Source organism: Panthera pardus, unplaced genomic scaffold, assembly GCF_024362965.1.
Source record: "Panthera pardus isolate Hobbes unplaced genomic scaffold, ASM2436296v1 HiC_scaffold_6, whole genome shotgun sequence".
Taxonomy (NCBI): Eukaryota; Metazoa; Chordata; class Mammalia; order Carnivora; family Felidae; genus Panthera; species Panthera pardus.
In genome coordinates this window covers 110,838,277-110,910,365 of record NW_026526991.1, presented here as the reverse complement: position 1 = coordinate 110,910,365, position 72,089 = coordinate 110,838,277, and the positions used below count along the sequence as shown (strand labels likewise).

Here is a 72,089-nt window from a genome sequence, read left to right as displayed (position 1 = left end):
CTAATGAAGTTATCACATTTGATGTATCAATGAGGACATTGAAAGTAGACTAAAAATTCGTAACTACTCAACTTACACCATCTTCTATATTTTGCCTTCTGACAATCACGTGAAAACCCCAAGGATGTCAGATTTTATGCATCTATTATTAGGCCTGGGCATGATTCTTCCCGTGGAATTATCCCCTACTTGGAGGAGGGGCACTAGGAATGAAATTTCAAAATTGCATCAAAAAGATGTGAAGGGAAAGGCTGTATCAAACCTGCTGTTTGCTGTAAAACCACATTGTCTGAGTGTTTATCAAGTCTCTGAAATCCTGGCTAGACAAAGTTCCTCTTTTGCTGAAAAATCCAAAGTTTGGAAAATCATTGTCATTTTCAAGCTAATGTCCATTTTCTTAGCTCTGCAATAGAGAAAATTCTATCAGTATATATTTCCTTCTCAATTACTAACATGTTTCTTCAACAATTTTTAAAATTTAAGCTACTTTATACACTATCATAAAATTCCAATTTAATTTACATACATCAAGATAAAACGACTAGGAGTTTTTAGGGGTCATAATGTAAACAGAGAGAGGGCAGGTATGATAACGAGGGAAGGAAATTCTGGTGTTCTGGCCCTTTCCATGCAGTCTGTCTTAGATTGGTGTGTAAGAGTCTCTCATAGAGCCCAGGTTACTAAGTGAACCTTAAGACAGCTGTAATCCATGGCATCCTATGCAACTTTGCTCTTTACAAAATACTTCCTTCTCAAATTCACAGCTCTTTATCCACAGCTATGAATCCTTGGTGACTGGGAAGTGCTTCTAACACTTGAGCTTTTTTGTATCAAGACCAGAAAACATGAACAAGTACAGTGTTTTCAACCAGAGTCCCTTATGATTCTTCCATCACCACTATCAGCTATATTCGGAAAGAATTTCCTATATAGTTCTAAGTAGGATTTTTAATCTACAACAGAAATAACAATAATGACCATTAAAAAAAAAGACTGCTATCCTGTCAGTGTATTGGAATACTAAAATAATAATTGGAGTCTTTCTACTCACTCCCCTCTTGTGGAGTAAGATGTTCAAAAGCAACAGTGGTTGCTGGCAAGGGATTTTATTGGGTAGGATTTCACCATTAATGTGCTCCTATACATTTACCTCTTTCTCCAGTAGGTAACTCCACAATTTTTTCTCTGCATCTTTTATTGTCTTTTAAGGAATTGATAAGGGTCTCACTTCTAGTTTCATCTCTAAGGCCTCTTTTCTAGTTAATATATCTCTTTAGATGTTCAACAAAGCAGAATCAACCAAATTCTCTAAGGAAACATGTCAGAGTAATTGTATAAGAACAGAGAACAATATTCTTCACAGTGTTGTCTATTATTATTAGTGCATGCATAAAAATGCTTAATATTGTAATTCTGAGTGAAGTAGGATTTTGAACAAAAGTCAATTCTCTGGAGGGAGGAGAGTGGGAGAGGGAAGGAGAGGGAAACATCTCATCAGAACTTCCTAAAGACATTATCACTGGAAAAGGCTAGAAATGAGGAATAGGGAGCAGTGCAGTAAGATTACCAGGCTTCCAACTGAAAGAGAAGTCTCCTGCTACTTATGACGAGAAAATTTTATATGCTGTCCCTCAGGGAAGGTACAGCCACTATTAAAACCACATCATCATTGAAAAAAAAAAAAGCTATATCTTGATTAATAGAATCAGGGCCAGATGCTAACTTTCAGAAACAGATAAAGAAATCCAGCTTCTCAAACCTAATGCAATTATTCATAAGGGATGATCGTCATAATTGCACATGCCCAAGGTCCTTGGGGGTATAGTTTGAAATTACCTGCTATAAGCCAGAAATTTCTTGATAGTTTCTTGTTTTCACTTTAAAAAGCTTTGTGAATTGTGCATTATACCCCATAACATACCCAAGCTCATTTTAATATAGAAATAATGTTTTCAATTGCCACTTGTATATCCCTGGCACATTACTGGTATATAAGTGCCTCGATTTAATATACCAAGGGGAAGACATAATTTTGACCTGTGCAAAGCTCTTGGAAACCTTGTTAAAGTTTCTGATTCTACATGTCCAGGGTGGGATCCCAGGTTCCACATATCTAAAAAACTCTTGGGTTGTTCCTGTATATCTGACACAAACAGCTGCACTTTGAGTATTGGAGCTATAGATCAGCAGGTTGTATGGTGTGATCTCTGACCAGCAGCTTCAGCATTTCCTGGGAACTTGTTAAAGATGTAGACCCTTAGCTCCCATTCAGATCTACTGAATCAGAAACTCTGGGGGGTGGGGCCCAGGAATCTGTGTTTTTTAATAAGCCCTCCAAGAGATTCTGATTTAGACTAATTAACCAAGGCAGTAAGAATTTAGTCAGCCAAGAGTAGAGATTATAGGCGTTTAGGTCCTTATAAACCTATAATACATAGATGGCTTCGAGATCCATGCAGATGACATAAAACCAAGAAAGGAAATTTCCTGAATCTGATTCAAGAGTCATGAATTAGAGCTGGACTCACTGCAACCAGGGTGGTCACAGGACAAATATACTGCACAGTAAAGAACCAGAGGGGATAACCAGGAAGTGTATCAGAGAGAAGATTAGGAAGAAGTCCCTAAGAGGAGATGAAAGTCTACCTGAACAATTTCATCCATATGAGCTTAGGCAGCAGGTATCTGAGTTCTACATGCAAGCCTGAGAAGTTGAGGGGGCGGGGAATATTCCTATGGAATCAATGTGCCATCAGATTGTAACTAATGTGACATACAGAACATTGATCGCTGTACATTATCAGTTGCTCCTTGGGAAAGATTTGCTTTATGTACTTTAGGGTCTTCAACAGTTTCCTAAGGAAAATTCCCAACTTTGTCCTTTCTTATCTTCTAAAGCATTTGTATGAGCTTTTGCTTTGAACAGGCAAAGAGATATATTCAAGTCGAGATGTAAATAGCTATAGAGAGAGTACTAGAGGTCAGGTCTAGAGGAGCCACAGGCCCCATGCAGGTAGCAGGGGCTTATGGTGGGAGACAACTAGAAAAAGTCTAAACTAGCCTCTGGAGACAGCTGGGATGGATGCTCCCCTCCTGCCTGGAGATGCCCTCACATGGTCTCTGTATGGCTAAAGAGCTGCACTGCTGCAAGAAAAACCTGAAATTTCCTTCAGCTTGGGTCAAAGTCGAAGCTTGGAGTCCCAAAATGAACCTGGTATTGCTGCTCACAAATGATGTGTTTTCTGTAGAGATATGAGGTGTGGCTTGTGATTTTATCGCCACGCTTCATACCAGAGGGTAAGTGACAGGGTTATTGCTCCAGAGAAGGATTGCTTTTTGTTCTGTTCTTTTTGGTGTTGTATTTCCTAAATTTTTAAGGACAGCCTTTAATTCATGTCTGCATGAGCTTTGAGGGATACCTGGACACCCGTCTTTCCCCAACACCTGTCCCTACTGTCATGGCCTATGGCTCCCACTCTTCCTCCGCCCCATCTGCAGATTGTCCCCACTTCCCCTCTGGAGGGTGTCAGCTAGTCCTGGCCACCTGGCAGGACTAGACCCTGCTGCTCTGTATGAGCAGCCCTGGCATTATGAAGGGTCCCTGAGGGAGCAGGACATGGAAATCAGGTCACAGGGCTGTCATAGACCCCTATGAACTATAAGGATCAGGGCCTTCTTTTTGTCCCAGCCCTATTTCTGCTCACCATCCTCTCTCGAGGGCCCTTTATCTTCTTCACCAACTTCCCCCATACCCCCCAAAAAATACTTTTGGCAAGGAAAAGTGAGGTTAAAAACAATCGTTCTTAGAGAATCTGAAGAAAAAAATATTTATATAGAAACATACATATAAACAGATCATGTCTATGCCCCAAGCCTGAAATGCTCCTTCAAAAGGATATAAAGATTTAAGTCAAAGAGGTTAACACCTAAGACCCAACAGGATATTCAGAATGAGTACATTCAGTAATTAGACATATACCTATTAAATTGTTGACAAGCACTAGATACAATAGTCTATGAGGAGACAAAACAGCATATATGCCCACAAGTGCACAAAGTCACTTTCTCAACAGCTGTTTCTAGTTACGTTAAGTTTTTCTACATTCTATACACTTGGTTATGTACAGAGACAAGGCCTTTAGTTATAATGAAGAACTTGAATTGAAGCATGAATCAGATACCCAGAGGAGCTGACCTGGTTTGCCAAACACAAATATTATGAAGATAAAAATTGAACCACATAATTTGTTTTATTGTTGTATTTTCAAAAGAAAACCTCATTAACCAGAATAGAATATGTTTCCTAATAATCACAATATGATGCATAACATTTATTGAACAATTACTAAGGGAAAGGCACTGAGTGAGTTGTTTTAGTATAATTCAGTCCTCACAAAGTATTATAGGGCAGAGGTGGAAACAGGATAGTAAGTACTTGAGTGTCAGTCAATTCCAATGGAATGAATGAACTGAAACCAGTTAATACTCTTTTTTTTTAATGTTTATTCATTTATTTTGAGAGAGAGAGAAAGAGAGAGGGAGAGAGAGAGAGAGAGAGAGAGAATGCAAGTGGGGGAGGGGCAGAGAAAGAGGGAAAGAGAGAGACAATCCCAAGCAGGCTCTGCACAATCAATGCAGAGCACAACTCAGGGCTTAGTCTCAGGAACCATGAGCTCATGACCTGAGCTGATATTAAAAACAACCCAAGTACCCCTGACACCAGTTAATTTTCGGTTTTGCATCACCCCATTGCATCCTCAGAATGAGTTTTTGATACATTGAGCCTAGGGTATGTGCCTATGCCTTGGCTGTGCTGTGGTGGGGAGAAGCAGGAGTTGGGAGGTGTCTCTAGGGACATGGCTGTCTTCCCAGCAGGAGGGCAGTGCTCCTGATTGGTGCCACCAAGGCTGAGGCCAATGGAAAGGAGGTAACTTCCCATAGAAAATCAGAGCAAAATGCTGGGTGCTCAGGAAAGGAAAAGTGTCCACTTCAGAAACACTTCAGAAATGAGTTGTCCAAGTTCCGTAACTACAAAATGTTCACTCTTGGACAAGAAGACAGAACATCTGAAGCTCAATGCAGGTTCTACCTGAAACTTTGAAAGGACTTTGAAATTACTGTATAGAAACTGAAAGAAAAAAAAAAGGAACATAAATGTCTTTTAGGAGACAAACTGATTAATTTCAAATGCACCAGGCCTCGTTTCCCTGGCCTCATTAAGACAGAAAATACTTTAGATCAGCCAGAATCCCAAAATGACACGCTTATGTCAAGAAAGTAATAAGTAAATAAATAATAAATGGTGAAGATTTTGAAAGGCTCATATTGATCTGGTTTTAAATCCCACTTCTGCTACATAGTACCTTGTGAGTTTGAATTATGCAGCTAGCGTGGTGCTTTTCTCTTAGTAATTGTCCAATAAATGTTATATATCATAATGTGATATTTGGAAACATATCCTGTTCAGATGAATATATCTTTTGAAAATGCAGCAGTTAAAGATGATATTTATGACTTTTGGGTAAGCAAAGATTTCTTAAAATTTCTTAAGCAGAACACATTGGCACTCACTATAAAGTAAAAGTACATAAATTGCAATACATGAAAAATTAAAATTTGCACTTATCAAAAAAATCAATAACGAGAAGGAAAGCCATGAGTGGGAGAAGGTTTTACAATACATATAAATGGCAAAGACTAGACTATTCTAGACTCAAATCTTGAATCTGTAAAGATCTTTTTATATTATTTATAGACTTCTGCAAAAAATATTACCCCAAAACTGAGTGGCCTAAAAAAACAAACACTTACTACCTTGCAGTTTCTGTGGGTCAGGAATCCAAGTATGGTTTAGCCGGGAGCCTCATGAAATTGCATTTCTCATGAAATTGCAGTGGAGCTGTCAGCTGGGACTGTTGTCCTCTCAAGGCTTGGTTAGGGAAGCGTCAGTTGCCAAACTCACTCATGTGGCCATTGCAGGGATCAGGTGCCTTCTGGCCTTTGCCTGTATACATCAGTGTGACATTGAACAATTCACAACATGGCAGCTGATATCCCCTAAACAAAGAGGAGATCTCTGAGACAGAGATAGAGAAAGAGAGAGAGATCCAGCAAGACAGAAGCCACCATCTTTTTATAACCTGATGTCAGAGGTGACATCTCATAACTTTTGCCATATTCTGTTCATTAGAAGTGAGTCACTAAGTTCAGTCCACACTCAAGGGAGAGCCACACAAGGGCATGAATACAGAGGTGAGGATTGTTGAAGGTTGTTTTAGAGGCTGCCTACCATACTCTTATAAGTCACTGAGAAAAGGGAAACAGCACCATAGAGAAATGGACACAGAATTAAGCACTTAAAAAAAAAAGTAAATCATCAATAAATATAGGGAAATGTGCTCATCAGTCATGAGGGAAATAAAAATTAAAACCAAGATGAAATACTTCTATTCAGCCAACAGAATAGCTAATGATAAAAAGATAGAATACCCCAAGCTTTGATAAGCATGTAGAAAAATTGGAATTCTCATATACTTCTGGTGGGAGTGTAAATTTGTACAACCACCTTAAGAAACAGTTTGACAGGATTTATTACAACTAAGCTATACATAGTCTATGACCCAACATCTTTACTCTTAGTTAAATGCCTAAGAAAGTTGTATATATGGGGACACCTGCATGGCTCAGTGTCTGATTCTTCATTTTGACTCAGGTCATGATCTCAGGGTTGTGGGATTGAGCCCCAGGTTGGGCTCCACGCTGAGCATGGGGCCTGCTTAGGATTCTCTCTCTCTCCCTCTCTCTCTCTCTATCTCTCTCTCTCAAATTAAAAAAAGTGTATATATGTGTATACCAAAAGACATGTATAAGAACATTCATAGCAGCTTTATTCATAATAATCAAAAAACTGGAAACTACCCAAATATCTATCAATAGAATGGATACTATAAGTTGTGATAAAAATTGATTATGATAAAGTAATGATAAGGGGATAAATTACTGCTCTGCCTTAGCAATATGAGTGGATCTCATGAAATAATTGAAAAAATTTTTTAATGTTTATTAATCTTTGAGAGACAGAGAAAGACAGAGAGAGACAGAGCATGAACAGGGGAGAGGCAGAGAGAGAGAGGGAGACACAGAATCTGAAGCAGGCTCCAGGCTCTGAGCCGTCAGCACAGAGCCCGATGCGGGGCTTGAACTCACAAACTGTGAGATCATGACCTGAGCTGAAGTTAGCCACTCAGGTGCCCTTCATGAAATAATTTTAGTCATAAGAAATAACCAGGAAAATATATATACTGTGAAATTTTATTTATATAAAACTCATAACCTTCCGAAATTAATCCATGCTGAGGAAATTTTGGAGAAAAGTTACTTTTGGTAGGACTTAATGACTGTGAAGGGGCTAGTTTGGAGAATCTAGGGACCTGGTAATGTCCTATTTTGTTGACCTGGTGATAAACATCATTAACATCAAAACTCAATATACTATACATTTGTGATTCATGCAGTCTTCTGTATGTGTATTTCAATACAATTTTTACTTAAAAAATAATAAACTTTGTTTCTGCTATGCTCTTCAGAATGGTGGCTATGAGTAAAACTTACTAATAACTAATTTACTGAAAATTGAAATTCTGTGTCCACTGGAGCTATGTCCTGAGTCCTAGTCCTTAAGGTCTTAAATAAATACCAAGAATTAGCTTTTAATTTAATTCCTGGAAACTAAAAAATTGCTAACATTATTGACTTTTCTGTTTCCTGTCTTTCCCAAGGAGAACATTAGAAATGTTCTTCAGTTTGGAGGACCATCCACTGATCTCCTTCCCATCTTTAATGAGTCCACAAAGCCCTGTTCCAATACCTTGGCCTTAAAATGAGGAACGGAAGAAGGAATGAAACGGAGGAAGGGCAGAGAGATAAACAAAATGCCAAAGGCAAGAAAATTGGTTAAAATGTGGAATGTGGTGTGTATGTGTATGTGTATGTGATTGTGCACGTGTGTGTATGTGATTGTGGGATCAGAAGAAACTGGAGAGGAATGTCAAAGTAAGAAAAGATGAAGGAAGTGAAAAGAACAGCCAGAAAAGGGGAAAGAGTTGAGAGCTTTATTAGCCATATATTGAAATCTCCAATTTCAAATATGCTATCCTGTTGATACCACCATTGAGAACACATATCTTGATTCTTTAGAAAATGAAGATATATTTTATTATATAAAAAGGTTTAGAAAATAAAGTCCTGGATGTGAAATAATTTGCATGTAATAAGTGATAATGGAGAAAATAAAACCATGTAAGTTTGATAAAACTTTGCTTTCTTTCTATGAAAAGGTGAGGGTGGTATAGAAGGACAGCAGGCAGCAAAGAGTACACCAAATATTTGGCCATAAGCCTCATTTTTATGGCTTCATAGAACTTATGATTTGGAATTGACCTTGAAATTCCTATAGCCTTACCCCAAATGTGAATTTCATAAATGCCAGATGGAAGAATCAGGATGGGGGTACTGGACATGCAACCTGGATAAATCCGTGCATCATGATAGGACACTTGGTCCTGTGAGAGTCTATTATCTGGTCATTGTCATCAACTGCCACATTTCCTGAACCCAACATGAGACTGATTTTTCCATGAGATTTGAGGGTCCGTATTATTTTATAGCTTCAACACTACAGAATGAGAAAAACGTGTGCACGCACGTGGATGCACAGTGGGAGAGCTGTGTTCAGCACATTCAGAGGCAGTAAATATTTTTGTTTTTAAGCAACTGTAACTTACAGCTATTGAAGAGTAAATATCCCATTGGTCACACATAGAGGTTAATGCTGTGTTAGAAAGCAAACTAAAAACAACCTTCCAGGGGTGCCTGGGTGGCTCAGTTGGTTAAGCATCTGATTTGTGGTTTTGGCTCCGGTCATGATCTCATAGTTCCTAAGTGCGAGTCCGTCATTGGGCTCCACGCTGACAGCACAGAGCCTGCTTGGGATTCTCTCTCTCCCTCTCTCTTTGTCCCTCCCCTATGTGTAAATGGTCTGTCTCTCTTTCTCTCTCTCTCTCTCTCTCCAAATAAATAAACTTCAAAAAAATGTTTTTTAAAGATCTTCCACCAACTCCATCACCATTGTTTCCTAGCCCTCCCCACCCTCCCTTTTTATACCTACGTTCCAAGCCATGGTAACACAGCAATGATGAGGAGGAAGCTAAATTGATATCTTTACCTTTGTTCTCCTTTTTTCAACCTGGTAGAAAACTCTGTCTCAGAATGGAAGCTTTCTGCATGCATCCAGTGTAAGAAATCATTTAAAAATCTACCATAAACATGACTCTCGGTGAAAAGTATTTGCTTCTGTTTAACATTTGAAATCATTACTTTTAAATTAAAATTAATGTTTTACATTGAATAGTAGTAGGCATCATGGCAGAAAATTAATCTGTCTGGGAAGATACTAAATACTGAAATAAATCCATACATGCTGTCTGGACTGCCCTGTGTACTCTATAGCACATCTTATGCATGTTTCTTGGGAATTATACATAAATGGTTAAAAGCAATGTTTTCTTAATAAACCATCTTGTGGCAAGGACTTGCTTTCTATAGAGTGAAGAGTGTGCATGCATGAATGCTGTATTTGAATATAAACCTCATAGACCAGACTGCTGGATTCTCAGTGGTGTATCCAGGAAATATGCAGTTGGTTGGACCTTTTCTAATATTTTCCATTTTTATCAAAAGCAAAATCAAAGCAATTTTCAGTGCAAAACCAAATTCTAAACAACACCCATGAGAATTAGCAAAGCAACATTTCATCAGAAAATCACCTGCAGAATTTAGAATGCAATTTAGAATTACTAATTGGTGTGTTAAATGGATACATTCAGAAAGAGCTGAGGAGATGAGTCAACACTTCTGAAAGAACCATAATTTCAGGATTTCCTGAGAGAGGGCTCCAAATTATAAGCCTACCTAACACATTAGTGCATGGATTAGAGAAGTCAGTTCACCCAGACATTTGTTGTGTGCATAATTTCAAAAAGAATAAATACTACTTTGGAAATTGCTCTGGTTCATTTTGCCAAAAGTAACACCCTTTCTGGGCACATAGCCACTAGATATTTGCCCTGCTTTCTTTGTGACTATGGAACCTTGAAACATTGTTTGCAATTTTATCAAAGGATTCATTGAGTCAGAGGATAGTCAGAGAGAACATATTAGCTATTAAAATGTAGCAAGGTGAGCCTGAGATTCCTTAGAAAAAAGTTAGCTTTTATCTTAATACAGTCTACTTTTAATTTTTCACTATTTATTCACACTTGAATCCTATCATCTCCCTACCTCAACTACCAGGCAACCATCATCTCTTTTCACCTCTATCTGCCCTACTGCAACAGCCCCTTAGATGGTCTTCTAGTCTCAATGTGGCTGAGTACAATCTGTCTTCCACCCAGTGGCCAGCATGAGCCTTCAAGAGCTGCTTAAACAGCAGAGGCTCCAAGGGCAGGAGAGGCAAATCCACACTGAGAGTAAGTATCCACCCTCTTGAAGACAAACCTCTACCCACCCAAGATGGGAAGGGTTTGATATAGTCATCACTATAGGACCTGTGGGTCCCTAAGTAGGGGTTCAACACTGGGGCTTGTTTCAGACACTCAGAGTAAGTGTATCTGAAACACGCTTCCTAAGTGGGAGTTCATGCTATTGGACTCATCAGTAGCTTGTCTGTGCCACCGTGGTTACTCTGTTCACAATCTGCAGGGTGAGTTCTGGGTGGCAGATGACAAAATCGGCCAACTGGCCAAGTCATTTTGTCTACTTAGTTATTTGGTGCCTTTTCTAGGGTGGCAGGTGCTTTCTGGTGGGCATTAATGTGTGATACAAGCATCTTCACACTCTGTGCCTATTCTGATTTGCCCATCCACATGCACCTCTCCCAGAATAGCTTGTCTCAACATCCCTGTCCTTTCCCTTCTAGGCCACTGCCCAGTAACCTGTGTGTATTCACATCTCAAGCAATGTCAGGTTCACCACTCAATGCTCTGCCCATTGGAAAATTTTTCCCTTTCTACTGCTTTTAGTCACCCAGGAATGTGGCCGTAATGCAGCCCTTGTTCATTTTTGGCTTGCACTCACATACTGATCCAACTATCTGCAAAACGACCTTGAACATCCACTGCCTCTTTGAGCAGGCTCTATGCAATAGGTATACTGGTGCAGTGGCAGTAGGGGATAGGTGGATTAACCTAGCCCTGAAATAAAATGGCAAATGGCTATTACCCTTCTCACATGAACATAAAAAGTTTCTGATCCCTTTTCCTAATTGGAATGGAAAGAACACATCTTCCAAACCAATGGCAATCTGCCACATATCTGCAGCCTTATTAACCTGCTTTATTAGTAATGTCATAATTGACATAGTAGCTGCAATAGGTTGATACCTGGTTAAGTCCTTAATATACATCATCCTCCAGAATCTATCTGGTTTCTACAAGGGCCAGACTGGTGAATGAAATTGAGATATGAGAGGAAATGCCACCTTTGCATCTTCTAGGTCATAATCTCTACCATCTACCCACAGTATCAGAGAACCCCATTTGGCCTTCTTCATTATAAAAAAATCTTACTCTGCAGACCAGGAATACAATTTAGAGTTATTCCAGCTGTTAAGTATATCAGTTCTAATTGTGCATCAGGAACTAGGGAATGATATTAGGTACATCCATGGATCCAAGGAGCCCACTGTAAGCTGGACTTTAGCTAGGACTCGTTTATTTTTTACCTGATTTCCTCAGGACCCCACACTGAATGGGGGCTATAATGATTTTTTGAGTCTCTGGTTATCAATGTCAACTCAGACTTAGTTCTTGAAAGTTTCTGTTGTTTTCCTTTTTCCACAGTGTATGGTCAACTGAATAAATGGCTATTGGTCCCTTTGGGGAAGAAGTAGGGGACTGTCAAAGAATATACTTTTATGATGTTACAGGATCCTATTGGGCCTGGCTACGTCTTAGGTAAAAGGGCTCCAGAACTGAAAATGGATTCAGGTGTGAGGACTGAGCAACAAATGGTGAGTTTTATTGGAGTAATTGCTCTCACGCTTTTACTTTTCCATTCTTTTTTCTTTTTTGGAAATTATAGATAGTAAGCAGTGCCTTGGTTGACTGCTGTCTAAGGCAATGGTCAGCAAAATATAGCCAAATTTACCTCTGGCCTACCACCTGTTTTTGTAAATAAAGTTTTATTGGAACATAGTCATGTTTAGGCTTTTTATTTTTGCCCCTACCATCTGCCAGGGAAGCTCAGGCATTTCTACTTTGCTAAGATTTGACCACCATTTCTTCCAGGCTTTTAAAAGCCACCTCAGAAATGACTTTGTTCCATCCACTGAGTCTTTCTTATTAGGATGATAAATCCCACATCCTGAGAAAATGTCCCGAGATCAATGAATAATTGCTTATCCAGCTTTACACTCTATCCTCCTCGATCAAATATCCTCAGAATATAATCCCAGGAGAACTTTCCTTGCTCTTGACAGTACTGGGTGATAGTTGTCTTCATTCTTTAGGTGTATAGTCTCTTTCTTGCCCTATCAGGCTCTACCCTCACCACAGCAGCATTATTCTGGTATTTAACCCTAATTATTCATCTGGCAGTAAGAAAGAAGATGGAGACAGCTCCTAAGGTTGGGGACACATATGTCTTGTGGGGAGGAGGATTCTGCAGCATCTTCCAGCCTGGCTTAAGTGTCAGCCCTTATTGGGGAAAGGTAGACTCCCGGTGCACGGTACATGCCCAGAGGGTGGGGCTGTGGGTGTTGTAAAGTCAACATCATCAGGGACATCCATCCAGGTTTCTCTGCGTTAAAGAAGTACTTTAATGTCTTGAAGCTCTACCATTCTCAAAATTAAGTCTTAGCTTTGTCTTTTGGTTATGCCTGCCCTTCAGCTATAGGTAATAAGGACCTCTTTATATACTACCACCATTACCACTGGAAGCTCTATGGTTCTCACACTTGGCTATTAAGTGCATGTTAACAGCTCTCAGTCTCTCATTAATCTTTTCAGGGAGTCCATACACCTAGTGTCAACCAACCAATCGGGCTGTCTTTGTAGGCACTGTCCTCCTACTTCCAAATGCTATATCGTTATACCTAACACAGCATTTGCCACCATAGGGACATTTTCAAGGGTCACCATCAGTGAAATATTTAGCAACTGACCTGCATCTTATGCTAGGGAGCAGACATGTGTGCTCTATGCCAAAGAGTAGCTGAGCTAATTCTCTGCCTTCATCTTGCTGTCTGTTTTCTCAGACCACTCTTGGTACCACTTGTGTTAATCCAGACCTTCTGAGAAACAGACATTAAAACAGGGTTAAAAAATGCAAGGATTTTATTGAGGAAGGAGCCTGTGAGAAAAGGATTGGGGAGAGAGCTAGAAAAGCCTGGGAAATATGTCAAACTCCGAGGCAAGAGTGAACCCAAGTGAAGGAGAGAGAGAAAAGGTTGAGTGGATTGCCCTCAGAGTTGTGCAGTCTAAGCAAGCTCAACAAAGATGACAAGGATTCCTTGACTTTAAAATGGCCGAAAGAGGAGTTCCACATCTCCCAGAAATGAGTCTTCTTCGGTATGTCCCCCACTCTCAGTCCTTGATTAGGGAGTTGCCTGTGGGAGGCATCCTCTGGCCCAAATGAAACAATGGATTTCAAAGGACAGCATCTGGGGCCCTGGGTCAATTATTCTCCCTGTAATAAGAGGTCCATGAGGCACATTTTCCCATTTGCCATATAGATTTAATATAATTTCAATTAAAATCCTATTGGGATTTTTTGATGAGGTGATTCTAAAATGTACATGGAACTTTAATGGACTTAGAATACCTAAAACAATTTGGGGGGGGGGAAACAAAGCTGGAGGAAACACATAACCTAATTTCAAGACTTACTGTAAAGCTACAGCAACCATATGTACATATAAATCAATGAAACAGTATACAGTCCAAAAGTAAATGCATGCCTATATGGCATATTTTTTAAAGGTGAAAAGATAAAGTGGAAAGGATATTCCTTTTAATAAATGATGCTGGAACACTTGGATATTGGTATGCAAAAAATAAACTTGGACTCCTACATCAAACCACAGATCAAAAGTAACTCAAAATAGACCATGGATCTAAATGTAAAATCAAAAAATATAAATTTAGTAGAAGAGAATCTGAGACAATATTTATAACTTGGGTTAGGCAAAGATTTCTGAGCACATAAAAATCAGAAGATATAAAATAAAAATTTAATAAATAAGACTTCATCAAAACTAAAGACTTTTCACTTTTGAGAATACATTACTAAGAAAATGAAAAGGCAAGAAATATATTGGGGAAAATATATCTGGAATATATTTAGAACATATAAAGAGCTCTTACAATTCAATAATTAGGCAGGGGTGCCCATGTGGCTCAGTTGGTTCAGTGTCTGACTCTTGGTTTCAGCTTAGGTCATGATCTCACAGTTTTGTAAATTCAAGCCCTGCATTAGGCTCTGTGCCAACAGTGAGGAGCCTGCTTGAGATTCTCCCTCTTTGTCTACCCCTCCCATACTCACCCTATCTCTGTCTCTCTCAAAATAAATAAATAAAAGAAAATAATAAGAAGGCATAAGTCCAATTTTAAAAGGGGGGAGGGTGCAAAAGTTTCAACTGGACACTTCATAAAAAAGACATATAGATGACAAATAACATGAAAATATGCTTAATGTCATAAAACCATTGAAAAATACAAAATAAAACCACAATAATATACTAATACATATGCACTAGAATGCCTGAAATGAAAAAGACTCACAATACCATGTGTTACCAAGAAAACAAAACCACTGGAGTGCTCATGTATTGCTGGTAAAATGCAATCATTTTTTAATACAGTTGAACATGCACTTAACATAGGAACTTAATAAGTTGGTAGTTTCTTAATACAGTTAAACATTCACTTAACATATGACCCAATAATCCCACTCATATATTTGATGAGATAATGGAAAATATATGTTCACACAAAGATGTAAATTGTGTTTGTAGCAGCTTCATTTGTAATGGCCACAAACTGGAATCAATTTATATTTTAGCATATTTGTATATACACATAATGGAAATACTACTTAGCAATAGAAAGGAATGAACTGCTGATATACTCAACAACATAGACAAATCTCAAAAAGATTATGCCAAGTAAGAGATTCCAGATACAAAAGACTGTATGATTCTTTTTATACAAAATTCTAGAAAGAGCAAAATGATAGTAGCTGACCAGTGTTTTCAAAGAGTGGGGTTGGGGAATAGAGATTGCTGGAAAAAGAGAACTAGGTAACTTTTAATGTTCTATATGCCATCAGGGTGATCGTGACACAGCTCTGCACATTTGTCAAAACTCACTGAATTTTATACTTAAAACTGGCAAGTTTTGTGTATATAAATAATACCTCAATAAGGTTGATTTTAAAAAGTAGAAGAAAAGAAAATAATGACAGGAATATAAAATGGAACCTGGAATAAGATAAGAAAAATTGATTTACTTAATGGACCATAAATTTGGTTTTAAGGCTCCTAACTGCTACCTTGAAGATGGAAATTCATTCATTTACAAAATTTATCGGTCTTGTTTCCAAGACCAAATAGGAATTTTCCTCTTTACATAAAGTGGACACCATTTGGAATAAGAACAAATTACTGTAGTAAACTCAACAATGAGTCTGAATTGAACTGTCTTTCATATAGACCCATTATACAGGCAATCCAGTAAAGCAATTTGGGGGAACAGTCATTAAAATTCTGTGTTAATAAACAGTTCTTTACTGAGCTGTCTTAATGCATGTAAGATTTTAGAATATTTAAGTATATGAGGTACTGTGTGACTTCTAATTATTTTTCCTAAATATGATGGTTTTTTTTAAATAAGATTTTTAAAACATTGGCAATGAGCTCAAGGTTCCATTTCTTGGCATCAGCAGTGATTCAAGCTACTCAATTGCTGCCAGTGACCACAGCCTCCCCCAATACTTGAACAGGTCATTGAGCCAGAAGTAGATGTAACCTCTTTGTGGAAGCCAACAGCTCTAAAAGAGAGGAGTCTGCTAGTTTTATACCTTAAGCAATATTCTTTTGCATTTCACATGAGAAATATACAGGGGTTAGTGGCTTTTAGCTGTTACCTTCTCTGCAGAGGCTGACAAGATTGAGTCAATTGTTTTTATGAGGTTCAAATATATTAAAAAATAAAGATATGCCAGAACAAGTCTGTAAATACTGTGGTTAATTTAAGTGTTAATAACCAATAACTTATTATGAATTAGTAGTAGTTTGCAAATCTTGTCCATGTGTCTGTGTGACTGTATGTTTACTTTTGTTTGGAGATAATGTCAGAAATTTACATTGAAGCACTTTTTGAACAGGATATCCTAGACAAATGTCCCTCTTGCAGCCATCCACTCCACCCCACATAGCTTCTGTCCTTCTAGGATAAGATATTTAATTACAGCCAGCAAAATCCTGAGAAAAGAGAATGAATAATTTTCTCTTAATGCCAAGAACTCTTCTAAATGCTTTACATGTATTAACCCATTCTTTTTTCATAAGTGTTGTGAAAATGAGATTATAATTATGAGATAAATACCATTGAGATGAGAAAATTAAGGTACAGAGTAGTTAGTAACTTGTCAAAGATCACTGCTACTAAATGGGAGAAGGAGCTCTGAAGTCCACATTCTTAACCATTGCATTACAGGTTGAATCAATGTAAAGTCGCCAGTTGTCAATCATTTGTGATCTACAAAGTGAGCAATTTCATATGGTTCAACTTAGTATCATGCTGAAATTGACTCAAGCCACGTTCATATGAGCACACATATATGGGACACATTTGTTTCAATTGCCACTCAAGAATACACATCGACCTTTTATCTGAATTTGGCAAATACAGTATTTATAGCAGAGTGCTTTTTGCTCCAGGACAAAGATATTTTAAAATTCATAACTCCTTTGTGAAGAGGTAGGAGGCAGAATAAAGCTGGTGAGGGCTTAACAGAAAGAAAAACTTTCTAATGACTAGAGCTGTCAAAGATGGGCTGATGGCCACTATAGCCAGTGGTGGGAGCTTCTTCCCTGAGAGGCACACTCAGAGGTGGAACATACTATCAGCCACAATGTTTTCTTTATTGTTTGCTTTTTGTTCTGGTTCAGCCAGGGCAGGAGGTGAGCATCTAACCCTGCTCGTGCAGGATGTGGCAAGCTTGTGTGCTGGCCACAGCACTGTGGATGCTCTAATTTTTATCCCAGATGTCAACACTTAGAAATCAAAGCCAAGGGGACTCTACTGAAAAACAGGGAGGTTCTTTTTGCTCCAGTTGAAAATTTTTGTAATTTATAAAAGAGTTGGAGAGAAATAATGCTTAAAAAGTCCTTAAGGGGCGCCTGGGTGGCGCAGTCGGTTAAGCGTCCGACTTCAGCCAGGTCACGATCTCGCGGTCCGTGAGTTCGAGCCCCGCGTCGGGCTCTGGGCTGACAGCTCAGAGCCTGGAGCCTGTTTCCGATTCTGTGTCTCCCTTTCTCTGCCCCTCCCCCGTTCATGCTCTGTCTGTCTCTCTCTGTCCCAAAAATAAATAAAAAACGTTGGAAAAAAAAAAAAAAGTCCTTAAATTGCATAACATAGTCTTATAAAGACAAGTTCCTTTCTTGCCGGCAACAGCTCATTAACCACCTCTGATTCCTTTCTTCTGGACAAAGCCCATGGAGCTCTTTAGATGCTCAGCATTGGGATTTAGTAGAACTGAAATTGCTGTCAATTGACACCCTCTAGAAGGGTAATATGATCATGACCACTCCCTTGATCTGCATTTTATTGATTCACAGTGCTTACCTGTGTTCACCTTGATAAAAGGGACAAACCCAGACCCGCTCTCAGCAGTCAAGCCAAACCTGAATAGCCCTGACCTCAGATGGAAGTCAAAGTTACAGCTCAGATTCCACCAACAGGTTCAAATTGGCTCATCCTGACTAATAGGATGAACAATGCCTGGAAAAACAAAATCAAACTGTCCTTGAGGCTGCACAGAAAAACATGGAGCACTTCTGCATGGTAGAAATTTTTTCTTCCTTCCACACCATGTCTCAGTTTCCCTGAGTGAGGCGAGGATAGCAAGTGTCCCATTTACTGTGAAATTTGGTTTTACTGATTACAACTTGTAATGATCATTCGGCTCAGTGGATCAGATCTTACTTTTCCAAAAGCCATTTTATGTGGGCACTAATGTGTTTGTCCCTCGCTTATCCTGATCAGTGGGGCGTTCAGTTATAAGAATCAGATTGAAAATAATGTCTTTGATTTTCCTTTGCTGTTTCCAAAGGGAGGAGAGATTGTCTGAAGTCCTCTGAGTGCTCCCTGATGGTGTGGGGGACCCTGGGACAGCTGGGGTGGAGAGGTCCTAGTTTCAACCACTAATCACTTGATTGGCCAGGTAGGATGCTCTGCATGCCCAGGCCTTTGAAAATGTGTCTCAGCCATGAGCCACGTGGCCTACCCTTCCAGAATGTCATCCTGTTTGGGGGTTGCTCTTGGATCTCTGGAGCCAGGATAAGGGTTAGATGCCCATCACTGCCTGTCCAGTTTAGTCCTATCAGAGGCTGATACACTTATCACTTTCTGCCCATTACGCTTTCTTTGTGCTTATAGATCCTGAACAGAAGTAGCAGACAAGAGACCCCCACCCAACAGAAGCAATTAAGAGCAGGACAGCAGGACCTGTCCATCCTGGGCTCCTCCCTGGGCCCCTCTGCATGGCTCCATGCTGGCTGTGTTCTCACCTCCTAAGCACTGGGGAAAAGGCTGCTCTTCTTGACTGCCAGGGCCCAGGACCCAGGGCCCATGCAATGTGTCTCCATTCCCCTGTATCACCTTGCTCCTCCACCCCCAGTGTTTGCAATAATAATTTCTGGTTCCCTGGATTGGCTCTACTTTGCAATATATTATTCACTCTCCTCTTGAAATTCTCCCTTAATATAATCCATGCTCAAGGCTGCTGTCAAGTCTTTATCAGAGGATAATTTTCAGGTGTTAAGAGAAAAAAAGACCTATGGAAAATTCCTTTCCCTGCTCCCAGTCAGGTCAAACAGAGTTCTTGATAGGGGAAAACAGGAAGTATTAAACTGATGCCAGCCATCATCTTAAAATAAAGGCCAAGAGTAATAATTCCTTTGTGTTGGTGCATGTATATATTTTTGTCATCAAAAGAAACTGTCAAGCCCTAAACACCCTGCCTTTGTATGTATACAACTGGCCTGGCCTGGAGGCTGGATCAGAGATTACATTCCGTAAGATCACACCAATACTTCAATAACTACATCTTTTCACATCCAGATCACATTAGAAACCCATTTGCTTTATTCAAAAGAAGTGTGAGATATTCAGTCCTGAGTCTTCAGTTATTATTGGCATTCGTACATGACTGGGCATAGGAACTTAAGTCTCTGCTCTTGTCATCACACATTTATGCACATTTTGAACTGTGATTTTTACTTTTTAACCTGAGGCTCTTCAACTTTCCTAAAGGGAGAAATCCAGATGATAACACCAGACCTTATGCTATCATATTAGCTATATAAAGGAAACAATAGGGAGTGAGAATAAATGAAATAACCAAAGCCAGGTGAGATAATTAAAACCATCTTAATCCTTTCACACTGAGAGAGGGATGTCAGCCCATTTCTTTTTCTTCTTTTTTTAACAGTGTAAGCTTCAGCTCTTATTTCATTTCAAACAGCTCTCCCCATCAGTGCTTGTTTTACAGATGTGAATCCGTGGAACGAATTAAGTTTTGCTCAAGGCATTTAGTATAGTAATAATGTGCTTCTCAGAGGAAGGAAAAGAAAGGGGAAAAAATTAGCAAAGAGCATCCACCCTACATGCTAGATCTGTAATGAAATCTAAAGATGCTGAGAAAAAAGCACCCCTTAACCAAAGCAGATCTATTTATAATCACATTTAGATATTATCACTGAACCCCACCGGAAAGGGGAGGTAGAATCACTGTCAAAAATCATTTGAAGTATAAAAGTGAAATGAAAGTCATTCTTTTTTTTTTTAATTTATTTATTTATTTTGAGAGAGAGCGCACAAGTGGGAGAGGAACAGAGAAAGGGGGAGAGAATCCCAAGCAGGATCCACACTGTCAGTGCAGAGCCCAATGTGGGGCTCGAACTCACGAACTGTGAGATCATGACCTGAATCTAAATCGAGTCAGATTCAACCAACTGAGCCACCCAGGCGCCCCTGAAAGTCATCTTTTAATGGTTGTTCTGAGATGTGGAAAAGGAAGGGAAGGGTAAAGGACAGTCATTAAGGGACGCTGATAGAGAAAGTTACCAAACAGGTGTGAGATCCCAGGTATGTGACACCATGGAAGACCCATCATGAAGAAGGAAAGCCACAGAGCTCAGAGCCCCAGGTGGATGATGGTGCATTTATCTTTAATGGCCCTGTAGTGTAAGGGAAGAGCAACCCAAATCAAAATACATCAGGTTGAGCCCTGGCTCCGCCTCATTTATTGAAAAAGAGTTAGCCCTGCACCAGCTGTCGCAGAGGACTATGCCAGCCATGCAATGACACAAACAATCTGAGTCAGCTTTGCAAAGGCTGAAGATAGAGAACATTAAGGTAGCCTGAAGTTGCGCTCAAGCAACTATGATTTTTTTCATTAAGTTTGGGCAATCTTTCTTGGCACACTCTCTCAGAACACAAAGTAGAAGATAAAAAATAGTGCTTTACTGGAGAGTAGCAGAAGGGTGGAGAGAAGAGATTTTTGTTGTTTTGGTTCTCAAACATTTCAGAGTACTTCGATAGATTTTTTTTTTAAATGAAAAGTTCAAAGAGAGGAAGCTAGAGTCATTTTGCAAGATATCTGGCCACATTTATTCCTCTGTGTAAAATCTCACAGTGGCTTCCCCATACCTTCAGAAAAAATTGAAATTTCTTAAAAAGGTATCCATGGCACAAAGTAGATATCCTACTTCAGTTAAATGAGTAAGTGAAAAACTGATACCACTGACCACTAATACGTGGTAACAACATAATAAATATGAAAAATGAAAGACTATTGATAATACTGTAGTCTGCCCTGAGCCTAAGACCGTTTACTTTGTTTAAATGGGAGATTAACATAGCTTACACAGATGCTAAGGACTCTCCAGAGCAAAAAATGAGTATTTCTTTTTGATTAATTAATAGGATTGAAAGAGAATTTACAAGATGACACCTCATACTTAGTGCCTCCATCTTATTTCCTACATAATCCCTCAAAAATTATCAGGTAGATGTATTATGGGTCTTTCCCTTGGTTTGAGAAACTACCTATATTACCCCTTTAAGTTCTTACCTTTCTATAAAAGCTGACCAATCAGAGTTCCAGCCCATTAGGAGACCAAAACTGATTTGATAAACTCACTTAATGAGGTAATAATGGATGGTAATGCCTAAAGTAATGTGAAGAAATCCCAAAGAGGATCATCCTGGTGTGTATTAATCAGATCCCAGGAAACAAAAAGGAAAATTGCCTTGGCCTTGACAGCCAAGGATGAAGGAGGGTGCATGATTCTCTCCTTTAAATTGGAAAGAGGGGAAGATTCAGGATGGTTAGTCCTCAGAAATAAAAAGAGAGCAAAAGAGAGGTAGGAACCATACAGACCATATGAGGACTCTATGAAAACCCTGGATTGTCCCCTTATTTGTACTTTTGTGTCATTATTTCCCCAGTTTGTTTCTCCTGGTGGCTGGCTAACAACACCCAAAAAACTTAAATTTTAAGAAGTCTATGCTTCTATTCATAACATATGTCATCTTTAAACATATTAAAACATAGATATTTGGAGGGAAAATCACAAGTTGGGAAGCGGTGGAGAGTGGTTCATCAAATAGCCCTGTCTCTCAAAATTTCACCTTCCTCTGGGAGTTGTATCTTTCTTCTATTAACACACACTCTATAACACAGCTTCACTCACAGAACCTTTCTTTTGGCTTCCCTTTATACAGCTGAAAAAAGCCTGGACTGTACTAAAGGAGAGAAAAGGAAAATTAATATTTATAATATACTATTCAAGAAGACTAAAAACACCCCAACACACAAAATGTGTGAAATAGTCACCCAAAGAGACAACCTTCTAGAAAGATCTATCAGATTTGAGCAAAGAGTGGGGGAGATTATAGCTACCCAAAATGGGTATATGTATTTACAAGACAACAAAAACCTTGAGAATACTGTCTTATTTCTGAAGGACTAGCTTCATTTCCTTATATCTAAAACAAGGGAATCGTTCTTCTGCTAATAACAAAAACAATAACAATAACAACAAAACACATTAAAAAAACAAAACAGAGATTCATATACAATTAGATCTTAAAACCTATTCCCCCACATTAACCAGACATAGCAGATGGAGTTGCCTTTTGCACATTCCCCGAGAACTCCCTTTCTAATCAATGTTTGCTTTAACCTTTCTCAAATCTTTCCCCTTTATTTTTCCCTTCCAGCTAAGTTTCCATGTTCAGCTGAACTGGTTCCAAATGTATAGAGAGGGGCCACAGTGCTATCTGTGCCAGCCCTCTTCCAATCTGTACTGACCTTATTGCGGCTACCTGAAAGGTGTGTAATTGGAGGGCAGAATGAAGAGATCTCTGCCCTTCCTGGATGTATGTCCTCTTCACTTTGCCATGGTGCCTAAATGATGAATTTACTCTACTTTGGACTGATATACTAAATGCCCTGGTAGAGTGCAGGTGGGTTCCTGCCAGGGAAGCGCTGTGGGCTTTTGTTACTAAATGCCAAAGCCACATCTTAACCTAAGTCTACTTCCTGGACTATCTTTTTACCTTTTCAACAGTTTCCAGGTACTCATCATTTACTTTTATTCATTCATTCAGCACAGATATATTAAGGACTGTTTGCTTAGCATTCTGCCCTAAGGATGCATTGGTGAAAAAGACCGATGCTTCTTGCCCTTTAGAGATAGGTAGACGTTATGCAGCTGATTACACACAATTGTAATTACTATTCATTTACCCATTCAGTAATTATACACCAAGTACCTACTCTGTACTAAGCACAATGCTCATTGCTGGGAATGTAATAGGTGAAAAAGACATCACATTCTGTACCTTCATGAAATCTGTAGCTTGATCAAATATAACACAAGAGAATATAAACTGAATGTGTGGTAAGAGATACAAAGGGTATACAGTTTTATGACAGAATATAATTATATATATATATATATATATATATATATATATATATATCTATAATTGGAAAAATCGGCTTCATCTGGGATATTACAGAAAGGCTTCCATGAAGAAATGAGTGGGCTGAGAATCTGAAAGAGTCATGTCTAAGAGGGAAGGTGGTTCCAGTTAAAAGAGGTAGCTTACACAAATTCCCATTAGAAAGGAATGTGGTAGGGGCACATAGGTGGCTCAGTCGGTTAAATGTCCGACTTCAGCTTAGGTCATGATCTCAGTTTGTGAGTTCAAGCCCCATGTCAGGATCTGTGCTGACAGCTCAGAGCCTGGAGCCTGCTTCAGATTCTGTGTCTCCCTCTTGCTCTCTGCCCCTCCCCCACTTGCACTCTGTCTCTCTCTCTCTCTCAAAAATAAATAAACATTAAAAAATTTAAAAATTAAAAAATAAAAAGAAAGAAATGTGATAGAGAGGGAGCTGTGTGGTAGAGATGGAATGGAAGAGAATTGGATGCATACAACAGGTATTTAAGAAGTAAAATTCCAAAGAACTTGGTTGTTTAGATACAACCAACTTGGATACACAAATGAAAAAGATGACTCAAGTTCCTTATTATCACAACTGAGAAGGTGCTGGAGCCATTCACACAGATAACAAACACTGGAATAAGAGTGGTTTGAATGGAGACATAGGTGTTGAGCTTCAGACCTCACACTCTGGATTTGGCAGGTGAGGCTTTGGAGCATTCGAGGTCAACATAGTTCTGAAAACATTGAATTTGAGGAGCCCATAGAGTCACCTATACCTGTAAGATGTTTCAGGTAGGAAGTCCAATACACAGGTAGGCAAAACTATACCTAATCTGATTCTTGTCAGGAAGCCTCATAATCTTCTGAAAACGAGAGAAGATGGAAGGCCTGTGGGGGGCCGCTCTGAGTCCATATCACGTTCCCATCTCCCATTCACCTCCCTGTCTTCCCCTGGAGGCTGTCATGAGATAATTTCCCATCACCTCCAGGGTTCCGTCAAGGTAGGAGTCTTCCTGTCTTGCCCCCCTCAGAATAGACCTCCAGAATACAAACCTACTTAGCTGTAGTCTAAATTTGGCTCCTCAGCAATGGAGTATCCCATTACTCATGGTGTTGGCATCAGCCCATTTTGTTTCAGTACTGGCCTGTGTGGCGTGTTGGACAAGGATTACAGGAAACTAGCACCTTTGGCTGCTCTCTCTCTTTCTGTAATAAACTGTCTCCTTCTAAAAGTAGCTCAATGTATCTTTACTGGTTCAACCAGTAAGGGTTTGGCTTTAGCATTGCCTTTTGACAAAACCAAGAAAAGACATGAGAGTGAATAGATTTGCAAGATATCAGTCGGTTGTTAGGATTTTAGTTTCTGATGTATGACTCAAATGTAGAAAAGTGCACATAACTTAGAAGCATAGAGTGGTGATTTTTTACACATGTGTATGCCTGCACCCACTCTGTAGGCCACAACATAGAACATATCCAGCACCTGGCTGATCCAGATGTAAATGTGGTTCTTATCTCTGTCATCACAGATTAGCTATGCTTGGTTTTGAAACTTTATACAAATGGAATCCTACAGCATCGAATCTTTCGTGTCTATATTCTTTCAGTCTACATTATATCAGTGAGGTTTATCCATTTTGTGCCTAGTAGAAGTAATTTGTTATTTCTCGTCTTTTATTGTATTCCACTGTATTAAATGTATCACAATTTTTTGGTCCATTCAACTGTGATGGATGTTTTGCTCCCAGCTTTTAGTGATTAAAAACATCATTGTTATAAAGATTCCAGTACATATCTTTTGGTGGGCACAAGTGTTCATTGGATATATATCTGGGAGTGTAACTGGGTAACTAGCTTACTAGGTAAAAGGTTAGATGATAGGTAAATAGATGATGATGTTAGGTAGATAGATTAGATGATAGATAGATAGATAGATAGATAGATAGATAGATAGATAGATAGATATCCTTACTAGGGTCTGTCAAACAGTTTCTCCAAAGTAATTGCATTAATTTACACTTTTACCAACTAAATGTATGGGAGTGCCAGTTATTCCACATTCTTTTCAACACTTGAGATTGTCAGTCTTTTAATTTAAGCCATTCTGATATGAGCATCATGGTATCTTATTTTGGTTTCAATTTGTATTTTCCTGATGAGTACTGATTTTAAACACCTTTTCATATATATATATATATATATATATATATATATATATATATTTTTTTTTTTTTTTTTTTAATTTTTAATTTAATTTAATTTAATTTTTCTCAACTTTATTTATTTGAGAGAGACAAAGACAGGCTGAGTGGGGAAGGGGCAGAGAGAGGGGGAGACAGAATCCCAAGCAGGCTCTGTACTGTCAGCAGGGAGCCTGATATGGGACTTGAACTCATGAAACAGTGAGTTCATGACCTGAACCAAAACCAAAAGTCAGACGCTTAACCAGCTGAACCACCCAAGCACCCCTAATTTTTTTTTTTACTTTTAGAGAGAAAGAACATGTGAGTTGGGGAGAGGGATGGGGGATGGGGGTAGAGAGAGAGAGAGGAAGGGAGAGGGGGAATTTCAAGCAGACTCCACACTCAGCATGGAGCCCAACACAGGGCTTGATCCCATGACCTTGTGATCATGACCTGAGCAGAAATGAAGAGTTGGATGCTCAACAGACTGAGCCACCCAGGCATGATGTATATATACATCTTTATATACGTATATAAGTATACATATATAAATATACATATATACGTATATAAAAAAAATAAATATATATATTTTTTTTCTTTTGGGTATTCTCTTTTGTGAAGTGCATGTTCAAAGTATTTTGCACATTTTCAATTTAGTTGCCAGTCTATATCCTATTATCAGTGGAAGTTACATACACATAACAGACACATGTCTTTTGTTGGATATCTTCTTCCACTCAGTCATTTTCTTCTTTACTTCTTAATGTAATCTTTTTCTGAATAGAGGTTTTTATTCTTAATAAAGTGCAACTCACCAACTTCCACTTATTAAATTGTTTTCTATTTAAAAAACCATTGCCTACTTGAAAGTGGAGAAGTATTAGCTTATGTTTTCTTCCAGAAGATTCATGATTTAATCTTTTGTGTAATAAGTCTATAATCCACCTCTAATTTATTTATGTGTATGGTTTGGGTAGGAATCAGAGTTCATTTTTTCTCCTATATGGATATCTAACTGACCTTCCTATTTAAAAAGACCACTCTTTTCTTACAGAATTGTAGCTGCACAGTGGTCATAAATCTGATATGACCGTCTAGAAATGGCTGTTTCTGGCTCTCTCTTCTGTCCCACTGGTGTATGGATATATCCTTGTGCCATGTCATGTTTTCAATAAGCTTCGTAGACATTCAGCAAACTTGTTTGAGTAAAACTTCCAACTTTGTTCTCCTTCCTCAAGATTGTCATGGTTGTTCCAAGTCCTTTGTATTTTCACATACAGTTTGGAATAATCTTGACAATTACTAAAATGAAGAATGTTCTAGGAAACCATTGAATCTTTAGACCAATCTGGGGAGAAGTGATATCTTAAAAATATTGAGTCTACCAATTCATTAAGATGGTAAAGCTCTCAATTTTTAGGTATTCTTTAACTTTTCTTAACAATATTTTGTAGTAAAAATTGAAAAATGTAGACGTCTCTTTCCCTCCCTCCCTTCCTTCCTCCCTCCCTTTCTTCCTTCCTCCCTCCCTCCCTTCCTCCCTTCCTCCCTTCCTCCCTTCCTTCTTTCCTTCCTTCCTTCCCTTCCTTCCTTCCTCCTTTATTCCTCCCTTCCTTCTTTTCTGTATATATTTATGTATTTATTTTTGCAATTTTATTGTTTGCTTTTAATGTCAAGGCTGTGCTGGCTTAATAAAAATGGTGAGAAGTATTCTTTTTCTATTCTCTGGCCATGTGTGTTTAAATTTAGTATTGTTTCTTCCTTTATTATTTGGAAACATTATTCAGCAAAACAAACTGGGCCTGGAGTTTTCTTTGTGTGAAGTTTTTAATTATAGATCTACTAGAGAACAATTTGGTTTTTAAATTTTCTACTTATGTCACTTTTGATAAGTTGTGTTTTTGTAGGAATTTGTGTATTTTATCTAATTTTAAAAATTAAAAATTATTTATAAAAGCCCCATATTATTTAAAAAAAATAATGTTTATTTATTTTTTAGAGAGAGATAGTATGCAAGCAGGGGAGGGGCAGAGAGAGAGGGAGAGAATTTGAAGCAGTCTCCAGGCTCTGACCTGTCAGCAGAGGGTCGACATGGGGCTTAAACTCACGAATGGGTAGATCATGACCTGAATTGAAGTTGGACACTTAACTGACTGAGCCACTCAGGTGCCACTAACCCTATATTACTTTTTAACATCTGTAGAACCTATATTTTTGTCCTCCTTTTGAGTTCTAAATACAATTAATTTGTGTTTTTGTCCATGATTTTCAAAATCAATCTTCCTAGGGGTTTGTCAATTTTGTTAAACTTACAAAGAACTATTTAAAAAATAATTCTGCTGTCATTTGTGTTATTGTCTTCAGATACAATATATCCCTCTTTTTCCTAGTTGGTATAAAAATTTAGGTTCCAAACTTTATTTCTAAATTGTGAATTCAGAACTAGAAAATTTTTTCTGACTCCTGCTTTAACTGCACCCACAAGTTCTCATATTTTTATTATCATCCAGCTGAAAATACTTTTTAATTCCACTATGAGGTCTTCATTGCACATGAATTATTTAGAAATGTGTTACTTAATTTTCAAACGTTTGATGATTTTCCAATTAACTTGTTTGTTGTTTATTTTTAAGTCACTATTATATAGTCCAAGGCTTTTCCATACAATTTAAATTCTTTTGTGTTTTGAAGAAATTTCTTTGTGACCAAGCACATGGTCCATTGTGGTCAGTGTTTCATGTGTCATAAAAGAGAATGGTTTTGCTGTTGTTACATGTAATCTTAATTTTTTTTTCTGTCTTAATTAATCATGTTGGTCAAGGGACTCCTGGGCAGCTCCGTCAGTTAACCTTCTGAATGAGGCTCAGGTCATGATCTCACAGCTCATGAGTTCAAGCTCTGCATTGGGCCCTATACTGACAGCTTGGGGCCTAAAGTCTGCTTCAGATTTTGTGTCTCCATCTCTCTCTCTCTCTCTCTCTCTCTCTCTCTCTGTCCTTCCCCTGTTTGTGCTCTGTCTGTCTCTCTCTCTTTGTCTCTCTATCTCACAAAAATAAACATTAAAAAAAAAATGTTGGTCAAATCTTTCTATATCTTTATGATATTTTTGTCTATTGGATTCTATCAGTGAGAATCCACAGAGAGAAGAGTGTTAAAATATTCAATGATGAGTGAGAAAGCATCTACTTCTTTTTAAAAATTCTACCAATATTTGCTTTGTGTGCTTTGATCTTTGTTATTGGACAAAGTAGAATTGTTATATCTTACTCTTTAATTGAATTTTTAATCATCATCTCTAGTAAAATGTCTTATGCTTTCTTTTTATATTGATATAGGTACATTAATTTTCTTTTGGTTAGTAACTGTTTGTGCTTTTATTGATATAATTTTTTTCAACCTTTCTAATGCCCTTATATTTAAAGTGGTGTATTGTGAAGAGTTTATAGTTGCCTTTCTTATCCTGTTGGATAATCTTTACTTTTTTTTTTATTTTTATTTAAAAAAATTTTTTTAACATTTATTTATTTTTGAGACAGAGAGAGAGAAAGCATGAACAGGGGAGGGTCAGAGGAAGAGGGAGACATAGAATCTGAAACAGGCTCCAGGCTCTGAGCTGTCAGCACAGAGCCCGACGCAGGGTTCGAACCCATAGACCGCAAGATCATGACCTGAGCCTAAGTCGGATGCCTAACAGACTGAGCCCCCCAAGCACCCCTGATAATCTTTACTTTAATATAATTACTGACATAAGTGGATTTAAGTTTATTATCTTGTTTATTTTGTGTGTGTGTGTTATGTCACTCTTGACTGATGCCAAGCATTCTGTTCCCTCCAATTTTTAAGGTGTTGAATGTCAATACTTACTATACACTTGACAGCAGTCACAATAATTGAAATGTCTATTATTCAATCAGGTATGTAAAGCAAGGAGAATCTTTGGGTAAGGGACAAGGCTATAGCAAAAGTGATCTTTGAAGACTGCCTGAGGAGAAGAGAGAGAGCACACATGGGATTTTTGAATAATGTTAGGGGAAGTCTAATTTTCAGGCAGCCTATTCCAGCCTGTTCAAATGGGCATGGCTAGGTGCTGTGCTTGCACCTTATTAAGATATGGCAGAAATGGATGCAAGTTGCATTTCTTGGTCCCCTCCCCCACCCTGTTAAATTCAGGTGACCATGTAACAGTTTTTACATTTACTCAAACCAGTGTTCAATGCCTTGATTAAGTGATTTTATTTAATAGTCTAAGTGTGATTTTTCTGAGAGTGACCCAATTATGTTTCCTTATAATTGGTACCTTCTGTTTTTTCTATTCTATTTATCACTCCTTTCTTTTATTCATTTAGATTAACTAAATATATTTTAATGCTTTTTCCTTTATTAATTATTTAGTTTTATATTATTATAAACTTACATATGCAGCCTTAACTTATTAAAGTTCACCTTAAGTTAGTATTCTTACTACTTCCCCAAAATTCAAGAACTTTATAGCAATATATCTGTAATTTACTTCCCTATCATTTATGTAGTATAATTTACTTTTATATGTCATTAACCCAGAGATATTATTTGTAATTTTGCTATAAACCATTGATATTTTATATGTACCCCTATATTCACATTTTTAGTGCTCTTAATCTTTTTCCAGTTCTGTACTTCCATCTGGAATCATTTTTCTTTGACTAGAAGAACTTTCTTTAATATATCTTATAGTTCCAATTGTCTAGAGAAAAAAATTCTCATGTTTTTTTTTTTTGTCTGAAAATGTCTTTGTATTTGTCTTGAATTTGATTTCTATTTCACTGCCATTTTCTCATAGAATTTTACTTTTAGTTTTTACTTAAGCACTTTAAAGGTGTCATTCCATTGTCTTCTGGCTTTCATGATTCCCATTGGAATGTCAGCCATAAATTTTATTGTCTCTCATTTGAATGTAATGTCTTTTTTCTCAGGCTACTCTAAAGATTTTTTCTTTGTTTTTGGTTTTTAGAAGTTTGACCTATGATGCGCCTAAGGGTGGTTTCTTTATATGTATTCTACTTAGGACCCATTAAGTTTTTTGAGTCTCCTGGTTTGTGTCTTCAATCATTTTGAAAACCTCAGCAATTATCACTTCAAATATTTCCTTCAATCTGCTCATTCTTTATCCCCTCCTGGAATTCTACCCACACTCATGAAAAAACTTTTTACTGAACCCTACATTTCTCTTATGCTTTCCCTATTTGCTCCATCCATTCTCCCTACCTCCACCCTACTGAACTCTGTGCTTCCCTTTACTTTTTATGGATTCATCTTTGAGTTCATTAATCTTGTCTTTGCTGTTTCTTGTCTTAATTTAAACCCATCCAAGAAGATCTTAAATTTGAATGCTGCATTTTATATTTCTAGGCCATCCATTTGATTCTTTTTTATGAATTACAATCTTCTGTTGAAATTCTTCTTTTTTAATAAAAAAATTTGTTAATGTTTATTCATTTTCAAAAGCAAGAGAGACAGAGCACGAGTGGGAGAGGGGCAGAGAGAAAGGGAGACAGAATTCGAAGCAGACTCCAGGCTCTGAGATGTCAGCACAGAGCCTGATGCAGGGCTCGAACCCAGGAACTGCAAGATCATGACCTGAGCCAAAGTCAGGCACTCAACTGACTGAGCCACCCATGTGTCCCCAGATGTCATCTTTAACCAGGAAGTATATCCTTTTGTTTTCCTGTTAGATAGATAAGGTAATGAGGTAATCACCTTGTCATAGTCATAGATTAAGCTCACACAGGGCTGCTTACTAGTCTTAGCATGACTAACTTCATCTTTTAACCAACATTCTTTTAGAGAAGGAGAGGTGAGTGGCCCTTCTGAGGTTTTTATTAAGAGCCTGGCAAATTTCTGCCTCTTCAGCCCTGGAATACTCCAGAGAATTCAATTCTTTACTTCAAAAGTTGTAGACTTAGCTCTTTTGTCTCTTACTTCCTTCTCCAATACCCTAATTTCCCTCCAACTCTCCCTAACAACTCTGAAATCTAGTACACTGGTAAATATTTGAGGAGGAAATAACCCACTTCCCTCTAGCAGAAATTTCTCCCTTTGTTTTGATCATGAATATGCAGTTTGGGCAGGGATTGGTAGAGTTGCCTCATCTCTGCTTCATGGAACATCAAGTGAGGGTGCTCCAACTGGGTTTGGAAGGACCCAGTTCCATGATGGCCCACTCATATGTCTAACAAGTTTCTGCTGTCAACTGAGACTTACCTGGGGCTATTGACAGATTTCTCTCTTTCATGGATCTGTTTGGATATTCTCACAGCATGGCATCTGGATTCTAAGAGGCAGGAAATGGAGCTGCAAATTTCTTAATGCCTGGCTTAGAATTTATCAAAACATCACTTCCATACCATTTTATTCATCAAAGCAGGCAGATAGCTTGCCCAGACTCAAAAGTAGGGGACAGCAATCCCAACTGTCAATTGTAGAAATGTCTAAGAAATTGTGACCATCTTTAGTTTATCATATCCATGCCTTCCTATAACTTGATACATATCTTGTGGTATTTGGATGTAAAAAGGTCACACTTTTGGATCTCCTAAGTTTCTAATATGGTATTTATGAGAACCTCAGTAGGTTTTCTTTCCTTTATTAGAGTGCCTCTGAGTGAGTGATTTTAAATGTAACCCTCAGTGTTGAACCCAAGACTGACAATGTTCCTAGAAATGAAATTACTAGGGATCATATTCACCTCTGAGTGGCTTTACCTTGGCTATAATTCAAGTCCATCTTTGCTGCATCCATATCTCTTCAAAATTAAAGAAACAGAGATAATGATCAGAGTGAGAAACAATAGCCAGAGGGCTAGGAAGAAGACCAGAAGAGTGCAATGCACAGAAACTAAGGCTGAGTGTTGAATAGGTGAAAGTGGTCTACCATGTCACAGAGAGGATGGTAAGATAAAGAATGAAAGCTTGCACTGGATATAGAGACAGGAAGATGAGCTTCAAGAAGCGTTTTGACACGAGGATGGGTATAGCAGCCTGAAGGTCATGGATTAAGGAGTGAATAGGTGATTGATTAAGTGAAAACAATGTGAGTGGACAACTCTTTCAATGGATCTTGTTATGAAGATAAAGAGACAGATGATAGGAAGAAAAGGATGAGATTGAGTGACAGTTGAATTTTGAGTTAAATATAGGATAAGCTTGAATCTGTTCTAATGTTAGTAAAAAGATGCCAATAATAAGTGGCTAAAGTATAGGGGTCAAAAGGGATAATTGATGAATAACAAAGTCTCCTGAGAAGCAATGAGAGATTTGATGCAGAGCAGAGGTAGAGAAATTAGCCCTAGGCTAGGATTAACATTATGGGAGTGATGAAGAGGTGGGTAAATTCTCTTCTTCTATTCAATCAAGAAGCAAAAAGTAAAAAGTATATGCCCATGCAGCGAAGTTTTAGGTAGGGTAGCAAAGAATGAAGGGAATTTCCGTAAAATGGATTCCATTTTATGAGCTTAGTTCTCTGTGAAAAGTATAAGAAGGTATTCCAGGGTAGAATATTTGAGGATAGATGAGGTTTGAAATAACCACTGTGGGGAATAAGACAGAGAGAGATAGAAAGATTACTGGGCAGCTTTAAGTCTAATTGAGGTCATAAATCATCATCACGAATCTGAGAGGTTTGTGATATAAGGAAACATAGAAGTTAAACAGTTAAGTTGATTTCAAGTTGGAGTTTTATGGGGCATTTGTAACGGAAGAACAATAGATCAAGGAAACTGAGAATTTTGGCAAGAGAGTCATTGAAACAATGGTGCAAAAAAATCTAGGTTTGAAGGATATAACATTGAGATAAAGTGGTTGAATGGAATAAATTAGAGCAATTATAGATGCTTGGGTGAGGTCAAAGATCCAGGGTAGTGAAAGTAAAGATTTAGGGCAGCCAGAGAGTAAGATGTAGGAAGTTAAGCTTTCAGAGGTGTTAGGGCTCTGAGTGATGGCAGAATGCATACAGCAATCACCTGAAGTGAAGGGGTGGTAAAAAGCTATTGATTCTAAAGGACTCAGAGCTTCAAGGTTTGGTTGCTAAAGTAGCTGTACAAATGAAATCATATAAAATGCTGACAGAATTAGAGTGTTGATGAAGACCTGGTGATGAAGTTTTGGGGGAACGGTGAGGTTCGTGAGGTCCAAAGCCAATGACCAAGAAAGAATTCTTAAAGACATCTTTGGTGCAAAAAGGTGATTTTATTAAAGCATGGGGACAGGACCCCTGGGTGGCACTGGGGTTGTGGGGGGTGACTGTTTTATGGAGTCAGGGGACATAAAGTCAAGAGGGAGTTTCCAAAGAGACGTTCACATGCTAAAGATGACTTACTGGAAGCCTAGCTATTGTCAAGTTAAGGTTGTTTTTCCCTCTGGCAAAGTATTAACATTAAGACAGTATGGGGGGGGGGCGGGTGGTGCTGGGTGGCTCAGCTATGCCTCAGACTTGGGCTCAGGTGGTGATCTCATGGTTTGTGAGTTCAAGTCCCATATCAGGCTCTGTGCTGACAGCTCAGAGCCTGAAGCCTGCTTCAGATTTTTGTCTCCCTCTCGCTCTCTCTTTCTGCACCCACCCCCCCCCCCCACTCACACTCTGTGTCTCCCTCTCTCTTTCAAAAATAAATAAACATTAAAAAAGGAAAAAAAAAGATAGTAGGGAGTTCCTGGACTTTAGGCTATGATGGGATTGCCTTTTTCTGGTAAACTGGTGAAGACTCTTATCAGTTTAACTTTTTTTTTTTGTCCTTTCCTGTTTTGGGGTAGCCTGGAGTGTCCAAGGAATATCATACATGTCCCACCTGGGGAGGGAGGGTGTACTAACTTGTGCTTTTCTCCTCAGCTTGCCTCCTACTCCCTCATCACTGGGACAAGATCCCCAAGTATATGATTGAGACCCTGTCTGGGGAGTGGATAACTTCAACTGCAGAAAGAGCAGATGGAAACTGGCATAGATGAGGCATGCACTTACTTTCACGGAGCAGGAGAGAGGACCAGCATGGTGCTGGACATGGCATTGGGTCTCCAGAAGGATGAGGACTCCATCTTCCAAGACCATGGTCCATGGAATGAGGGCCAATGAGCACCATCCTTTTAAGGGGGCCACAGGCAACAGGAATCCTTATGGATAAACCAGGTATTTTTGTCACAAAGAGAAGTTCTTCCTGATACTGCTGTCTGCTCTTTGCTATCATGGGGAATAGATGGGCATTTGCTGAGACAATAAGCTGTTTCCAGATATGTGCTTGTGACAGCTCACCTGACCAAGGGGAAGAATGACCACATCAATCCCTCTCCAAGTCCCTTCCCCCTTCAGAAGATTGCAAGGAGCTCCCCAGATACTAGAGCCTGGAGATTGTTCATTCAGACAGGGCTGCATTCAGGGGAATGGTATCCTTGCCTGGACAACCAACAGCTTCTCCCATGTACTGTTCTCATTCTTTGCTAAAGCATCATGACATTAATTGTGATGGGCTAGTGCAGAACAGACAAAGACTTCATACATAAATGGACATTCACATCATGAAAGACCATTGACTCACTGTCATTGTCAGTGTCAAAAATTAATTTTGATCCTGAAACAGAAAAATGAGGCAAATACTGAGTCATCCCATGTTCTGCTAATAGCTTCAATGGGGCAAACTAACCAGAGCATGTTAGCAGTGGTTGTGACAAGTTCATACGCAGGTGATGTGGTTTCTGCAAAAACAGAGTGAACCTCTCTTGAAATTAACATGTGCATTTGAATGCCATGCATTTTATAGGTTTGTTTCTACTTCATTTGCATATTTTTTTCTTTTCTTTTTTTTGAAGCTATAAGTATATTAGTGTTTGTACATAGTTAAGTAACACTATAATTCAATACTAGCATATCTACACATTATTCTATTTTGAAAAAGAGTGATACAAAGAAAGCCAAATGACACAGAAGTCTCAGCTGAAGTTCAATGACAGTGATTGTAGTAGGCCAAGCTTTGCAGTTCCTCTACATTTGCTTACAAGGCTTGAAGATGAGATCATAGGTCTTTAGAGTCTTTGCTCCAAAATGCCTGGGAAAGAAGAGCTCAGTTTTGCAAACATTGTCTGCGTTGCTTTAGCTTACTAAAGAAGTGGGTGGGGGAAGGAGGGAAGAGATACTTCCATTTATGTCTAGGGGTACCCTAGGGAACATGTGTATGGAATTACAACTGTCTCTTACAAGCACTTTCAGTTTGCTATGCCTGCAATTCAAGGATTGCAGAATGCAAGATACCCTATACTATCAAGATGGCCTCAACTCAAAGTGCTTGGAAATGCCACTTGTAATCTTAAAACAAAACCCACCTTCCCTCTTCAAGAACAGTCAGCAGTTTAATTATGCTAAGTACTTTTCACCCCAGGAGGCTTAAGGTTGCTGTATTAAGCAACAGAACAGCATTCTTTTGAGGCTTAAGGCTATACATTTAGAAAGCTGGTAAGTGTCTCACATCAGAAAGCCTCAAGTCTTTTAGATAATTTCCAAGGATTGCATTTTACAAACTCACCTTCCAATTCAAGCCAAGAGATGCCAGAAACCCTAGCTTTTTATAAGTGATCCTTGGCCTTGCAAAGTTTTCCTAGATAAATATGGATGGAGACTTTTAAAACCAACAAAGACAAACATTTGGTTGCACATGTAAATGCAATTATTCAAGCTGTAAATTAAATTCAATTACGGACAGAGAGTAGTATCTTAAGCCTCATGCTAATTATACTTGTGAGTTTCAACTCATTAAACTCGGATAATGCTCAGAAAGAAGGAATCTGGCGGCAGCAAGTCATGCATCCCCCCAGCCTGTCCCCTCTGTGGCTTTCATCACTGTAGTTGGGCATGTTGGCAAAACCAATTCACATCCAAAGAGTCTAAGAAAAAGTAGAGACATCCAGGGTGTGACAACGGACAGTGTAGCCAAGAATAGACAGCTAATGTGCACCCTACAAAGCTATTGAAAAAATGTTGCTTTGGGGGCACAAAAAAGCAGATGAGGGCTTCCAAGAAAAATGCTAGCACTGGGAGGTGATGAATCTTTCTTCACATCTGACCATCCCCGCCCCCAGGGCAAGAGTCCAAAGCCAGACAGATTCCATTCCTCCTCTCCTTGGAGGGGGCAATTCAACTCTTAGCTGGGCTCTCCTCAGGAAACAGCGCTGACTCAGCCACAGTGGGAAGTGTGTTCAGCCCTCCTGTTTGGTAACTGGGACCTTGTCACCCCTTCAACGTTTCTCCTCTTTTTTGCTGTTTACTCTCACCCCAACTTTGACCCCTTGGTGACCGAGATATCTGATAAGAGCATTCACAGGAAGAGGATGACAGTATGCTAACCCAGCCAGGAATGTTTGCATTTTTTAAAAGCCTCATGGGAAGCACAACTTCAGCACAGAGAACAAATTGCTGATGTTGAAATTTCAAGTATTAATCAAGGAGATGTGTGGAGAGAGGAAGCCTTTCCTACAACCTTCAAATCACATTCAGTGGGTCATTCCTGACAACAGGCCAGCCCTGATCACAGGGATTGGATTGTTCAAGTGATGTTGATGGAGTGGCTTCTGAAAACCAGGCATTCTACTAGGTTCCTGCTCTGGAGACGATCTTATAAGAGAAAGACGGGCATGTAAGTCTTGAAGAGAAGACATGGCTGAGAATCCAAATTCACTTTTATCCAATGGATGTTGTCATATCCTTATATGTCTGAGAAAAATCTCAGAGATTCTTCATGGTGTTTTGAAGACTTGGCACTGTGTCACCGTATCTGTTATGTATTGCCACATAACAAACCACCCCAAAACATTGTAGCTTAAACAACAACCACTTATCTGGCTCATTATTCTACTAAGCAGTTCTTTTATGGGCCCCAGTGGTCTCTGCTGGGTTTGCTTATGTGTCTGTGCTCACTTGGTAAGCTGGCAGGAAGCTGGCTAGTACCAATGGTCTTCCTCACATGGTTGACAGTTGGCTGGATATTGACTGGGGCAACAGGGTGACTGGGCCACGTGCCTCTCATCATCCATCAGGCTAGCTTGGGCTCTTTAGCATGGCAGGAGCAGGGTTCCAAGAATAGCTTGAGGGCAAGCCCAATGTGGGGGGAAAAAAAACTCTTTTCAAATTTCTGCTTGTGTCAGATTTGTTGCTGTCCCATTGGCTCCAGCAAATTACACAGCCCTGCCTGACTCATGGTCAGAGGGGTCTAGTCAAAGATCCAGATACTTGTGCATTTCTGCTCCTTAAACTGACATAATTCTCAGAAGGAAGGAATCTGGCAGCAGCAAAAGGGACCGTTACTGGAAAATCAACCCAAAGTACATATTATATATATAAGGTTTTAAGCAAAGAAATAAAAACTAAAACTTCTGCCTTTTAAATCAGGGTTTTACAGACATTTGAATTCTAGGGATTAACAGTATTTAAAAACAAATAGGAAGATGGGAGTGAAACATAAGATTGTTGAGATTTTTAATTCTGCTGGCTAGAAATACTAAATAACCACCTACCATCCCCATTATTTTGATAAAAGAAAGGACATTTCAATACCAAAGTAGGAGCAAGACATAATTTTAGAATACACTAGTTCTCTAAATAGAATAAATTAGGTTTTATGAAAAGCTATCTACATTGCCTTCATTTTTCTCATTTCACTGAAGATCAATGGAAACCTCAATTAGAATGGCTCTCGTTAGGTGACTGACATGTAGGAGCCACTGGGCTAGAGAAAGATAATAGGCAGGCAGGGTCTACTGATGAGTCGTCATTAAGAGTGTACTAAGTGTGCAGGCTAGCCCTGCCTCATGTGCCATCAGGGGCGTGACAAGGGTAAGACAGCAATTTTCCTCAAAACGCTGTAGTCCAGCCTGCAAGTAAAGAATTACTTGCATTAACATAAATGGTCAAAAATTTGGAAACAGAAATTCTGAGTGCAGAAAAGAATTATAAAAATAGCAGATGAGGCCAGACTATGACTGTGGTACCAGCCATAACAGAGAAGGCAAGAGAGAAGAACCATCATGCTAATTCATTTAATGCTAAATTCCTTAATCCCAATTCAAATGAAGGCTTCCTCCAATCACCTGGAAGACTATTTTCTGAGGTATCTCCAGTATTCTAACTTGTCAGTTTAGATTGCAGATCTCCAGGGCAGAAATATGTCTACTTCTAAACCAGAAAGAGCAGTGGCCTGGGTTGCACTGCTGTCCTCCAAACAAGCGTCATTTTTGCATATTTGGATTTGCTGATCACGTTGAAATGGAGAATGAGGAACTATAGCTTCCAAATTCATTGCTTTTCAAGATTCTTCAAATCTTTCTGCAGAAGTGATGCCAGTTGAGATGGCACATGCTTGCAAGAAACTTACCATTCATCCTCTTTTTAAGATCCGTAGATATTTTTTCTAGTGATCCCAAGAGTAGGTGAGCCCAGAGTGGTTTTGCCTAAATTGGGGAGGTATTTTCCTAATTTCTTGTTTGCATTTCTGCTACTCAGCACAGCAGATTTGGGGTAGGGGAGGGCTCTTCCTTGAACATCAACCCACCAGAAGCTGAAGAGCAACCACTGCTAAATTTTGGCCACTAAATTGTTACTCAGTGTCATCCTGCATTCAAATAAGATGCCTTCTGTAGGAAACCACCTTTTGGGAGAAATCTAATTTTAGAAGGACTATAATGCAAAAACATTCAGTGCATAATAAAACTTCAGATCCCATTATTTTCTTCCTTTCCATAAATATCATTTTTTTTCAAACCCTGTCTCTTAATCCAAACAAGGCACAACAGCTAACCTCCTTTACTATATCTAAACAAATGGATCTTTGCTACTCAGAATGCTTTTGATTGTAGCACCATGGATTTTAGAAAGATCTAGCAAGTTTCAAAGCATGTCTCCTTCATTCTCATCGCTGACAGAAAAAATATGTCCATTTGAGCTGTGATGATCTAGTCAAGTTCACCACTTTTTAGACTAGAAAACTCAGATTCTAACATCTAATGTGAAAATTAGAATCCAGGTCTTTGGAATATCAACACATTATTCTTTGAAATTTCCTCTTGATACTAGGCTCTGCCTGAGGAAGAAGTCCTGGCAGAAATTAAATGATGTATTTCCACTTATTCTGTAAGCCTCAGAAAACACTCTCAGAACCAGAGCCATATTCCTCCTCCATAAACTATGCATCTTGTTCACCTCTCCTAGTCCATTCACCCAGAAGCAACTTGTCTCCACAATCACGAATGAACAAAACCTGACTCCTGGCAGCACTATTTCAATTCATGAACTCAGGATTTTATGAGGAAAAGTCATGAATTTAAACAACATGTTACCTCAGTAATTTGAAAACCTAATTAAAGGGATTACCTTTTCAAAGTACTGTGCTCTAAGTTGCCCAGTATGTCTGTCACTCTTATGAGTCATGTGGCCCACCTGTCTAGCTCTGTTAAACCACCACCATATACCATTTTCAGATAAGCAGAGAATACTCACTGCTAGAGGCTTGCATTAAACATCAAAAGATCATTTAGTCCCTGTTAGCCTTTAGCAGGAATACCATAGACACTAACAGATGGCCTTTGTTACTCTTCAGAGTGACTAACTTTCTGTAGAGGTCACCATGATCAGAAGGTATAAAAACAGTCTCTTCTCACGTGATTACCGATCTTCTCCCTCCACTGGTCTCCTATGGTACTCAAATCACACTTCAGTTTTAACACTTAGAAAACTTTGCCTGAGCATATTTTTTAGGAGGATATTGGATGAGAATCCAAATTTCTCCTTACCTACAATTTTCATAACAGTGACCAAATAAAATGGTTACTTTCAATTCTGGAATGAGTGTTCAGTTTTCCCACATCTGTCTATAATTATTATATCAAAACTTGGACATGTGGACTTTCCATAGATCAGTGGAACCCAAGGGCTTCATAGGGCATGATGGTGCATTGAAAGAGAGTGATACTGTGAGTTGCTTTTTAACACTTGTAAGAAACATTAACCATTGCTTCCTGTGAGTCCATTGCCGCTCTCTATCTTGTGTCAGATCTGGCAATGGTTCAAGGGAACTTCAGTTTCCACTTGTGGGGATTTGCCTATCAGTTTAAAACCTAGAGTAAAGACTCTCCTTTGAAACAAATCCAAATTCACTGCGTTTTGAAATAGAGCAACTTTTACTACATATTTGCCTTTAAAAACACATTTGCTGATCTGTTGGTCACATGGTTCATCTGCAATGGCTTTTGTGGATCTTCTGTATAATTGGCAAAGATCGAGGAAAAAGAATGATTTCTCCCACACTATTAGGTCCCTGCCAGGTTGACAGCTGTCTCCTGTTTCCTTTGACCACTCTTGCTCCCAACATTACCTGCAGCAGATAGGTAAAACAAGGGGTCACAGACATTTCACCTCTTAGTTAAGTGTCCTATTGGCCATTGTAAACAGATACCTCAAATTGTACTGAGTCTAGAAGTCCAGAGATAGTTTCTTGGTGTTTTAGGAGATCAGTCAGATGATACAAATTAAGTCACAGCTAAGACAGTGCTGGGTCAGAATGTGACTTGGACATATGTGATGGGGAAAATGTTAAAGAAGGGGAAGCATGGAAGTAAGCCTTCAGTAAAGAAATACAGAATGTGTAAAGGCATGGGCTGTGTGGTAAATGAAGATGGGATGGATGGAATGGATATGAAGAATTTTCCAAAAAAAAAAAAAAAAAAGAAGGAAAATACAATTAGGTTAAAGGAACAGGGCTTTGGGAGAGGTTCTGTATGTGATCCTATGTTTCTTATGAAACATAGTAGAAAAGTAGAAAAAAGTAGAAAAAAGAATTTATTGAATAAGTGAAACTAGGCGAACACATTTTTGTCAGCAAAAAAAAAAAAAAAAAAAAAAAAATACATGCCTCAGTCAGCAGGACACTCAGAGTCTCAGGAATAGTAAAGAGGAAGAAACCATAGAGTTTTGACGTCTTTGTAAAGAGGAACTGGAGTAGGGTTTAGTAGGAAATTTGTAGAGCAGGCACAAAATAAATCACCGGGAAGAATGTGAGTAGCGGACCATAAGGATGCACTGAGTCTTTATGCCAGAAAGCATTTTGGCCTGTTACCTATCTAGTGGTCCTTGGGGACATGTTTACCACCACCATAAATAAACCAAGTCTTTGAAGACTCTCATTGACTCAGCTGTCTGCTTGATAGGTCCTCTGAGTGAAGGACAACAAAGCTCAAGTCCAGGAAGCTTCCAGAGTTGGCCAAGTTGATGAAGAACCAGAAGAGGCAGGCTGCTCCCTCACTTACTGTTTTTCATCCCTCTCCCTTCATATAGAGGCTTTGGGGCTTGCATTCCATGAGAGGGCATCAGTAACATGTCTCATCCTTATTTGTTTGTTTGTTTTAATTGAAGTATAGTAGACATACAACAATATATTAGTTACAGTTGTACAATACAGTGATTTGACAAGTTTGTACATTGTGAAATGCTTACTACATTAAGTATAGTTACAATTTGTAGAAAGGACAAGTGTTGGTGAGGATGTGGAGAACAGGAAACTCATGCACCGTTGGTGGAAATGTAATCGGTGCAGCCATTACAGAAAAGAGTATGGATGTTCCTCAAAAAATTAAAAATTAAAAATAGAAATACCATATAATCCGGTAATTCCACTCTTAGTATTTACCCAAGGAAAATCAAAACACTAATTCAAAATGTCATATGCACCTCTATGTTTATTGCAGCGTTATTTACAATAGCCAATATATAGAAACAACCTAAATGATGTCCATCAATAGACGAATATATAAATGGGATATTACTCAACCTTAAAAGAGAGTGTAATCTTGCCATTTATGACAACATGAATGGCCTAGAAGGTATTATGCTAAATGAAATAAGTCAGACGGGAAAAAACAAATACCATATGATTTCACTGATCCGTGCAATCTGAAAAAACAAGACGGGTGCCTGGGTGGCTCAGTTGGTTAAGAGTCCAACTTCAGCTCAGGTCATGATCTCTTGGTTTGTGAATCTGAGCCCCACGTCGGGCTCTGTGCTGACAGCTCAGAGCCTGGAGCCTGCTTTGGATTCTGTGTCTCCCTCTCTGTCTGCCCCTCCCCCCATTTATGCTCTCTGTCTCTGTCTCTCAAAAATGAATAAAAAATTTTTAAGAAATTAAAAAACAAGACAAACAAAAAAAATAAACAGAAGCAGACTCATAAATACAGAGAACAAGGTAGTGATTGCCAGAGGGAAAGAGTGTCAGGGGAGGTGATAGGTGAAAAAGGTGATGGGGATTAAGAGGTACAAACTTTCATTCTTGGTTTTTGAACCAAAAGACCCACCTTTCTCCCAAACTGAGTAAAAGAATGAAATAACAAACCCAGTCATACCAAGGAATAAATGACTGACAAGTGATTTAATTCTCAGATGTGTTTCTGACATCATAAGGATCTTTTAGTATGCCAATCACATTCTTGGCTAGCATGGATCTGTGTTTGAGGCCACAAACCTGTCTGAGCAGTTATATTTTCAGGTACCTGCAATTGTTAAGCCAGGAGATGAAGAAGTTAACTGGTCCCAGACCTGCTGGTTAATGTGACTGATTATGGCCCTGTCTTTGGGCTTCACAGTGGCCACACTTTTACCTGAAGAATGCCATCCCTGGGGCACCTGGGTGGCTCAGTCGGTTAAGCATCTGACTTCGACTCAGGTCATGATCTCACAGTTCGAGCCCCATGTCCAGCTCTGTGCTGACAGCTCAGAGTCTGGAGCCCACTTCGGATTCTGTGTCTCCCTCTCTCTGACCCTCCCCCATTCATGCTCTTTCTCTATCTCAAAAATAAATAAAAATTTAAAAAAAAAATTAAAAAAAAAAAAGAATGCCATCCCCTTTTCTGGGATGTGAATTTTCAAGCTATGTCTTTCTCCCCTTTTTTGTTTCTCTTAAGGCAAGTGCCTACCCTTAGTATGGTAGAAAAAGTTTTCATAGGTGGGACTTTCTAAAGCTTAGAACGGTTGCATGTAAAATAATCTCTTCTAAGTCCTGCATTGGTGCCTGCCATACCCCCATTAAAGTTGCCCACTGGGCAGTTATTTTAGCTTCAGAAGACACTACCAGGGGTACATATGTCACTCAGGAGGCATAAATACTGATCTGTTCACAACTATTATCTATTCATGCTCATCTTAGGTGCTCACATCAGTTGGCAAAACTGAGGGAAGAATATTCGTCATAATTTCTAATGTTTTGGGGGTATCACTTAGTTTACACACATTTTCTTAGACATTATTTTAGCTGATCTTCACAATAACCCAGGAGATAAGCAAATACAGTTTCTCCTTGCTTATGAGAAACTTAACCCTTAAAAGAGTAATAAAGTCAGTATGTGGGAGCCAGGTTTGGCACCTGGGTCTCCTGACTCAGTATGCCCTTTACACACATGTCACGTACAGCCAAGTGTATATGGATGTGGATGTGGAAAGACATAGAAAGGAGTAAAGGAGTCTGTGGGGGAAGAGAAAAAGACCAGATGGGGCACTGAAGAAGAGGTGGGGGTAGGAAGGAGGAATCCTGGGTGCTGAATCTGCAGGTGGTAGGAGGGCAGAGGGGCAAGGGGGAGCTATTCAGAGATGAGGGAAGGAGTAGTGACCAACATTAGGAGCCTCAGTCACTGAGAGAATTTGGGGAAAGCATGCATATTTGGGCTTGAAAGAATGTGGTGTAGGACACAGTATACTGGACTGGGGATAAGAGAGCTCAGGCTGGCCTGGTTGTGCCATGAACAAGCCTGGGCACATGACTAACCCCTCTGGCCTCGGTGTCTTCAGGTATAAAACAAAGGACTTCACTCAGATCATCTCTAAGTTCCTGGGAGGTCACAATATCTGTGACTTTGGTGCAGGTACATACATGACATGAGCATGAAGGAGCGGGTGCTGAGAGTGGCGTAGGGCTAACACGGGCCTCAAGCAGATCTTCCCAGTTACTCATCTCATGGTTTGTGTTCAGCCAGCCTGGACAGGACTAACCTCTGGTCTGTGGGATCTAGGGACAAGATCCCAGTGACAGTACTTGAATGATATTGGCAATAGCAAGTGATACTTTCACCGAATGGGGATTCAATTTAAACCATTTTCTCAAAGTGAAGTGTCTTTATTGTCTTATTCCAGATGCTTCAAGGAATAGGACAAGGGTAAAGGGAATTCTGAGAATATGAGTTAGGAGTGGTCCCAAAGCCCCGGAGAATTTGTCTTTCTGGGCTGTGGTGTGGGGCAGAGACATTTCAACATTCATGCAGCCTTCCATCAGCCACCTTTGACCAACACTAAAAGCCCGTTACCAAGAAGGGAGTGAGAATAATTTCTCTCCTATTAGTACTTCCTCCTTCCCAAATGTGATGCTAGCCACTGGGAGTTGTAATTGCAGATATCACCAAGGACTATGGATATAAATTTCACAAAGGGCAAGACCTTCCATTATGAGTGGGAAGATGGCTTTAATTAAAAAAAAAAAATCAATATATTGTTTCCAATCATTAGAATCCCATGTCTGTAGGAAAAATCAATCCTTTTCATATTAAAATGCTTACATTCACACTCAGATGTTATATTACACATGAGTCATTGAAGGAGGTCAGGAGGCGGTCTGCCTGAGGCCCAGAATGAGTCCCAGCCATGTCCATACTAAAATCGTAGGTGTTTGTGAGAGTCTGTCTTCAGGAAACCTGTGAGCTAAGAAATTCTACACAATACCACAGAGATTTGAAATTCTGTGCAGTAGAGAGGGTGCCTCATCTTGACACATTCTCTCCTCATTCTTCCAAATCCTCAAATGAAAGCAAAAATAAAAGGAAAAGCTAAAATCGCATCTTAAAGAGTGGGAGCATCTCCATTTTGCAGTGATTTCTCTCACTCCTCCTCCTCCATGTTGGCAGATTTTTACCACAGGGTTCAGCCAACAGGCACCAGGGGATTCTAATGTTAACAAAGGGCTCCATTTTTTAAAAGATAATTTATCTATTCATGCAAGAAAATGCTTTTGATTTTAATCAGCGGCAAGGGTTTGGTTCTCTCCTCTCGTTTCCTGAGAAGTAGGAGCAAATGGAGACAGGGCGGATCTCCTGGAGAACGTCACATATTACTGAAATAGACTCTTGACAGCATTAAATTCCCAGAGGTGCTATTCCATTCCCCACACAACATAATAGTAATGATCTTATGGAGAAATTTTGCCTTTATGGAAACTGTTTATTTCTAAGAACATTCTAATGTCAGGCTAAGTGTGAAGCTTCCCTAATAAAGAAGTAAAGGAAAACAAGGGTTCTAATTAAAAACATTGTTTAAGAAGACACTTGTGAGAGAAAAGAAAATCCCACTTTACATGGAAAACTTAATCATGTATATTGCTAGAACGTATTGCAGAGTATTCACGCCAATTTCCTAGACCCCGTTCCTTGTCACTATTTATACTCTTCAAGCCCAATCCTTCTGGACCCAGTTTCCCTCCTGTCCAGTTCAGCAGTTACTCCCTTTGAAGTCAGTGTGAAACTGATGCCCAAAGGGGAGATATATGCCCCAGGGATATCTAACCTACTGGTTTCTTTTTCTCATTTCACTGGGTTTGGAAAATGATGGAACAGTCTTTCTGTCTGTCAAGTGCTGCCCAGTTTGATTTCCTATCTGTGGAAACAGAGCAGACGTGCCTGCATGCTACCTAGGCACTCATCAGTGAGGGCAATGAAAATGTTTTTATTAGCATTCTAGGAAATCAAGGGGCTGGTTTCAAAAGCTCATATATTTGCCACTTTTTGAATTTTTTCCTGCGTAAGGGAACTGGAGTCTACCCAAATTATTCATTGCTGACGACAGGAGCATGGACTCAGCCTGGTTGGATTCGAATAAAAGCATAGTTCCATTCCTTGACTTTGGGAAGTGACTCTACTTCCCTCTGCCTCATTCTACAACTTGGGGACCATCCTAATACCTATCTGGGAAGGGTTTTTATTTATTTATTTATTTTTGTATTAAGTCATCAGATTCATACAAAAAGCCTTTATCAGATAGATACTATCATTTCCCCCATGTTACAAAGGGGGAAAATGAGGTTCAGAGAGGTAACTCAGTTGCCTAACACAAAGGGTTTTGTGTTAATTCCATGGCTCATAGTACAGTGCCATATACGGAAGAAGAGTATAATGTATGTTAACTATTATCATAATTGTTTTAGATCATCCCAGTGATATTTTCAAAAAGCGAACAGAAAGGTGCCAAAAAAGAATGCTGGAAGTCCCAACAACTAGGGGGCAAAGAGAAGAAGAGAGAAGAAAGTGATCAGTAATAAGGACACAAACACCAGCATTTATGGTTTAATGTGCACCAGGCACTATTCTAAGTGCTTCACATGTTTTAAGCCATTTCATCTCCATTAGACTTTGAGGTAGGGAAGCATCTTATCCACCACTTATAGAGGAGAAGACTGAGACAGAGAGGTTTGGGAAATTTCCCGAGGTCACACTGCTGGTTGGTGGCACAGACCTCCTGGTCTGGTTCTGGAGCCCATCTCCTTAAGCATCACACTCAGCCACTGTCTAAAGGGGATTGATAGGCAGAGCTAAAAAGTTAGCAGAAGAACAAGAGACACCATCATGAGACTCAGGAGGGCCTGAGTTGTTGGTAGTGTTAAATTACCTTATACAGGTCGTGGTCCTGGTGGGAAAGAGATGACACCCCTGAAATTGGGAAATTTGAGGAAAGTTTAATAAAGAGACTATTTACAAAGGTATGGGCAAGTATAGAGAACCCAAAAGTACTAATGGAATATTCACTGGCAGGTAAGAGCAGAGAGTAGGGTCAGTACCTCTAAGGTCTAGACAGCTGAGTAGAGAGAGTGGATCCTGGGACTCTGAGAAAAATAGAGAGGGTGGGAGGGAGAGAGAGAGAGAGAGAGAGAGAGAGAGAGAATGAACAAGAGAGCACTGCTATTTGGAGAAGATACCCTAAGAAGAGCTGTGACTTCTGTCAAGGGCAGCAGCCCACTGCAGTCCTGTCCCTTAGAAAGAAGTGGGATATATACACCCAGCTGTGACTCTTCTATAATTTTCTGGGGCTTCCACTGGTCAAACCCAACTAGCAGCCAAAGTACAAGGGAACCCATTGAAACAACTGGTAGAGTTCAGCTTCCCAGCATACAGAGTAGGGCGCGTTAGCAGGAGAGGAGATTTAGAGAAGTGCACGGATGATAGCCAGCAGTGACTCAGAAAAGTTATGCAAAATAGGGGCCAAAAGTTTATGAATGGGTTTAGCAATTCAAACACTACTGGTTATTTTGTTAGAACATTTTTCAGTGGAGACATGGGGTGTGCAAGAAACCCAAGGGCAGTGAGTTGAATAGTAAATGGACAGTAACACAGTGCAGGCAGTAAACAGAGACTATTTTCAAGGCTGGTGGCTGTGCAGGGAAAGAGAGAGAGATTGGGGGAGGAGTAAAGGGGAGCGAGGGGGAGTAATGGAGGGAGAGAGAAGCGACAATTGGAATACAGATGATGGAGCAAGGTCCTCAGGAAGCTGAAGGAGTTGCTAGTGAAATGGCAAGGAAGAAGGGAAAGAGAAAAGGATTTATATGGATGCAGATAAATGTGTGCTCTCGGGGTACAGGAAATAGATGTTGTGGTCATTAATTATTTCCCTATATGAGACTGGAAGTGAAGTGATCTCCTGAGATTGGCGGGGAAGGCATTATGGAAAGTATAAGAGTGGAGGGTAGTGCTTGAAGGAACCTTACAAGAAACGGGAGAAGGAATTAATCACAATCAAACAGAAGGATTACCTGGCTCAGGTAGGAGAAGATAGAATTGCAGAAACATGGATTTGCTGCTGTCTTTTTCCTCCAGGGAATCTCATAGGCCTGGAGGTAGGATAGGAGAAGGCAGAAAGTTGGCTTGGCATTTTCTCAGTCTGGAAAAACAGGATAAGGACAAACGTATTGAGGGTGTTGGTGAGAAGTAGCATGAAGCATAAATACTGGATTCTAGACTGAATAGGGAAGGAAAAGGCCAGGGGCTGATTAGAGAAAACAGCTACAGTGACCTGGAAAGCTTGGGGGATGGAAGTGTGCATTTGACCAGCATATGGTTGGGAGGGAGAGAGGTGGAAGGACAGAAGGTCATGATCAGAAAGCGGGATGAGAGGATTTGTAATTTGAAGTGATGATAACTTCTTAGGTATGGCCGTGAGTTAATCATCACGTTTATTTTACTCTGTTTTCCACTGCTTAACAATGCTTATAAATGAAGATTGTGTGAAAAATGTCAGCCAGCTCAAGAGTGAGGAAGGCATAGCATGATCTTCTCCAGGCACTGGGCCCGCACTACTTAGAGATGCCCCAACTGGGAGCATGGAGGATTTCACTGTGGCTGAGAGCGGCGGTCACCGCTGGCAGCAGAGGGACAGCTAGACAAGGGGCAGACAGAACAGTGGGGGAGCATAGACGCACTGCGAGCAAGCGTTTGGGAGACATTGGTTCAGCTGGAACACCTTTAAGACGATGGCATTTCGACCAGAGGCTGTGCACTTAGGGCAACCCACGGAACGTGCCCGCAGAGAAGGCGACACCGCACCACAAGCTCCAGAAAAGCAGAGGCTGCAGAGGGTCAGGCAAGGCAAGAACCGGCCCTGGCGCAACGCCCTGTGCGCATGTGCGTGGGCTGCTGACTCCCGGCAGGAGGATTGCACTTGGAAGCCGGGCCTGAGTGTTCTCGGAAGCTGTGTAACAAATTCAATCTGGATTTTCATTCTATGAGAGATACAGAGAGAGAGAGAGAGAGAGAGAACTTTTTTCATGACACATAGGGTAGAATTTGACCGTGTCTCAACTCCAAACTTGCAAAGAATTTATTCCGGAGTATTTGAGATGTCACCACTTATTTTAAGATTTCTTTTTCTTTTGAGGGGTTAGTGGGGAAAATAATCAAAACATTTCTTTAATTAGAAGAAGCCTACAATAAAGAAGGGGGGATCAAGATTTAATTGCTGTATTTTTTTGTTTAGCAAAATGTGTACCCAATTAAATGCAGTTGAGCAGTTCTGGGAAGAAATTAATAAACAGGGGGTGGGGGAGAAGATGAGGAAGCAGAGGGAAGAGACTGTTCCCAAGCTGAGATTTTGTTTGCCAAGTTTCAACAAAGAGCAAAGCTTAGCTCCGAAGGAGAAGCCCTTGAGAGATGGGGTTTAGAATAGTAGTACAAACAGAAACCCCAAATGAGGCAAGTTGGGGAGACATTTCTCTAATGCAGTTCATCCTCAACAGGTGCTGGCAACATCTGTAATGAGACTATCCATGATAAAAAGCTTCTCATACCTTAATCCACATTATATTACATTCACAAACACATTGCCATCCTCTTCCATCCTCCTCCCCCTGAGATGCAGGAATAAATAATGTACTATTAAAATCACATCTCTGCTTTCTGCCTAAGAACATTAAAAGTGAGAAGAAGAAAAAATAGATTCCACCATCCCATTATCCCCAGGGGAATGCAACTGGTAAACATGAAGATATATTCAGGATGATCCAATAGAAGAAACCCTCATATAGCCAGCCACACCAGTCTATTAAAAAACCTAAAGATTATACATTGAGTGGATCCTATGATAGATACAAATAAATGAGGAATCTTAATTTAATTCAAATATTACTACTGTAATACAAATGCCCATGTTTGGAAAATGGAATCAATTTCTTTCTGAGAGCCACACAAAATCAGAGCCTTCATTCATTCATTTATCCATTCATTCATTCATTTGTCCTACAACAAATATGTATTAACCATTTACTGTGTGCAAGACACAGAAGTACAGGAATTCAAAATCTAGAAAAAGTTGAGGAAGCCCTGTGTATCACTTAAGTTTTATGGTCTCTGAAAAAAAGGTGGCTAGTAAAAGAGATATTTTTCTACCTTCCCACCTTAATTTACCTTCCTTTACTATGGGCTTACTGTAAAATTCAGTTAACCAGTTTACAATGTATCTGAAGGTAGAGCTTTATAGCCTGGCACATAGGTGCTTTTCATAAAAATAGTTTGAGATGATTAAATTCCACGTGTTGTTCCTTTTGGTCTAAAGAAGATATGCATGCTTTGGCTTCCTTACCTATACGTTGCCTTTGATCCGTTCATTCATGCATTCATCAAATGTATATTCCTCATCTACAGAGCAGCAGAATATTCTTGGTGCTGGCAATACAAACATGAATAAGATTGAGTCTTTCCTTTAAAGGAGCTTATCATAAGTGGGATGCAAGAAGATAGACACATCTCTGCAAAAATCTTACAGGTTCCGGGATAGCACAGTGAGACCTAAGAGACAAAAGACAGTGGGAAGGTCAAGAAAGTTTCCAGAAATGCTTCATCAAGTTCATGGCTTCTGCCTGAATTTGAATGATAAGTAGACATGGGGGATGAATAAGAAGAAAGTAATTTTAGGTGAAGGGAACAGCCTGGCATGCTCGTGGAAAGGTAAACATCTGTTCAGCCAAGTAAATGGGTCCAGATTGGGTGGTGGAGGACTGGAAAAGTGGGGGACAAGAAAACCCATTGGGTGATAATATTGGGAGGTGGGTGTACATGGAAGGAGGTAATCCTTGTTCAGTGGTAGTTCCTTTCTGTTGCAATATCTAGAGATTCCTTTACTCATGACATAAATCAAGTCTATCTTCTTAAAGATTTTTTAAAAATTAATATAGATTTATAAAGAAATATGGAGGATGTGAGAGAGAAGATTATTCTGAGATTATTAAAGTGGTTCTACAGTTTACTGATTGGAACACTTTGAGAAATTGCTGAAATAAAAAAACTATAGTTTCAAAACAATTGACCTAACAATTTTGTTTGGCACAATAGAGGTGTTTGTTTTTTTGTTTTTGTTTTTGTTTTTTTTTTAACCAAACCAACATGAAGTTTTTAAAAATTAGGGGTTGATTGCCCCATAAGAGGTCATATAGAAAATATTTATTGAATATAGAGATATAGGAGGTCAGTAAATGTACACAAAAGAATAAACAGAATTATATAAATCTCATAGATCTCTGTGAGAATGTACATACTATGTATATATGCATATTCATTAATCTATTTTTTTACTCACTGGTCTCATTTTAAGACTAATAATGCTACCTAAACTGACAAAACAGGCAAGCTTTATAACTCAGTCCCAATTTACAGAAAAAACAACAACAACAAAATCAGATCAAGTGTGAGTCAAGCAAAGCTCTGTTTACATATTATGCACAGAAAGAGTACTGGAAATCCCTATACCCAGAATATAGACACACACATTTAATGATACAACTACATATTAGCATCATTCTGCGTGTTTTTCTATCCAAATGCACTTGAAACATTTAGTCTGAGTCTATGCCACAATCGTGCATTTCATTGGAGTGCCATGGATGGTAACTCAGATTTGAACTGCCATTTTGTTTCACTATGGCTTCCTATGTGAGTCTCTGCTAGGGAAGAGTCAGAAAAAGTGTTTCAGACCAATGTCTCCAGACCATGAGGTATGTACTTTTTTGCATTTACATCTTTTAAATGTCCCTTTTGCCATTTTCAAATATGCAGTTTCTGTGCTACCAGCTACACTGTGAACTCTGAGCATGGTATCTGGATTAGGTCTCAGAATGTACCAGGCCTATGACAGTCACTAAATGACCAGCTGACTTTTGATCAGGTCTGAAGGCTAAAACTTTATGCTTGGTGAATTGAAGACAAAGGATAACCTGATAGCATTTCAGTTGAACTGAAATTGTTGTGTATCACAGACTTCCAAAAGTACTAAACAACTTCATCTAGAAGATCAATTTGCTGAGGTGATCTGAGAGAATGTTTTGTAGTTAATTCAGTTGAGCAGGCCTACTGGTGGGCAGTGCTGATCAAAATCAGATACACCACAGGATGGAAACTCTTTATCAGAAAGGTGGAAAACTAGAGATACCTGTCTCAAAACTTCCCAAACGATAATGGAATTTGCTTAGTACTAGCAACATCTCTGGAATCATTTGTATTAGAGTCACCTGGGTGTTGATTTAAAAAAAAAAAAGACAAAATTCTAAGTTCAAGCATATACTGCCCCCAATAGACTCTCTGGAAGTGGGGCCCTAGAATCTGGATTTATGGGAAATTTTCCAGGAGGTTTATTCATTCACTATAGTTTGAGATGTCCAAAGAATGTTGTTCTAGACATAAGGACAGACCCATTCTCTATAGAAAATGGTGTGCCATGGGGGGGCCTGGGTGGCTCAGTCGGTTAAGCATCCAACTTCGGCTTAGGTCATGATCTCACAGTTCATGAGTTCGAGCCCCACGTTGGGCTCTGTGCTGACAGCTCAGAGCCTGGAGTCTGCTTCAGATTCTGTGTCTCCCGCTCTGTCTGCCCCTCCCCAGCTTGCTCTCTTTGTCTCTCTCTCTCTTTCTCAAAAATAAATAAACATTAAAAAAATTAAAAATGGTGTCCCTGTCTGTGGGAGCCCCTGTAGTTCACCTCACTGGAAATTTGGGTGCCTGACTGTACTTCCCATGTCACGGCATGCAGAAACCTGTCAACCACTCTGCCCTCTCAGGTGTCTTCCATCACATCAGCAACAGTCTTCAGAGAAGACTTCAGTTCTCCCAGAAAGTCACCATGCAATCCTTCACAACACAAAGCTGAACATTCTCACTCCTCTGACCATTTTGAAAATACACCACATTGTTACTGTACTTCCATCTAAATGCTCTTTCCTCAACTTTTTAATAATTACTGGTTACCAGGCTTGACATTCTAAAATAGGGTGATGCATTTACCAAGGTGACAGGGTGTTTGTGAGGCTTAATTAATTAAGGCTTGGAGAGTGCATAGAGAAGGATTTTTTTATCAGCATTCAATATTATTTATTTGCAATACAATTTAGAACTTTCTCCATAATGTGGAAAAATTACAAACATCCATTTAATTCCTCAGGGTACTTGAGAGTAAAAAGCTGGCTACAGGAGAGTAGGGAATTGCTGCAGTTTCTACTATAATAACCAGCAGCGTGGAAGTGAAATAAAAATATATTACTCCAGGTGGAAGGTTATCTGAAGCCCTAAATGGGCCTGTTGCTGATATCCTCATGGTTGGCACACACAGAAAACCAGACACTCAAACCCCTCCCCTGTTTCCCCTTAATAGGTCAGCACTGAAGCCCAGAAATACCGAGTGCGTGAAGATGTCAGTGACAATAAATATTTTTTTTCAGTTAATGGGCTTCATGAATACATAGATTTCAAGTTAAGGCAATTATCTAATTTCAACTCACCACTTGCTAATTTACTAATTCATTAACTTGAGGAAACGGTCACCCTGCTTGATGCTGGCCTCCTGACAATAGAGCTGAGTCTTGGCAGGGATTTATTTCCAACAACACCAGGGACAAAAAGCATGAGATATTTTTGAAGAATAATAAAAAATGGATTAAAGGGAATAGAAATAATTTATCATGTGCAGATGTGCAGAAAGAAAAGATGGTGGCTTTGCAGTCTTATTTTATAAAAACAAAATTACAGTGAAGGTGTCTTACCCAATCAACAATCTTAACACAGGGATCTTATGAGCTATCAGGTGTACTAGATTTCATAAAAATCATATCATCAAAGGAATAGTCAGTAAATTTCCCCTCTTCTGCCTAACCTACCTCAGACCTTGCAACTCTGATGAGAAGGGAAAGCAACACAAATCTGGCAGATTCTTTGTTAAAATCCAAAGGCTGTGTGCATGTCAGTGCCTCCCTAAGGAGGTTCATGTCTGCCAAATGACTTGAAAATCCTACACCAGTTCTTCTCTGTAGGAAAGGATGAAAAAGATACATTCAAGAAAGGAAGGAAATATGGATTGAGATATGACTTGTGGCTTCTGGAATCTTCCAAGGAGGAAAGCACTTCCAAAAAACCACTTATAGGTACTTTTCTGCATCTGATAAGTATTAAATGAATTATCCAATGAGTCTTACTTTCATACAGGACTAAAATATTTCATTCAGGCATTTTCTTTAAAAAAAACAAAAAGAAAACAAAAAGTATCATGGTTTTTACAAAGACTCACAATCAAAATAGTTGTGGGGCACCTGGGTGGCTCAGTTGGTTGAGCATCCGACTTCGTCTCAGGTCATGATCTCGCGGTTTGTGAACCCCGCATCGGGCTCCGTGCTGACACCTCAGAGCCTGGAGCCTGCTTCAGATTCTGTGTCCCCCTTTCTCTCCACCCCACCTCTGCTTGTGCTCTGTCTCCCTCTGTCTTTAAAAAATGAATAAACATAAAAAATTTTTTTAATTAAAAAAATAGTTGTATTTTCTACTTTGTGACTTGCTTTTTATACTCTTAGAGATGCCCTTTGATGAATAATTTGTTAACCTGTTTTCTTTTTAGTTAGAACTTTTCTATCTGTTTGAAAAATATTCCCATTCCTAAGGTCTAAAAGCTCTACTCTTTGACTTTGTCATTTAGGTCATGAATCAACCTGGAACTGATTTTTCCAATATGGCTGAATAATCATTTGTGCCAGCACTGTTTAGTCTTTTTTCCATGATTCTGCAGGGTCACCTTTGCTATACATAAGTCTCCATTCATATGTGGGTCTGTCTCTGGATTTTATATTCTGTTCCACTGATTTGATTTATCTGCTTATCCTTAACCCATACCATACTGCTTTATCTGCTGTGGATTCCTATGAGCCTCAATACTTGATAGAGAAAGTCTTCTTCCTCCTCTTTCTTCTTCTTTGGAAACATCATGGCTATTTACATTTGCTTTTTGCTTTTCCATATCAATTTTAGAATAAGTTTGCCAAATTCCACAAAAAAGGGAAAATATTGATATTCTAACTGGAATTGCCTTAGATCTATGGAAAAATTCAGGAAAGAATTTAAGTCTTTGCAATACTATTCTTCTAAGACATGAATATTCTGTGTCTACGTATTTAGGTTTTCTCTAATTCTTTTCAATTGTGTGTCATAGTCTTCTATAAAGAGGTACTGTACATTTTTGTTAGACAATTTTTCTTTTTGATACTGTCGTAAAAGAAACACAGAGGCACAGAAAAATATATGTTATATATTCAGAATATATGCCTTTTAAAAATTCAAACCAAAATCAAAAAGACAAAAAGTCTATTAGCCAAGACCTTGAACGGTACTTGATAAGAAAGGTTATCCAAATGGTGAATAAAATCATAGAAGGCACTCAATATCATTATCACCAGGAAAATGCAAATTAAAACTACAGTGAAGTACCACCCCTGCCCCCAAATTGCTAAAATTAAAAAGATTGACAATAGCAAATGTTGACAAGAATGTGAAGCAATTGAGAACTGTCATATACTGCTGGTGGGGGTGTCAAACTACTTTGGAAAAAAGTTTGGTGCTTTTTACTACAGTGGATGATATTTATACCCTATAACCAAGCATTTCTGCCTTAAAGAATGTCCTAGAGAACTCTGTGTGTTTGTCCTCCAGATTACATATACGGGAACATTCACAAGAACACCCTTATAATAACCAGCTACTGGAAAAAAACTCAAATGTCTATGGACAAAAGAATGGATGAATAAATTGTGGTAAGTTCATTCAATAGAATATTATGCCACAATTGAAATGAACAATGTATGAGTACACATAAAAGTCAGGTAAATCTTACAAACATAATGTTGATTGTAAGAACCAGACAGAAAGTAATAAATATTGTATGACTCCATTTATAGCAAATTTAAAAACAGTCAAACAGCATAAAGAAAGGCAAGGGGCTAATTACCACAAAAGTCAGCTCAAAACAGAAGGAACCTGTGACTGAGAAGGAGAACCAGAAGGTTTAGAGGTGTTGACAATGGTCTCTTTTGAACTGGGTAATAATTGTAAGGGTGTTGATTTTATAATAATTGAATAAATGTACATTTCTGTTTCATGCAATTTTCTGTATAGGACTACATTACAAAATATGACAGTAAAGGGGTACATGGGTGGCCCAGTTGGTTGGGTGACTGACTCTGGATTTTGGCTCAGGTCAAGATCCCAGGGTTATGGGATTGAGCCCTGTGTCAGACTCCATACTGAGCCTGGAGCTTGCTTGGAATTCTCTCTCTCTCCCTTTCTCTCTCTCTCTCTGCCCCTCCCCTGCTCACATTCAAGCACACTCTCCCTCTCTCTCTCTCTAAAATAAAGAAATAAATTTTAAAAATATGACAATAAATAATATTTTTGCAATTTAGTTTTAAAAACTTAGAAAATCACACACACACAGACACACACACTGTACCTCATTCTTTAAAATTTGTGGATTATATCTGTGGGAGTGCAAATACAACATGGAGAGTATATGCTGGCACATTATTTTACATTTGCAGTTGCTCATTTATCAATTCAATAGTGAATAACCTTTATGATATGAACCTCTTGATTATAATACTCAGCTTTGAAAAAATTGTTTTAGCACCATATTATATATGTCAACATATCTTTAATTATAGATATATGCCCATAAAATATTTAAGGATTCATACATTTTTCTATGAAGGCTAATAAATAGGTAGTTTTGATAATGAGACTTTTTCCTGAGAGAAACCATGTGTCCAATTACATTCTGTTTTGCATTTTCAGCTGAGTACTCCTCTGGTTTTTTAACTTATAAACACTTAGATGATATGAGTATAATCTCCCACAAAGCTGTTGAATAACTTTTTATATGGTTAGGAATATCAGAAATAGTTGTTTTGTTTTTTTTTTCCCCTAGTGGCTAAAATAAGACTTCTTGTAGTCTTCATAAATAACAGCAACAATAAAAATGATTAAACAGGTACCTGGAATTTGGAACCTACATTTTCCTCATGTATAGTGTTTGGGGACCACCCTGTTCTTACCCTCACCTATCCCTTATAGTGTGTGTCTGATTCACAGAAGTGATTACTCATGAAGCAGTGTTATTCCAAACAATGGTAGAATGCTGGCTGGTACTCAGACTCTCAGCAACCAGTTGAAGGAAGAAAGGAGAGAAAGAAAGAAAGAGATACAGAAGGAAGAAAAGGAGGAAGGGAAGGAAGAGTACAAGAAAAACTGTCTGACAAATTATAGACCAAAGAATGAAAAAAAAGTGAATGAATGGGTAAAAAGTCAATGGATGGATGAAAAATGAGAATATAAGTAAAATAATTAGTGACTGCTTTAAAATCAGTGGATATATGAGTGAATGAATAAAGAAAATACAGAAGAAGAATAGAAGTAAATGAATGAAAGAATGGATGGTTGGATGAATAAGTAAAAAATGAGTGAATGAGAGAAAGTATAATGGCTAAATGAATGAAGAATGGAAATAAGTAAACAAAAAAAAGAGTGAGTAAAAAATGAGAGAATGAGTGAATACAAGAAAGAATGAGAACCAAAGGGATTAGTCCCTCATTTTATATAAGTGGAAACAAGAGGTCAGTGTAAATAAGCTATTTTTTTCTTTTTTTTTTAATGTTTATTTTTGAGAGAGAAAGAGACCAGGGGAGGGGAGAGAGAGCAGACAGAGGATCCAACACAGGTTTTGCACTGAAGAGAGAGCCTAATGTGGGGCTTGAACCCATGAGCTGTGAGATCATGACCTGAGCTGAAATTGGACGCTTAACCAACTGAGCCACCCAAGCACCCCAATAACTGATTTGTTTCTAATGGTGCCCAGAGAGCCACTAGAACCTAGGTTTGCTGAATGTGAGTCTTGTACACTTTTCGCATAATTTAGCTTGGCATTCCCTAAGATCGGAGCCTGAGACAAGGTCTTTGTACAGAGAGTTTATTTGGGGTATCATCCCAGGGAATAGTACAAAAGTGCAGGGAGAACAAAACAGGGAAGTAGAAAAAGCCAATAATAGTGTGTTGCTGAGAATTGTCCACCCAAGGGTTAAGTGGTGGGAGCATTCATCCATCAGTGCCCAATCTCCTTTGGTTGATAGTGGCCCCCAGGGATGTTAACTCCAGCTTGCACATGTGCACTGGGCAATCCCCAGTAGGTATGGCGGATCCCAGGGGACAGAGATGAAGAAGGAAGCCTATACCAAGTCATAGGTTCAAGGTGGGAAGTGAGTGAGAGCTCAGAATGAACTGTCCTCCCAGAGGTGGCTAATATCAGAGGTGAGATTTTAAGAATGTGAGTCACAAAACCAGAAGCGCCGGGAGTATTCGGGCACAATGATTTGTTCTAGGAAAGTTCTAGAAGGTGTTAGAAAAATGTTAGGGAAAGGAAGATGACTAAATAATCATGATTTAGTTGTACAATAAATTAATAAACACCCAGCAGCAAAAATACAATCAGGTTGAAGTCTGTGTTTCCTTCAAGCTCCAGGCACTTTATAATTCTATGATAAATCATAATACTGGTAATAGATTATTATAATAAGGGTTACTTTTATTTTTCTTTCAACTCATAGCTGTTATTAAATTTGAAATAAAAAAGAGGAGCCTTTAAAAAAATAAGAATACATGTAGAACTATTAAGGAAATAGGAGAAATATTTTCCCTGTTGAAAAGCCCTATAGCATTGAACAACAATGTGTAGATCTTATCGGTGTATGAAAAAAAAAAAAAAAAAAACAAACTTCTCCTCTATCTTATATTTGTGCCTGGGGCTTGCAAATTAAACTGACAAAAGACAGATTCACAGGAGAAAAGGCATACAAATCTTATTTGATGGTAATATTTTAATTTTATATGCATGGAAGCCTTCATAAAAAAAGTGGGGGGGAAGAACCAAAGTGGTGGTTTACCTAGGGGCTTATATACCATTTTAACAAAGGGTGACAAATGTTTGGAGAAGTGCCAAGAGAAAGGAAAAGGGGTTTGTGCTTCTGGGAGCAATAAATTGTGGGAAGATAAACATATAGGGAAACTAACATAAGATAAAGATTATTTTTGTAGGGTTTGTTTGTGTAGACCCATCTCAGTGCTAACTTTACATCTCTAGTGAAAATGGTTGCTTTTTTTCTCCTCTGGTATGGGAGAGGAGAGGGAGAAAGCCTTCACAAAGGGATATTTATGTCCCACTTTTGGGAAGGCAGATGGCAGAGGGCAGGGAGCTCTTGCTGAGTTTGCTGTTTTTTTAATTGCCTTTGACTCAACACAATCCTTATTCCAATGTAGCAGATTTTGGGGTGGCATATTCTCATACCCTTCGTAGGTAAAGCCCGCTCTCCATGCATTGTTACCTATATTACCTCTTATCACAGGTTAGGGCAATTTGCCAGAGAATACTTTAGACTTTGGATGTGGCCATTGTTCTAATCCCTGTACTGATAATCCCCAGCTCAGGACCCCGTCCATTTGTACATGCTCAGAGTAGAAAAGGAAAGCAGCTTTAACTTTTAATGTGATGTGTTCCTTCAAGCTCATCCTCCCCCTACCCCCCACTTCTTTTCAGGGCTCCCCTAATCATGCCTTCATGATATCCACTTCAACCTCCCAATATGTTCTCACCTGTCTTCAATGGTAAGGGCCAGTGTGGAAATATAGTCCTCCCTCCAGAAATAGTAACTGTCTTCCTTACACTCTCAAGGACTCCCCTTGCTGCAGGGCCAAGCTGATAATCTATTTCAGACTGAAGCATTTAAGGCTGGTCATGGCAGATCAAGCCTCCTTCCGAAGTCGTGTTTATATTTTAACATGAATTTTGGTGTTGTGATTCCAACTAACAAATAATATGGAAATTACTGGAACTGTCAGGGCCAAAGAAGGAGATTCTGGAGGTCATGAAAGATGTTTTGCCTCAACTGCCCATCCATGAAATAAGCCTTTCCTGGGCCAATAATTTTGTTCTGAAATGCCCATTCTACTGGAAACATTATTCTCTTTTTTTCCTTATCTTGGTCATGAATGTCATCACCAATTTGGTTCTGAATCCAGAAAATGGACACCAGTGTTCACACTTTCTTTTTTATAACTTTTCCCCATCAAAATCCTGCCAGTTTTCCAGCCTAATCATCTTACCAGATTGAACGTTTCTCTTTCACTTGCTCTAATTGAGGCTTCCAGAGAGAGCCTCATGTAACTTCTGCCTAATCAGCATACTGCCTGCTTATGCGCATTTCCACTCCCTGCCCTCAAAGTCTGCATTCTCGTCCACCTGACACCTCTGTCTGATGGTGTGATCTTCTGCCACCCTCTCCCCACTTTGGAGACCACACTATACTCTCTCTTGACTCCAGGTTTTCACACCTACTTTTACTCCTGAATAGATGATTTATTTTCCTTCCTTTCTCTTAAATACTCTCAAAGCTTATTATGACGTCTGGAAGCTTTCCCTGACCCTCATCCACTTGGATTTGGTCAGGTGCCCTGACCACATACTCCAGCTGCCCTGCCATGTTGGCCTCCTGTATGGCTGCTGTAACAAATTACCACAAACTAATGGCTTAAGACAACTGAAGTTTATTCTGTTACAGTTCTGGAGGCCAAAAGTCTGAAATTGAAGTGTTGGCACAGCTAAGCTCCCTCCAGAGGCTCTAGGGGAGAATCTGTTCCTTGTCTCGTTTAGCTTCATGTCTCCAGTGGCATTGCTCTGTTTGTGACTGCATCTCTGTGCTCCATCTTCACATTGCCTTCCCGTCCGTGTGTCTGTCTTCTTCTCTCTTATAAGAATACTTTTCATGGCATTTAGGTCCCATCTACATAAGCCATGATTATCTCCTCATCTCAAGATCCTTAACTGAATCACATCTGCAAAGATAGCCTTTTCCAAATAAGATAACACTCACCAGTTCCAGGGAATTTTGTGGATATATTGGGCAGAAGACATTTTCAACCGACCACTTCAGTACTACTCTGATGGACCTGTCATTGTGCCTTGTAATTATTGTTTCTTAAATTAGTTGCCACTTTATATGACTTGTCAGCCTTGTTTGCCTCTGATCCTCATTTGAAAAGAACCGCTCAAATCTCTTTAGAAGGTCAAGGACACTAAATATTTAACTTTAGCAGACCCCCTAAAACTGATTCTCCACATGGTCAGCCCCATCCCTACTCTCAATACACTCCAAGTATCTTCTTTCCCAACAAATTCTTCCCAGGGCAGAAGGCAAAGGAAATTTCCTCTCTAGTTCAGGACATTCTCATCCAGCAGATGATCCCTTGGAAGGGTTTTTATTTTTCATGGGCTTGACTTGGCCTAGCCCAACTTGCTGCTTCTCCTGAAGAACCTCCCCAAAGGAGTCTGCATCCCTCTAAAGGCCATCATGCAAAAGAGCACAGGTCATCTGAGATGCCAAAGCGGTCATGTCTGCTTCTCCATTGGGACCAATAGTGGCTTCCTCCTTCTTCCTTGGCCTTGGGAGGAAGGACTCCATAGAGTTACTACCATGCTTGCCATTGCTGGCCTCACTCAAGGTATCTGAAATATCCCCTCTCTCAAAATTTTCCAGGTACTTCGCCTCATTTCCCAATCCTCACCAGCAGAGAAAATTCAAATTCTCTTCAGTCTCTGTGGGCAGTCTTTAGAAAAAATAATAATTTCAGCCTTAGGTTCAAGTGTTTATTCCAAGGCTCTTTTCCTCCTTATCACAGCTCAACTAAATAACTGCTTTCTTGTCTCTTTATTAATGGAGATCACTAGTTGCAGAGATCCTGACCCTGTGACATCTTTAAGAAGCCTCCCTGACACTTTCAGGCCCTGAGGAATGCATGCTCCTGATTTGGGGCATAGGTCAGTACTCCCCAAGGTCCTTATGTAGAGAGTTCAGACACCTTTAGTTGCATCCTGTAGACCCAGTGTATTTTAGCAACATAAGATACAGCATAGCATAGCCTTTAAGGAAGCTGTGTAGCAAATCATCCAGAACTGGATCTTCAGAACATTTATGTAAGTCTCAGTTTCCTCTCCTATTAAATGGAACAATACTGACTCATATGGTTACTGTGAGTTTGGAATGAAAACATGCTTGCATAATAAAGAGGAATTTCTCCAAGATACTTAGAATGCACACGATGTTTTTGTCCCCTCTACTGACTACAGACTTTGCCAAAAAGACATTTTTCTTGGCAATTAATGGTCATTTCTCCCTGGTTTTCACACAGAACACCTTTGGGAGTTGCAATCAAATGGAGTCCTCATGTAGCAGACTTCTAAGTGGGATTTTTTTCTCTGTTACATAAGAATTAGAGGATAAAACCCCCCAGTATGTGTCAAAAAAGATTAAGTGCTCCATAGTCTTAAAAAATCCAACCATATTTGTGACTTTTTAGAGATTGAGATTGCCTTCAAGAAAGAGAGACAGGCATCTTCTTTCTTTACCGGATGCTTGCTGATCTATTAAACTTCAAACCCACTCTGCTTCTGCCAAGGGACTGGAAAGGAGTTAGGGGATTTCTTGAGAAAGCTTGACATGGGTCCTCAGGCATTTAGACATGCAGGTGAACAGACAGAGATCTCCAGAACATCTGGAGATTTCCAGAGGCAGTAAGTAGGCTTCTTGGGAAACATTGAGAAAAGGATTTAAGAAGGAAATACAGGTCGATGGGCTTTCAGCTCTCCAAGGTCTTTGAAAAAAGAAAACCTTAATGGTTCTCAAGCTCCACAGGAAGTACCATGGCAATAAGAGAAGACTAGGCTGGAAGTAAGAACTGGTGAGTGTGCTGGCGAGGAGGCAAAGTGAAGAGAGACACAGCCATCCCTCTTAACTGGGATCGTCAGCACAGAGAATAAAACTGAGTTCCTACAGGGGAGACCTCCATTTCAGCAGAAGTGGAAGCCAATGAACCAGAGAGAATCCAGACATTTCCCCATCACTACTGTGCTAACAGTTAGAAAACATGGCACTCTGTGCCTATATTGATAGCCCTTTTCCCCTCCACCTTCAACTTTTCAAGAGGGTAGGATGGGAGGAGCAAGGAAAGAACAGATGAAGTTCTTCCTCACTCCACGTGCCCCTGGCCTCCTGCCAAATCCAACCTAGGGATGGGGGGCCCGAGATTTAAACTGAGTTTGAGGTTGGCTCATTAAATTGAATAGGCTTTTATTATTATATACTTTTAATTGTAATAAACTGTACATAATATAAAATTTATCATTTGAATTAAAGTGTACACAGTTCAGTGGCATTAAGTACATTCACAATGTTGTGCGGCCGTCACCAAAGCATTTTCCATATCCCAAACTGAAACTCTGCACCCACTAAAAAATTACTCTCTGTTTCTTCCTCTCCTCCCCCTGCCCACCCTGCACCATGGCCTGGTAACCTCTGTTCTACTTTCTATCCCTATGAATCTGCCTGTTCTAGGTCCTTGATATGAGTGAAATCATACAATATTTGTGTTTTTGTGTTTGGCTTATTTCAGTTGGCATGTTTTCAAGGCTCATCCACTTTGGAACGTGTACCAGAACTTGATTCTTTTTCAAAGCTGAATATATGCATATGCTACATTTTGTTTATCCATTCATCTTTTGGTGGACATTTGGGTTATTTTCACCTTTTGATAAATAATGCTGCTGTGACTCCTGTTTTACAAGTATGTGTTTGAGGCCCTGATTTCAAATATTCTGGGTAATGCCTAACTAAGAGTAGAATTGCTGACTCTAATAATAATTCTACACTTAACTTTTTCAGGAACTGCTAAGCAGTTTCCCACAGTGGCTGCACCATTTTACATTCCTAAATGCACATTCTGGGTTCTTCATCCTCTTCTCCAACACCTATTGTCTTCCATTTTTGGATAATAGTCATCCTAATGGTGACAAAGACTGTCTCCTTGACCTAATTTCAGTCAGACTCCACTCCTCTGAGCCTTCTTTTTAACTGGGCCTCATCCTTAGGGGCTATTTGGCCTGAATTGCCTAGTCCAGTTGTAGCAAAATCCCCTTTCTTTGTTGTCCCCTCCCTAGTAATTTCCCATCCATTGATCATCCCCCAACAACTCTGTTTGATAGCTATATGTCCCCAACTGTCTTTCTGTGTTTGGAATGGAGCAGATCTCTCTCCCCTGTTGCAATAGTCTTGACACTTACAATAAATTCTTCCTCCCCATTTTAAAAAGTGTCAGAACAGTTTTTTTTTTCTATAACAATGGGTGTAAAGTTGTATCTCATTGTGATTTTGGTTCCCTAATGGCTAGTGATGAGCAGCTGAATGGGTTCTTAATATCTGAAAATATATGGAAATGATGGCATCTGCCTTAAATTTAAGGAACAGGAAAGAGATTTTTGACAGAGTATTGTCAACATACTGAAAAAAATAGAGAGACAGATTTATGTTTGCCTTTCACCAATAATGCCCTCCTCCACTACAAAATACCCTTCTCCTTACTTATAGACAACCACTGTGGGGCCACATCTCTCCCTTCATTCTCAAAGCCTGAAGTTTTCATCTAACTGCTCCTCCCCTCCTTAAATTCCAGGTAGTCCCTGTTTGGACCTAAATTTTTAAAAGGTCAGGCTTGTTAACTGTTCCCTGTAAGAGATAAAAACACAGGCCTTCAGCACTCAACTAACCTCTTAGAACATGGATACGCAACAAGAAAACTGGATGAAAAGGGAGGTGCATGGTGACATCACATCTTCCTGACTCCATCCCTGAGCCCTAACCTGAAAGCATTCTTTTCTTTTCCTCCAAATGACAACATCTGCCCCGGAAGACAGGATGACTAGGGAGAGGGAACTGACTGGTGGGCAGAAACCTGGAAGAAAAAGCCAATGCAAGTCTAGTTTTATTGATCATACAGATGAGAATGGCTCACCAAGAAGGCAGGGCAGTATTGGCTATTGGAATTGCAGACATAAGAACTCTCTTCAAAGAAAACTACTTCATAATCCCCTATGGGACTAATGTCTGCAAAGTGGCACTGGCCTTTTATGAATTGTATTAATTATACTCTTAAACCATATGCAAATTGCAAAATCATTTTTTTCCAATTGAGTTAATGAAGCCCGTTTAGTGCAGGCAAACTGTCAGCAGAAAATTAGCCAAGCACATTGTTTGCAGATAAGAGAAATTTGGTTGAGGGTTTTCCTGGGTTATGATTGCAATACGTTCTGGGATGCCTGCTTTGCGATTTTTCTTTTCCTTGAGTGTGATCCATTTCCTTCTGACTGAGCTGGATGTGCAGGGGACTGTCACACTTTCTGATGGTGTTTTATCTATCACTGGGGAGCTGCAAATTCATTCTCAAAGTCTCAATACTGAGAGATGTTATTATCACTTGGAAACTTTCATTGAAAATAAGACAGTCTTTGAAGGTGGTTGGCTGCTTCTTGACTGCTCTGACCTTCTGTCAGCTTGGGCCTCTTTTCCTCTTGAACTCCAAGCTGCAAAAGAGAGAGTACCCCTTTCATACCTTCCAGCCCACTGCAAAGGGACCCCAACTCTGTAAGAAGCAGAATTCCTCCACATTCTTCTGACCTTGCAGTCTGGAAACCAGTGGACCTGAACTATTGGGCTTGTGCTTTGTTGATATTTTCAAGAATTTAGGATGCCTCACGGCATAGAACAATAGGATGTCTCCTCCAGGCAGGGCAGTTGCAATTATCCACCGCTCGGGGAAGCACCTTTCTCTGTGCTGTGGTCTGTAGGAAGCATTACTCTCTACTATTGTGGTAGTACACAACCCACACATCTTTTCCTGGCAGACTTTCTCTCAAGGACTAGTCAGAGAATGCAAATAGGTGAAGTTTGTGATTAGTGTTTTATAAATTCTCTATTCTCTGTTTCACTTCCTCAGGGCTGTCATGGTGGAAGCAGATAACCCAATGAAGTAAATTCACATTAAAGGAAGAAAGGCTATTAATGGTTTAGTGTGCTATCTCCCAGATGATTTATCTTTTATTGAGAAGCTTTCAGAAACATTCAAATGTTCCTGATTAAAAAAAGAAAAATTGGAAATATCCACCTGAAGGTCAGCCAGTGAGGGAACTGTATTTGAGTGAAGAGCTTTCTACTTGGGCCTCTCAAACAAGACAACTCTGGCCACTTCAATCAAAGCAAGAATATGTCCACAGCCTCAGGTCACCACAAGATGGGATTTGGAATTGGTTTTGTTGTTATACAGTCCCAGACACCAAGGTGACTCAAAAACTGCATATTTTCCATTTCCCTACTTCCCACCATGCTGAATCGTCCTTCTTTCTGCCCAGTCTTTGGAGTCTAAGAATTCTTTGCTTCACTTTAGTCTGATACTTACCCACATCCTCTCTCAAAAGGTAGAGCTCTCTACTCCATAGCACCTGCTGCTGACTAGAGTCCCCTTGCAAGAAAGCTGAGTCTTTTCTGTTCCAGACCCCTCAATACTGACCCACTGGAAAAGGCCTGTGTTCAGTCGGCATGAGATCATCTGGCTTCCCTAGGGGACCGAGCCTGCATCTTGGCTAACTTCCCAGCTCTTTGTACAGTCTATCCCAAATTATTCTTCTTCCACATAGGACTCTGAATGTTCCAGAATGTCCAATATCTTAAATCTGCCTAAATTAACATCAAAGAAGCCTTCCCGGTGTGGTTCCTCAAACCACACATGGCTAGTTCCTGAACTAAATCCCAGGCTCATTCAGGTCATTACACAAAAAATTACGATTGCTATCTCATTTTATCCTCACAACAATCAGAGTGAAGTAGATAAAATAGACATTGCTATTCCAGATGAAAAATAATTACAGATAAACAAATGGAGATTCAAAGTGACCTGCCCCCAGTCACACAGATAACTAGTGATGAAGCCCGCCGGAAGAGAACCTGTCTCCTGGCTTTTGTTCCAACTCCACTACCTTTCACAGTGCCAACCTTATCTCATTGTCTATCAAGGTTGATTTTAATCCAGAGAGATTATTCCCTTGGCACACTGAACTCCTGGCTCTATTGGCTAAATAATACTTTAAATTTAAAGGTTTCTTCCAATTTCACAAAATAGAACCAGTTTTATGGATGAAGGTACCAGTTTCCAGAAAACATACAAGGTAACATATTGGAAGATAATTTAGATTTGAATTTAGAAGTAAGAAAGACTTCATGCTTCCACCTTCGTCAGAAAACCCATGGTGGAACCAGGTACCTGGTCTTCATACCTGGTGAAATGCCCCCACCCCCACACACTGGGGTTTAGTGGGTAGTGCACACCCATAGCCTGCAGAGCTCTCTCCATGACATCTTAAAAGAAATGAGACAGAGCACTCAGGACTGACCAAGGGAGGCACATATTTTGAAATCCATGAATTGTGTGATTTTGAGAGAGAACGGGTGTCCAACAGTTGATGAGTAAAGATCTGAATGTTGTGAAGACCAGAATTTTTTTAAACTACTTTCCATTCCAAGTCCCAAGATGAATGTGATTTGTTTATTCATCTGTTTGGTTAATGTTGGTCCTATTTTACCCAGTATCATTTAGTTTGGGTGTCAGCAAATGTTTTCCCTAAGGGACTAGCTGGCAAATATTTTAGCTTTTACAGGCCACAGGGTTATGTAAATGAAAGGGCGTGGCTGTGCGCCAATAAAACTTTATTTACAAAAACAGGTGGTGGGCCAAATTTGGCCTGGGGGCATAGTTTGCCAGCTCCTGGTTTAGAATGATACTGTCTGTGCCTTTCTAAATTTAAAAAAGTTACAACATTCATTACCAGCAGGGAGCATTCTTATAAACTCCTTCCATGCTTGCTCAAAACCATTATTCTAAGCATAAGGGCCTCACTAGAAATGAAAATCCACTGACATCAAGCCAGAAAATTCTCTTACTGAATTCAGAAATAAAATCTGTTTATCATTCCACTTTGAAAATCAATTTATTGCTTAAGAGGATGTACCTCCATTAAAGATGTAATTAATGGAAACAATTTTCATTATACAAGAATTTTAGAATGTGAGAAGATTCACCTTGTACAGGGAAAGTTAGAGGGTTTTCATTCACTGACAAAGGTTACCTTATCTAAGCAACCTAATAAAGGCAACTGTGACAAAGAAGCATATGCAATTAATAAACTTTAATTAACTTTTCCAAATTGGCTACTATTTCCTTTATATTCTAAAATTTTTAAATGATAGATAAAATATAAATAAATTTGAAATTTTATAATAATATAAATATATAAGGGTATATAATTTATCCTAAGAATACATAATATAAAGATATATAATATTTCTTAGTGATTTGCATGAATGCTGTTTATAGGACAAGGAGCACTTGAGTAGGGTTCAAATGGTCTGAATAGTTCCCTGCATTTTCATCTATGGCTGACAGGAACCTGCCTCCTCACCGTTCTGTTACACTGCCTCCCAGAAGTGCGGGATGCCATTAATGGGAATATGTTGCTCAAACAAAACAAATGGTGTCAAGAATGAAAAAAAGTTTTAGAACCTCTGCACTAAAGCAATTAGGTCCTGTGCATCAGTGATAATGGGTTGACTTTCTATGTGTTTGGGTTTCATAGCAGAGACTCAGACCCAGAGCACGTTCAGGTACAGTGGCCTGTCTTTTCTCTCCAGGTATTCCCAGTGGCTGTATCTTAATGTAGATTGGGAACAAAGGACATGTTAGAACTGCCAAGTACCACAGTCAACTTCTCAAATGCTATCAGCTTTGCCTGCATCAGACATCAGTGAAGAGAGTAAAACACGTGAATAAAAGCAAAAGGTCTGTAATATGCAGGGCTTTATTAGGCAGTTCTGAGTGAACTCCAAACAAAATGTGCGAAAAGATGAGGCATCCCGGAAAGACACCTCTAATCAAGTCCGTGTGCCTTAGTGAAGCTCTACATCACAAAGGAAACAGAAAACAGAGTCCAGATTGGGAAAGGTGTTCGTCTTCTGCCAGTACAACATTCTTACTCCCTACAAATTTACTGAATCTATAAAGACCTAAAGTTAAGCTCCTCCCAAGGCCAGATTCAATGTAAGCGCTGGTTCTGTGCATTTAATTAATGATCTTTGTAAATATTTGAAAGATCAAAATCGATTGCATGTGCTCGGCATTTCTGCAGGAATAGATTCCAAACTTTAAGCAAGGAGACTGCCCCTTTCCGATTTCATCTGTGGTAGTTGAGGCGAGTTCGTCCTGTAAATGCACATCCTGACGCATGAAGCAAAGGGCCAGGCTCCCCAATTCCTTTCAAGGTTTTTAGCAGTCTTCATTGAAATAAATGTACCGGAAACAGCAGAAGTAGAAAATGGCACAAGGCGATAACGTTTGCATAAAGAAGCCATTAGGAAGGTGTGCCAATGGAACAATTGTGTGATGTTGCATAACAAATGCACACTTTCCTTTAGTTATTTTAAAGATTCCATTTATCTAGTGTTTTTTTTTGCATTTAAAGAGCATGATGCTGAATGATTCTCCATTCCTGAGATGCCAGCACTTCTTGAAAAAACATTCACAGAATGATTCAAAGCATAATAAAAGAGTAAATCCAATGTAATATTTATCCAGCCTGAATTTTCAGCTTTAATACATCCAAAGCCACCCCATCCCCCAATTTGCACAATCACAGCTTAATAAAGCACATATTTTAAACAGGCTGTTAAAAATTGGTGAGAAAAGCCAGAAACAGAGCCACAGAACTCCCTCAAATGCCTCCAAGATGGAGACCACATAGACTAGAAACTGGCTGGAACTTTCTAGGCACTGCCTTTTAAGTCCCTCTCTAGGGTAGGAGCTGAAAGGTCTCCATCCCACTGAAGGCAGAGCAGGGGTGGTCCTGGGGAAAGGCTAAATTCAGTTCACTGTTCAAAGAAGAATTCATGCAAATGCTTAATAAGTACATGGAAAAGGCAGCCTCACAAGTAATCAAGAACACAGATTAAAAGGAGAAATATGTTTCTTGTCTATCAAATTAGCAACTAGTACATGGCCTTCTAACTGGTTTTGCTTCCATACTTGCCACCCTACTGTCTCATCTGAGATGCATACAGCAAGCAGCCTGAGTGATGCTGATAAATCTTGAGAAGCATGGAGTAGCTTCTCTGGACTTCCTAGCCTTGGTTTCCCACTAAGAACAACCCTCCATCACCTCCTGCTGACTGGCGGCCACTCCAAGCACCTACTCAGCTCTTTCCCCTTCTTGCTGCTCTATTTACAGCTTTCCCACCAGCCCTTGAAACTGTGGAGCAACACCAACCTCCTGGCCCTTGTACCTGCTCTCCCGGCTGTCTGGAATGCTATTTCCTTGGAGCCTCACAAGGCTTCATTTCTCTCTGTTCCGGACTTAGATGTTGTCTACCTAAACTATTTAGATAGCACCTCCACTGAAACAGCATCACCCCACCAGCTCCCTACCCTGCTTTACTTTCTTCATAGAACGTATCCATCCCTGCATAACAGTCTACTCTATACTTATTTACTTTCCCTGTCTTCCCACAAGATCTGAGTGTCTGGAGGACAGGAAATTCTTTTTGTTGTTGTTTGTGACTATATCTCAAGTGCCCAGAACAGCACACGATAAATATATGCCAATGGAATGGCTTTCAGTGGCTCAACCCAGGATCATCAAGGCTATTCTACCTGTGTTCCCATGCAAGGAAGGTGGAGAAAGATGTGGGCACAGTCATGATAGGAAATCATCTGGCAATGTTATCCAACACCTGCAAAGAGTTTATTTTTTTTTATTCAGTTTACCCACTTTCAGAAACTTACACCAGAGCAATAATCAAAACATTCAGGTGAAGATTTCAATATAAAGATACTTATTAAAGTATTATTTGTGACTATGACAAATGGAAATGACTGGATAAATAGCAATACTCCTAATATAGAATGGCTACCACTTTTTCAGAAGTTATTAAGTGTTGGGTAAAAGGCTAAGTTTTTAAAATACTCCACAAACTAGTTGTATCCAATTTACAGATGAGGGCACTGAGGTAACTTGTCCAAGGCATCATTTGATGAGTTTTATGAAGCATGGGGCCTCAAGTTCTTGCTGCCTGGACTGAGCTAAGAAATAATAAATTGGATCTGACTTACAAAACAATGCCAAGCATTTGGTCTTACTTGGGGGGGAGGCTGCCAAAGCGAGTGGGGAGGCAAGGGTACCCTTGAGTGGCAGGGATCATGGTTGTTCTTTCAGCTCTAAACAATCCCAGATCCCCCGGGCCGTGCACCGGGAACTCAGTCTCCCCAGGCCTCGGAAGTTCGATGTGCGCAGCCCGAAGACTTTTGCAAACATTTATCACTGACCTTTAATAGATCAACATTAAGCAAACAAACTTCTTCCTCTACACCCCCCTGCTCTCCCTTCTTCCTATTGTTGCCAGGGTCGATGGTTTCCTCTGAGTCCCTGAACCGATCTCCGTGGAGTCTCACTCATTTCCTGTCCAGGGAGCCTTGGCATCTGATCTGCAGGCCAGAAGCGGGCTGGGGAGCCAGCAGCCCCAGGGTCTGTTTCTCCTTATTGTCTTCAGGGAGACCGTGGGCTCCCCTCCCACCCCACGCACTGTCACGGGAACGAAGCCCTCGGGTAGGAGGCCATCTGGCCCTGCTGCCAGACCTGTTGATGGGTTGGCTTCCACCCCTTGCTCCTGCCTCCCACCACACCCTTCATGCCCCCATCCACAAGAGGAAACAGCGTCCCATATGCTTGCAGCTTCGTTGACTCTTCTAGTCCTCAGCTCCAGATG

The 72,089-nt window shown here is 39.5% G+C and overlaps 2 long non-coding RNA genes across 2 annotated transcripts; one reads left to right on the top strand and one right to left on the bottom strand.

The window, feature by feature from the left end:
• Window positions 1-11,999: 11,999 nt before the first annotated feature.
• Window positions 12,000-34,726, top strand: LOC109276302 (uncharacterized). The gene is made up of 2 exons (XR_002084580.2): window positions 12,000-12,067; window positions 34,343-34,726. It is a non-coding gene; the product is annotated as an uncharacterized LOC109276302 (long non-coding RNA).
• A 12,113-nt stretch (window positions 34,727-46,839) lies between these two features.
• On the bottom strand, window positions 46,840-48,438 carry LOC128774903 (uncharacterized). Its single transcript, XR_008419409.1, has 2 exons — window positions 48,315-48,438; window positions 46,840-47,390 (listed from the first exon to the last, which is right to left on the bottom strand). It is a non-coding gene; the product is annotated as an uncharacterized LOC128774903 (long non-coding RNA).
• Between the last annotated feature and the right edge of the window lie 23,651 nt (window positions 48,439-72,089).